The sequence below is a fragment of the Crinia signifera genome, chromosome 11, assembly GCF_055691185.1.
Source record: "Crinia signifera chromosome 11, ASM5569118v1, whole genome shotgun sequence".
NCBI classification, from domain to species: Eukaryota; Metazoa; Chordata; class Amphibia; order Anura; family Myobatrachidae; genus Crinia; species Crinia signifera.
In genome coordinates, this window is record NC_139227.1 from 6,426,783 (window position 1) to 6,498,871 (window position 72,089).

At 47.3% G+C, this 72,089-nt stretch overlaps 1 protein-coding gene across 3 annotated transcripts; it reads left to right on the forward strand.

Moving 5' to 3' along the window:
• Window positions 1-22,631: 22,631 nt before the first annotated feature.
• On the forward strand, window positions 22,632-47,080 carry ZDHHC1 (zDHHC palmitoyltransferase 1). Of its 3 annotated transcripts, none has more exons than XM_083165300.1 (12): window positions 22,632-22,772; window positions 27,749-28,155; window positions 28,768-28,986; window positions 32,532-32,707; window positions 36,448-36,549; window positions 38,889-39,013; window positions 40,026-40,184; window positions 41,289-41,404; window positions 41,603-41,685; window positions 43,669-43,759; window positions 44,690-44,795; window positions 46,512-47,080. In XM_083165300.1, exons 3-12 carry the CDS (start codon window positions 28,768-28,770, stop codon window positions 47,000-47,002), a joined length of 1,668 nt encoding a protein of 555 aa, XP_083021426.1. In that variant the 5' UTR covers window positions 22,632-22,772; window positions 27,749-28,155; the 3' UTR covers window positions 47,003-47,080. The 3 variants fall into 3 exon arrangements, with proteins under 3 accessions (XP_083021426.1, XP_083021425.1, XP_083021427.1); XM_083165299.1 differs by having other exon boundaries at window positions 22,737-22,871; XM_083165301.1 differs by having other exon boundaries at window positions 22,737-22,871; window positions 41,606-41,685.
• Window positions 47,081-72,089: the final 25,009 nt, after the last annotated feature.

Below are 72,089 nucleotides of genomic sequence, written 5' to 3' on the forward strand. Positions count from 1 at the left end.
CATCTAAGTCACGAAGTTCAAAATATTCCATGCTTAGTGAACAACTTTTAAAGGCACGTACAGAAGTAGAAACTGCTAAAATACAAGCCGACTTTGCAAAAAAAAAGGTTGAAATGCAAGCTGAAATGGAAGCCAGAGCAGCGCGGGAAAAGGCGGAAATAGAAGCTCTGGAGAAACAATGTGAACATGCCACAGCAATGGCACGTTTAAAGATTTTAGAACAAGCTGCCAGTATAAGTGAAAGAGACAGCATCAATTTAAGTGAAGTGGATGCAGAGGATCCTGTTAAGCGCACAAGAGACTACGTCCTAAGCCAGAACAGTGAACCCCTGATTGCTGAAAACATTCCTAACTGTTAGGAGCTGCACGGGCAGCGCTTCCGCTCGCCCGGCAGTCTCCACTAGCTCCGTTCCAGCGGTTGCTGGGTTACCACGATGCCGTCGCATCACCAGCCGGGAGCTTCCGGCGGACGGTGACGGGCGTCAGGCAGCCCGGGTGCAACCCCTTCCTCCCCTGCCACAGCGGTTGCCAAGGCGACGGGGGACGCCTGGCGGCCGCAGGGAGGAAGGGGTGGATACTACGCCGCACGCAGCGTCTGGGTAGCGCTTGGCGCACTATTTAAACTGCCTGGCCGGGACACTCAGACGCCGGCTATAGTTCTTGACCTGGTGTCTAGAGTGTTCCCGGTTCCAGGCTCCTACCCAGCGTTGGCTCCCGTTCCAGTGACCTGGTTCCAGCTGCCTCCAGGATCCTTGTCTGCTCCTGCCTGCAGATCCCCCTGTTTCCAGATAAGTTGGGAAATTCCCACTCTTGGTCTCAGTACTACTATTTCCTTATTGTGTCATCATACTGTGTATTGTTACACCCGTCAGCGGATTCTTATTGTGTCAGCATACTGTGTATTGTTACACCCGTCAGCAGTTCTGTCAGCATACTGTGTATTGTTACACCCGTCAGCAGATTCTTATTGTGTCAGCATACTGTGTATTGTTACACCCGTCAGCAGTTCTTATTGTGTCAGCACCTTGTGTATTGTTACACCTATCGGTTTGGCTACTGTGTATTGTTCCACCCGCTGCCCAAACAGCGTTTGCCTAGGGGGTTCCAGCTTTGAGTGTTATCCACTGGCACCCTCCTCCGTAGGGCAGGGTAGTTCTCGCCTCTTGTTGTTAGTTAGCTTTCCCCTTGTTTACCTCGGGCCTTGGCGGCTGCGTTGTCACTAGTAAGACCAGGTGGCATCGGGGTGGGAGCCTGACTAACGGGCTCCCACGAACGCGGCTATTATTGGTGAAGGTTAGCTTAGCACGCATCCGCCAACTCCAAGAGGTGACAACGGAGTTAGGGTTGGCGAGATCTCCCGTGTCCCTAACATTATAGCCGGCCCATACTTCACCCAGCTTTCAGTCAGCTGTCATGGATCCGGCCCAGCAGGCCGCTAGTCACGCTTTGGCAGGACAGATGCATGCTCTGACACAAGAGCTCCAGAAATTGACCCTCCGGGTGAACTCACAAGAGGAACGGGTGCAAGGGGTCTTATCCTCATCCAGAAACCCCGAACCCAAGTTGAGTCTCCCGGACCGGTTTTCCGGGGAGCGTTCCCAGTTTTTTAACTTTAGGGAATCTTGTAAGCTTTACTTTAAACTCCGCCCGGCCTCCTCCGGCTTGGAATCCCAGCGGGTAGGAATGGTTATCTCCTTGTTACAGGGGGACCCACAGACCTGGGCTTTCGGCCTTCCCGCAGGGTCTGAGGCCCTTACCTCTGTGAATGCTTTTTTTTCTGCCATGGGGTTACTTTACGACGACCCGGACCGTGCTGCCTCAGCCGAAGCCAACCTGAGGGCACTACGGCAGGGTCAGGGTAACGCAGAGGCTTATTGCACCCAATTTAGGAGGTGGGCCATTGATTCTGGTTGGAATGACCCAGCACTCCGCAGCCAGTTTAGAATTGGTCTTTCTGAAACGTTGAAAGATGCATTGGTTCACTACCCTACCCCGACCTCCCTTGATGAAATTATGGAATTAGCCATCAAGGTAGATCGGAGGTTCCGGGAACGCCAGAGGGAGAGGGAGTCCAGGATATTTCCCTCATCTTCACTAGGGGAAACCTCGGAGATTGCTGGTGACGAACCCATGCAGATTGGGGCTACGCGTTTGTCAGCTGCAGAGAAAAATCGCAGGAGGCTGAAGGGTCTCTGCCTGTATTGTGGAGGCCAGGGTCACCGTGCGGTTGTCTGCACGTTGAAGGCGGGAAAAGACAGGGCCTAAGTGTGGTTGGGGAGACTCACTTGGGCCTATCTTGTTTTTCTCCCCTAGACTCGATAATTATTCAGGTTTCTGTCTCCTGTAATAACTGCACTGTCGATACCACTGCCTTTGTTGATTGCGGCGCAGCCGGCAATTTTATTGACAAGAGTCTGCTTCATTCGTTGGGGCTCAAGCCCATTCCCTTGGTCAATTCTTTGTCGGTTTGTGGCCTTGATGGTCAGTCACTCTCCAACGGCAGTGTTACCGCATGCACTCCTTCTCTTCAGCTTTCGGTGGGGGCTCTTCATTCGGAAGAGATTTCCTTTTTTTTGTTTCACTGTCCTCTCACACCACTCGTCTTGGGGTTACCATGGCTTAGGAAGCACAATCCCAGTATTGATTGGACCACAGGAGAAATCACACGTTGGGGCCCCTCCTGTTCTGACCATTGTCTCTCCCTTCCTCTTCGTCTTGTTCTTCCTGTTTTGTCTCCCATACCTTTACCCTACAGAGACTTTGCCGATGTGTTTTCCAAGAAAGAAGCAGATATGTTGCCCCCTCACCGTCCCTTCGATTGTGCCATAGACCTAGTCCCCAATGCCAGATTGCCCAAGGGACGCCTTTATGCCCTCTCCGCACCTGAATCCCAGGCCATGGATTCATACATAAATGAGAGTCTTGAAAAAGGATTTATTCGTCCCTCTAAGTCTCCCGTAGGCGCAGGGTTTTTTTTTTGTTGAAAAAAAAGATGGATCTTTACGTCCCTGTATAGACTTTCGGGCCTTGAACAAAATTACCATAAAAAATTCCTATCCGTTACCACTCATCTCTGTCTTGTTCGACCAAATCCGGGAGGCGGTAGTTTTTTCCAAGATCGACCTTAGAGGAGCATATAACCTCATCAGGATTAGAAAAGGAGATGAGTGGAAGACTGCCTTTAATACGCATTCAGGCCACTACGAGTACCTTGTAATGGCGTTTGGCTTGGCCAATGCTCCTGCAGTCTTTCAGGATTTTATCAATGAGGTTCTCCGGCCCTACCTGGGGGTATTTGCTGTGGTTTACTTAGACGACATTTTGATTTTTTCCAAGTCACTTCCTGAACATCGGCAACACGTCCGCTTGATCCTTCAGAAATTGCGTGAGAATCAACTATACGCCAAACTCGAAAAGTGTGAATTCGAAATCTCTCAAGTTTCATTTCTGGGTTATGTCATCTCTCCCAAGGGTTTTTCCATGGACCCCAGTAAGGTTCAGGCCATCATGGCCTGGGCTCGTCCTACCAACCTTAAGGCTATCCAAAGATTTTTAGGATTCTCTAATTATTATCGGAGATTCATCCGTTCGTTTTCTGACATTGTCGCCCCCATTGTAGAATTGACTCGCAAAGGAGCCAATCTGGAAGTTTGGTCCCCACAGGCCATCGAATCCTTTCATAAGTTAAAGAAAGCCTTTTGTTCGGCTCCCGTCTTACATCACCCGGACCCCAGAATTCCTTTTCTTGTGGAGGTTGACGCCTCAGATGTAGGGGCTGGAGCTGTCCTTTCCCAGAAAGACCTTCATGATCAGAAGATTCATCCTTGCGCCTTCTTCTCCCGCAAGTTCTCCACAGCCGAAAGGAACTATGATGTCGGGAATCGTGAATTGTTGGCCATTAAGTGGGCTTTCGAGGAATGGCGTCATTGGCTTGAAGGGGCCAAACACATCATCACCGTGATCACTGACCACAAAAATTTAGCCTACATCGAGTCGGCTAAACGGCTTAACCCACGACAAGCTCGGTGGGCATTGTTCTTTACCAGGTTTCAGTTCATCATTACATTCAGACCCGGCCCCAAAAATGTCAAAGCTGATGCGTTGTCTCGCAGTTTCCAGACTTGTCAGAGTGCTGAACTGGAGGATGCACCCATTGTCCCGTCTTCTGTCATTTTTGCAGGTCTGACTCAGGACTTGGCCTCCCGGGTTCTGGCTTCTCAGCCATCAGCCCCTCAGGAAACTCCACATAATCGCCTGTTTGTCCCTAAACATCTTAGAAAATTGGTCCTCAAGGACTTTCATTCCAGTAGGGTCACGGGACATCCTGGCGTTACCAAGACCCTTGAGCACTTGTCCAGAGCAGTTTGGTGGCCCACCATAAAACAAGATGTTACTCATTTCATTTCTTCTTGTCTTGTTTGTGCTTGACATAAGTCTTCCAGATCATCACCAGTGGGTACACTCCTGCCATTGTCTATTCCAGAAAGGCCATGGTCCCATATTTCTATGGACTTCATTGTCGACCTTCCTTCATCGACTCGTTTTACCACCATTTGGGTCACGGTCGACCGCTTTAGCAAAATGGCACATTTTATACCCTTGCGTAAGCTTCCCACTGCCAAAGAATTGGCACAGCTCTTTATCTCTCATATTTTCAGACTCCATGGCCTTCCCTTGGATATAGTTTTGGACAGGGGGTCTCAGTTTGTGGCCAGGTTCTGGAGAAGTTTTTGTTCTGGGTTAAGAATACAGGTCAGTCTTTCTTCCGGGTATCACCCACAGTCCAACGGACAGACCGAAAGGGTAAATCAGGCCCTGGAACAATATTTACGCTGCTTTGTCTCCAAATGTCAGAGCAATTGGGCTGAGCTGGTACCTTTGGCCGAGTTTGCTTATAACAACTCCTATCATGTGGCTTCCAAGAGCTCGCCTTTTCTGTGTAATTTCGGGTTCCATCCCAAATGCAACTCCTTCTTTGTTCCTAAGGATTCCTCTCGGTCGCCTGTGTCCACGGTGTCCCTCCTTAGGAAGTCATGGCAAAAGGTTCATTTAGCTCTGAGACAGTCTTCTGCACGTTCTAAGATTTTTTTTGACAAGCATAGAAGACCATGTTTTTTCCGAGTGGGGCAAAAAGTGTGGTTGTCGACTCGCCACATCAAGCTTCGCCAGAGATGCCCAAAACTAGGACCCAGGTTTATCGGTCCATTTCTGATCACGGCTCAGGTCAACCCGGTGGCATTTAGGTTGCAGCTTCCCAGAGCACTGCGAATTAATAATGTCTTTCATTGTTCTCTTCTCAAACCAGCCTCGATGGTTCCCCAATCAGGATCTGCTCTGAACCGTAAACCAGTCCTCGTTCAAGGGCATAAAGAATTCATAGTACAGCAGATATTAGATTCCAAGATTGTTCGGGGTCAACTTAAATTCTTGGTCCATTGGAGGGGGTTCGGAGAAGAGGAGAGGTCTTGGGTACCTGAGCGATTTTTACATGCGCCCAGGCTCAAAGCAGAGTTCTTTAAGACCTTCCCGTTCAAACCTGGGTCTAAGGGTTCGGTGACCCCTCCTCAAGGGGGGGTACTGTTAGGAGCTGCACGGGCAGCGCTTCCGCTCGCCCGGCAGTCTCCACTAGCTCCGTTCCAGCGGTTGCTGGGTTACCACGACGCCGTCGCGTCACCAGCCGGGAGCTTCCGGCGGACGGTGACGGGCGTCAGGCAGCCCGGGTGCAACCCCTTCCTCCCCTGCCGCAGCGGTTGCCAAGGCGACGGGGGACGCCTGGCGGCCGCAGGGAGGAAGGGGTGGATACTACGCCGCACGCAGCGTCTGGGTAGCGCTTGGCGCACTATTTAAACTGCCTGGCCGGGACACTCAGACGCCGGCTATAGTTCTTGACCTGGTGTCTAGAGTGTTCCCGGTTCCAGGCTCCTACCCAGCGTTGGCTCCCGTTCCAGTGACCTGGTTCCAGCTGCCTCCAGGATCCTTGTCTGCTCCTGCCTGCAGATCCCCCTGTTTCCAGATAAGTTGGGAAATTCCCACTCTTGGTCTCAGTACTACTATTTCCTTATTGTGTCATCATACTGTGTATTGTTACACCCGTCAGCGGATTCTTATTGTGTCAGCATACTGTGTATTGTTACCCCCGTCAGCAGTTCTGTCAGCATACTGTGTATTGTTACACCCGTCAGCAGATTCTTGTTGTGTCAGCATACTGTGTATTGTTACACCCGTCAGCAGTTCTTATTGTGTCAGCACCTTGTGTATTGTTACATCTATCGGTTTGGCTACTGTGTATTGTTCCACCCGCTGCCCAAACAGCGTTTGCCTAGGGGGTTCCAGCTTTGAGTGTTATCCACTGGCACCCTCCTCCGTAGGGCAGGGTAGTTCTCGCCTCTTGTTGTTAGTTAGCTTTCCCCTTGTTTACCTCGGGCCTTGGCGGCTGCTTTGTCACTAGTAAGACCAGGTGGCATCGGGGTGGGAGCCTGACTAACGGGCTCCCACGAACGCGGCTATTATTGGTGAAGGTTAGCTTAGCACGCATCCGCCAACTCCAAGAGGTGACAACGGAGTTAGGATTGGCGAGATCTCCCGTGTCCCTAACACTAACAGGGCACAACAAAGGGACTCTGATCATTTTTCAACAAACCATGTCCAAGGTCAGTACAATGCACACACCACAGTGTACCAAGGTCCAATGCCGCAAGAAGCTCCATATACAAATGTATGGTCGCAAACCAATATGCCAGTAAGTCACCAGATCCCTGGTAACCACACAGTTTCATATGCAGCAAGACCTATGGACTTTAAACCAGCTCCTAGGCTGAATGCCTATGCACCCCCATATCTCCCTATGTCTCTTACCCAGAACACTATAAACAATATGAACAACCAAACTCAGCAGCCAGCATTTTCTTGCCCAAAGTCAGAGAAAACAGACATGTCAGACTTCGCAAGATACATGGTTCGCCGTGAACTTATTAAGACTGGCCTCACTAAGTTTGATGATCAGCCTGAGAACTACAGAGGTTGGAAATGTGCCTTCAGGACCGCAATTAATGACCTTGGCATTACTGCTGCTGAAGAACTAGATCTGCTGGTCACATGGCTTGGCCCACAGTCCACAGAACGTGTCAAGCGACTCAGATCCGTCCACATCGCTAATCCTGCGGCAGGCCTGATTGCTGCCTGGGAAAGGCTAGAAAGGAGCTTTGGAAGTCCTGAAGCCATAGAGAATGCTTTGTTCAAACGGCTGCAGAATTTCCCAAAAATATCCGGCAAGGACAATGAGAAATTTCAAGAGCTCAGTGACCTACTCTTTGAACTCCTGCTGGCCAAGGCTGATACTCACTTACCTGGCCTCAGTTACCTGGACACAGCTCATGGGGTAAACCCAATAGTTTCCAAGCTGCCATACGGTATTCAAGAAAGGTGGACTACATTTGGGTCAAGATACAAAAGGGAAAATCAAGTCTCCTTTCCCCCATTTTCCTACTTCTGTGAGTTTGTCAAGAACATTGCAGAATCCAAGAATGACCCAAGCTTCTTCTATAGTGAGCCAAATCATCCTGGTTCGCTTTCCCCCAAGTATGATAGCCCACGTTCTAACTACAAGAACCATAGGGCGTCAGTGTCAGTGAATAAGACAGAAATCCTTTCCACACCAACATCAGCTCCTGACCAGAGCAACCAAGGTGAAGTGATCGAAAACCCTAATCGTCTGTGTCCCATACATAAGAAGCCACACCCCCTCAAGAAATGCATTGGCTTCAGAAAGAAACCACTCCAGGAACGCCTGGAACTTCTAAAGAAGTTTGGGGTATGTTACAGATGTTGTGCTTCCACTGAACATTTTGCTAAGGACTGTAAAACTGCGATTAAATGCACAGAATGTGACTGTGAGGACCACGTGCAGGCACTTCACCCATCTCAACTGAATCCTACACCACCCGCACATCTCCCTCCTATGCCAAGGCATGGCGGGGAGATTACAGATCAAACGGCAGGTCCCGCTACTATATCTTCTTCATGCACTAAAGTTTGTGGGGAAGGTCTTTGTGACAAATCTTGTGCAAAGATATGTCTAGTCAATGTATACCCCAAGGGACAGCCAGAGAAGACTCTAAAGGTTTACACCATCTTAGATGACCAGAGCAATCAGTCACTCGCAAGTCCAGAACTCTTTGATCTGTTAAAATTAGAAGGAGATATTTATCCTTACACTTTGGGTACCTGTAGTGGAATTACGGAGGAATCTGGAAGAAGAGCCAGTGGACTGGTTGTAGCATCTCTCAAGGATAATCTTGAGATACCCTTACCCACACTTGTCGAGTGTAACCAGATACCATCCAACAGAGAAGAGATTCCCACACCAGAGGTCGCTCTTCATCACATTCACCTAAGGCCTATATCCAATGAAATACCAAACCTCGACGAGAATGCAAAGATCTTACTTCTACTCGGTAGAGACATTCTCCAAGTACATAAGGTGCGTCAACATATAAATGGACCAAATAATGCTCCGTTTGCCCAACGCCTTGATCTAGGTTGGGTTATCATAGGCAATGTCTGTATGGACAAAATGAAGCCGCCTACCAAGATTTCCTCATTTAAGACTAACCTCTTGCCAAATGGTCGCAGCACTCACTTTCAGCCATGCCCACATCATTACTGGGCGAAAGAGAAGCTGGGTAGCAGTAAATTACAGCATGATCATCACAATAATACGAACATAGTCCTGTCTCGGGATGACAGTCTTGGACTTACAGTTTTCAATTCAACAAGTGAGGATAACAAGTTAGCATATGCAAGAGAAGACAAAGAATTTCTCAAGATAATGGACAAAGATTTCACTCAAGATGATTCCAACAGCTGGGTTACACCTTTACCCTTCCGCCTGCCAAGAGTGAAACTACCAAACAATCTACAACAAACAGTTGCAGACCCTGAACATGCAGAGGAGTTTCTCATTCAGTGTGTACAACAAGAAGTATACTGTCAAGAAATTGATAAGATCACAAAGGGAGCCACCCTATCCGAGAACAGTGCACTCTTTGAACTGAACCCAGGAATGGATTGTCACAAATTGCTAAGAGTGGATGGTCGTATAGCAAAATCCAATAAGACTGGAGCTGCTTTAATTCCTTCTGAAATCTTAGACCACAATGACATCTACAGGCGCCAGTGGAAACAGGTTCAACACCTGTCCAATGTGTTTTGGTATCGCTGGAAGACAGAGTATCTACACATGCTTCAAAGTCGTCATAAATGGCAGATGTCAAAACCCAACCTCCAGATCGGTGACCTCGTTCTCTTAAAGGACAAAGAGGCCCATCGCAATGACTGGCCAATGGGACTTATCACCAAGGTTATCCCAAGCGACGATGGAAAGACTCGTAAAGCGGAAGTCAAAGTCACCAAAGGAGGTTCTGTCCGAGTTTTCTTCCGTCCAATTAGTGAATTAGTGCTTCTTCTCCCAAAGGAAGATGTCACATAAAGACGAACTTGGCTACTAGATTCAGCTAATCATAGGAAGAAATTTGCTGCAAACTTCCAGCTATCATACCATCGACACCTAATTATTTGGATTACAGTGTGGGTTGGTGGAAGTGTTTGCAAGTTGCGACTTCCCCAATCCGAAGATGGGTTTGACACTTGGGACTTCAGTCACAAGATTTAGACTAAATGTTTTCTTATAATTATCTGTTATTGTTGCAGGTTCTCTTCGTTTACAGGTCTCAAGATCAATTCTGCACTTCACCAAATGACTTTATTATGTTTGAATTATCGTGAAATCTAAAGATTTCAGACGGGGAGTGTCATGTCCCACGAAGTATGTGTCTTTATATGCTGTTCAGTTACTGTCATGTTATTATTGCAAAGCTTTGCATTCTTGTGAAAATTGTCCTTCCTTGTTCCTGTAGGGCTCTGATGTCATTAGCCCTGCCTTCTTCCCATCTCTATCTCATTGTATGTCTGCCATCTTAACCTTCAGTTGATTCCTGTTGAGCTCTGGCAAATTATTATCTTTTCACCTACTGTTTTTGTGCATTATTACAAGAATATCAGCTTGAAATAAACCCTCATCTGGATTCTTCACACATGCCTCTTCAGTTGAGTTGACACTGTCTGACAAAGTCTCCTGGTGTAAGTACTGGTTCACTATAGACATACACAGATGAACTGTCTTAAAGGCCTTACATTTACAGCCTGGTTATTGAGTCAGAACAGGGAGGATGAGGTGCAGCGCCCGGGCCCAGGCCTCCTACAGGTACCGAGGGAGCAGGCTGCATAATGGAGGGGGGGGGGGGGGGGAGTGCAGTCCACACTGTGTACAAGTGGAAAGTCCCCAGTGGGAAGTTTCACTTCTCTATAACATGATCCGCTGCCGGATCCGGGGCTGCCAAGCACGATCCCAGGGCCCCCTCTGCCCCGCTCCTGGACTAGGGGTGCCCTTGGTGTGCATGTAAGTGTAAAGGCCTGCCAGGGAAGGGGGAGACACATGGGGGGTGCAAGTTGGTGAAAGCTGTAGGATGGGTCCCGCTGGGCCGCAGAGCAGGGGATGGGATCCATACCTCCCAACATGACCCTCTCCAGGAGGGACACAATGCTCTGTTCCTGGACTTTCCTCTGAATGTAGGATTGCCATCACCCAGTGGCGTAACTACCGAGGGTGCAGGGGATGCAACTGCTATGGGACCCGGTGGCTGGGGGGGCCCGAGGTCCCAGCAGGCCATCCCCTGCACCCTTTTTATATTTTTATTATATATTTTTTAAATAGTTGGGGCACACTGGGGCCCGCGGAGACACTGTCTTGTGCCCCCTTCAGTGCTTGCAGTTGCTTTGCCTCTTACCAGTGCCGGGGATCGGGATCAGAAGACGCTGCGCAGAAGATGTGCCATGTGATGCCGGGGACAGGGAGATTAGGGCTGCCGGGGATCCGGATCCAGAACCCCGGCAGAAGAGGGAGCCCTCAGTCAGCCCTGCAATGCTGGGGGAAGCTGTTTTGTGCTGCTGGCGCTGGGGACCAGGAGCAGAAGACCCAGCGCCAGTGAAAGGTATCCCTCAGCCAGCCGAACTGCGATATCGGGGAGCCCTTATACACAGGGCCGGTGCAAGGTTTCGTGACACTCTAGGCAAAAAGTCTGCCATCTGCGCCTCCCCCCCCCCATGAGAATTTGCAAATGTGTGTGTAATATATACACATGCCTATTTAATTATTTAAAGTTTGTCTTACTTTGTTTTCTTCAACTGCACTGGCAGAGTGGACACTGTGCAGGGGCCACGGTTTGCTAGCTGCGATGCCCACCGGCTCTACCAGGATGCTCCAGTCCTCACTGCAACTCTGTAAGGAGGCCGGACTGCTCTGTCCTGCTGAATACCATCAGCAAGCATGGCCGCGCCTGTGTGCCTCCCGCAGCCAGCAGTGTACATACAGAGCATGGCTGCAGGCGAGCGTGTCTGCGGGCGGGTGGGCGAGCGTGTCTGCGGGCGGATGTGCGAGCGTGTCTGCGGGCGGGTGGGCGAGCGTGTCTGCGGGCGGATGTGCGAGCGTGTCTGCGGGCGGGTGTGCGAGCGTGTCTGCGGGCGGGCATGACTGCGGGCAGGCTTCACACAGGTGCGGCGCGGCCACCACTGCTGCTACGTTTGGCTGATGGTATTCAGCGCTGATCCACAGTGCTGTGACAGGACATAGCAGTTCTGAACTGGCCAGCCTAACTTGGATGCTAGTATTAAGCTCAACTGAGCTATCGGGGACGGAGAGTAATAAAACTAAAAGTAATCTGCAGCGTGCGCTGCCGCCCCCTGCTTATACAGCCGCGCTGCGATGCCGGGGAGAGGGAGGTTTGAACTGCTGGGAAACATTGGTGAAGACCCAGCACCAGAGATGGGAGCCCTGTGATGCCAGGGACAAGCAGTTTTGCGCTGCTGGTGCCGGGGATCAGGAGCTGAAAACCCGGCACCCGGAGATGGGAGCCCTGTGCTGCTAGAGGTACATGTCCTGCTACTTGGACTGTGGACAGAGCCTCCCTGTCCTCTACCACCCCCTCTCATCTTCTACCCCCTCTCATCCTCTACCCCTCCTGCCATCCTCTACTCCCCTTCTACCCACTCCTCACACTCTCATCCTCTACCCCCCCCCTTGTCCTTTACCCTCCTTCATCCTTTACTCCCTTCCCCCCTCATCCTCTACCCCCCTCATCCTTAACCCTATACACCCTCCCCCTCTCATCTTCTACCCCCCCCCCCCCCCCTGAGACTCTGTCACTCCCTGACAACCTCTCCTCCCCCTTTCTCTCCTTGGCACCCTCCCTGGCTCCCTCTCTCTCCCCCTTTCTGATGTGATGGGTTATGGTATATCAGACTCCTGCCATCACTCTGTGTCTCCACAATGCTGCCATGTATGTGCTGTCTGCTGACTACACGTGTGATGTGATGGGTTATGGTATATCAGACTCCTGCCATCACTCTGTGTCTCCACAATGCTGCCATGTATGTGCCGTCTGCTGACTACACATGTGATGTGATGGGTTATGGTATATCAGACTCCTCCCATCACTCTGTGCCCCCACAATGCTGCCATGTATGTGCTGTCTGCTGACTACACGTGTGATGTGATGGGTTATGGTATATCAGACTCCTCCCATCACTCTGTGCCTCCACAATGCTGCCATGTATGTGCCCGTCTGCTGACTACACGTGTGATGTGATGGGTTATGGTATATTAGACTCCTCCCATCACTCTGTGCCTCCACAATGCTGCCATGTATGTGCTGTCTGCTGACTACACGTGTGATGTGATGGGTTATGGTATATCAGACTCCTCCCATCGCTCTGTGCCTCCACAATGCTGCCATGTATGTGCTGTCTGCTGACTACACATGTGATGGGTTATGGTATATCAGACTCCTCCCATCACTTTGTTCCTGCACAATGCTGCCATGTATGTGCTGTCTGCTGACTACACGTGTGATGGGTTATGGTATATTAGACTCATCCCATCACTCTGTGCCTCCACAATGCTGCCATGTATATGCTGTCTGCTGACTACACGTGTGATGTGATGGGTTATGGTATATCAGACTCCTCCCATCACTCTGTGCCTCCACAATGCTGCCATGTATGTGCTGTCTGCTGACTACACGTGTGATGTGATGGGTTATGGTATATCAGACTCCTCCCATCACTCTGTGCCTCCACAATGCTGCCATGTACATGCTGTCTGCTGACTACACGTGTGATGTGATGGGTTATGGTATATCAGACTCCTCCCATCACTCTGTGCCTCCACAATGCTGCCATGTACGTGCTGTCTGCTGACTACACGTGTGATGTGATGGGTTATGGTATATCAGACTCCTCCCATCACTCTGTGCCTCCACAATGCTGCCATGTACGTGCTGTCTGCTGACTACACGTGTGATGTGATGGGTTATGGTATATCAGACTCCTCCCATCACTCTGTGTCTCCACAATGCTGCCATGTACGTGCTGTCTGCTGACTACACGTGTGATGTGATGGGTTATGGTATATCAGACTCCTCACATCACTCTGTGCCTCCACAATGCTGCCATGTATGTGCTGTCTGCTGACTACACGTGTGATGTGATGGGTTATGGTATATCAGACTCCTCCCATCACTCTGTGCCTCCACAATGCTGCCATGTATGTGCTGTCTGCTGACTACACGTGTGATGTGATGGGTTATGGTATATTAGACTCCTCCCATCACTCTGTGCCTCCACAATGCTGCCATGTATGTGCTGTCTGCTGACTACACGTGTGATGTGATGGGTTATGGTATATCAGACTCCTCCCATCACTTTGTGCCTCCACAATGCTGCCATGTATGTGCTGTCTGCTGACTACACGTGTGATGTGATGGGTTATGGTATATCAGACTCCTCCCATCACTCTGTGCCCCCACAATGCTGCCATGTATGTGCTGTCTGCTGACTACACGTGTGATGTGATGGGTTATGGTATATCAGACTCCTCCCATCACTCTGTGCCTCCACAATGCTGCCGTGTATGTGCTGTCTGCTGACTACACGTGTGATGTGATGGGTTATGGTATATTAGACTCCTCCCATCACTCTGTGTCCCCACAATGCTGCCGTGTATGTGCGGTCTGCTGACTACACGTGTGATGTGATGGGTTATGGTATATCAGACTCCTCCCATCACTCTGTGCCTCCACAATGCTGCCGTGTATGTGCTGTCTGCTGACTACACGTGTGATGTGATGGGTTATGGTATATCAGACTCCTCCCATCACTCTGTGCCCCCACAATGCTGCCATGTATGTGCTGTCTGCTGACTACACGTGTGATGTGATGGGTTATGGTATATCAGACTCCTCCCATCACTCTGTGCCCCCACAATGCTGTCATGTATGTGCTGTCTGCTGACTACACGTGTGATGTGATGGGTTATGGTATATCAGACTCCTCCCATCACTCTGTGCCTCCACAATGCTGCCATGTATGTGCTGTCTGCTGACTACACGTGTGATGTGATGGGTTATGGTATATTAGACTCCTCCCATCACTCTGTGCCTCCACAATGCTGCCGTGTATGTGCTGTCTGCTGACTACACGTGTGATGTGATGGGTTATGGTATATTAGACTCCTCCCATCACTCTGTGCCTCCACAATGCTGCCATGTATGTGCTGTCTGCTGACTACACATGTGATGTGATGGGTTATGGTATATCAGACTTCTCCCATCACTCTGTACCTCCACAATGCTGCCATGTATGTGCTGTCTGCTGACTACACGTGTGATGTGATGGGTTATGGTATATCAGACTCCTCCCATCACTCTGTACCCCCACAATGCTGCCATGTATGTGCTGTCTGCTGACTACACATGTGATGTGATGGGTTATGGTATATTAGACTCCTCCCATCACTCTGTGCCTCCACAATGCTGCCGTGTATGTGCTGTCTGCTGACTACACATGTGATGTGATGGGTTATGGTATATCAGACTTCTCCCATCACTCTGTGCCTCCACAATGCTGCCATGTATGTGCTGTCTGCTGACTACACGTGTGATGTGATGGGTTATGGTATATCAGACTTCTCCCATCACTCTGTACCTCCACAATGCTGCCATGTATGTGCTGTCTGCTGACTACACGTGTGATGTGATGGGTTATGGTATATCAGACTTCTCCCATCACTCTGTACCTCCACAATGCTGCCGTGTATGTGCTGTCTGCTGACTACACGTGTGATGTGATGGGTTATGGTATATTAGACTCCTCCCATCACTCTGTGCCTCCACAATGCTGCCATGTATGTGCTGTCTGCTGACTACACGTGTGATGTGATGGGTTATGGTATATTAGACTCCTCCCATCACTCTGTGCCTCCACAACGCTGCCATGTATGTGCTGTCTGCTGACTACACGTGTGATGTGATGGGTTATGGTATATCAGACTCCTCCCATCACTCTGTGCCTCCACAACGCTGCCATGTATGTGCTGTCTGCTGACTACACGTGTGATGTGATGGGTTATGGTATATCAGACTCCTCCCATCACTCTGTGCCTCCACATTGCTGCCATGTATGTGCTGTCTGCTGACAAGACGTGTGATGTGATGGGTTATGGTATATTAGACTCCTCCCATCACTCTGTGCCTCCACAATGCTGTCATGTATGTGCTGTCTGCTGACTACACGTGTGATGTGATGGGTTATGGTATATCAGACTCCTCCCATCACTCTGTACCCCCACAATGCTGCCATGTATGTGCTGTCTGCTGACTACACGTGTGATGTGATGGGTTATGGTATATCAGACTCCTCCCATCACTCTGTGCCTCCACAATGCTGCCATGTATGTGCTGTCTGCTGACTACACGTGTGATGTGATGGGTTATGGTACCTCTGACTTAAGGCTCCCATACACGGTCCGTTCCCGGACCGTCCGTTTTGTACTATGAGGTGCGCGCTCCCGCGCATCTCATCGTACGGTACAAAAAGTATGTGCTGCACATACTTTTTGTACTAGGTACACATCGCATCGGATCACAGTGCATGCACTAGGGATCCGATCCGATGTGTGCTAATTAAGTCCCAAACGGATCCGTTAAACGGACCGTGTATGGGCCCCTTAAGAATATATTTATTGTTTTATTAATGGTCTGTTGAACAGCATCTTGCCATTCTTCCTTGGTGCGGTAGATGGATTGCTACATGACATCGATTAGATTTTCCTGTAGACCTTGTTTCAGACCACCCATCTCTGACTTACACCTTCTTTCAGACCAGCCCCCTCTGCCTGAAGATTGCTCACCCTGCCGATACATTATTTCATCAGAGCAGCACAGCAACACTGGCAGTTATTCACATGTGTGAAGTTGAGCTCTCTCGGGGGGTGAATGACGCATGTCTTGTTCAGGTGTGTCAACAAGCGAGGTCCCATATTGCACACACACAGGAGGGGTCACATGTTGCACGCACACACAGCAGAGGTCTCATATTACACACACACACAGTAGAGGTCCCATATTGCATACAAACACACACACACAGTAGAGGTCCCATATTGCACACACACACACACACCTAGGGTTACCACCTAGTCCCTTTAATTCCGGACACATGTTAATTACACAGGTTCTGTGGCAGTTTAAAATCAGGTGAAGTGGAGTCTTGAAGTCAGCCAGCCACAGAACCTGTGTAATTAATATGTGTCCTGGAATTAAAGGGACTAGGTGGTAACCCTAACACAGGGTTGCCGACCCTCCCGGAATTTGCGGGAGTCTCCCGAAAATCGGGTCCTTCCTCCCGGCCCCCGGAAGGGTGGGCAACCCTCCCGGAATCAGGGGGACCCCCACTGAGCCCCCCGATCGCGGCATTTATATGCCGCAATCCGCGGGTCTCAGGGGAGGGGGCGGAGCTAAAACGGCACAATCGTGTCGTTTTAGCCCCGCCCCCTCCATGGATATCAGCTATTTAGTCCATTTCCGTAATGGGGGCGGGGCTTAATGACGTCACGGTTAAGCCCCGCCCCCAAAAATCGTAATGAAATATTCCTCTTCGGGCTTCTCCCGGAGAGGATTTTCTGAAAGTCGGCAACCCTGCCCTAACACACACACACACACACAAATAACTCACCACTCTGCTGGCTTCCCGGCTCCTCTCTGAGTCCAGCGTCTCTCCTCTGCGTGTAGGGATGACGTCACACGCAGCAGCTGCTTCCCCTCGGTCCCGGCCAACACACGACACTTTGGAAAAGATGTTGAGTTCAGTTTTGTCCATATTGAGCTTCAGAGACATCTCAAGGGGGAGAGGTCAGGAGAGGAGAGTATAGTTGTGTGTCATCGGCATAGAGGTGTATTGAAGGCCAAAGAAGGGTACTTGTTTCCTAGCACGGCCACACCGATTCTAATCGGAGGTATCGTAGGTAAAAAATCTGATCGGTCGCATCGCATGCGTGCTAAAAAATCGCATGCGATGGTCCCGACGCGATGCCCCCGATTTCCCATAGGGAACAATGTTAAATGCCTCAATTTACCCAAATGAACAGGGAACAATGTTAAATGGTCCACAAACCCCCCAAAACACCCCAGAACAGTGAAATGTCCCCCCAAAATTAGTTAACGCCACCCCACGATCAACGTGAACCCGAAGCGTGGCGATACGCGTCCTCCGACCTTTTCATACCCCCACTATCCACGTCGGCGTGGAGTTGAGAATAGAATAGTGTGGCGAGCGCAGCGAGCCACCGAGCCCGAAGCGTGGCGAGCGCAGCGAGCCCCGCGAGGGGACGCGGATACCTTCATAGTTATACGCGTCCCCTCGCGGGCTTCACAGGTGTCCGTGGCGACGCGGACACCTGTGAAGCCCGCGAGGGGACGCGTTTACCTGTGAAGGTATCCGCGTCCCCTCGCGGGGCTCGCTGCGCTCGCATCGGGCTCGGTGGCTCGCTGCGCTCGCCACACTATTCTATTATCAACTCCACGCCGACGTGGATAGTGGGGGTATGAAAAGGTCGGAGGACGCGTACCGCCGCCCCTCGCGGGCTCGCTGCGCTCGCCACGCTTCGGGTTCAAGTTGATCGTGGGGTGGCGTTAACTAATTTTGGGGGGCCATTTCACTGTTCTGGGGTGTTTTTGTGGGTTTCTGGACCATTTAACATTGTTCCCTGTTGATTTGGGTAAATTGAGCCATTTAACATTGTTCCCTATGGGAAATCGGGGCCATCGCGTCGGGACCATTTAATGCTTATTTAGCCGCATGCGACGCGACCGACGCGATTTTTTAACTTTTCAATGCATTTCAATGGGAAATCGGGTCCATCGCGTCGGGGGACATCGCATACCACTATTAAGGCCACAAGATCAATGCGATTGTGGCCGTGCTAGGAAACAAGTACCCAAAGAAGCCTATGAGCACACACAGGGAAAAGGTGTATAGGGAGAAGGGGTTCTAGGACAAAACCCTAGGGGACTTCAACAGTGAAGATGGAATAAGACTAAGATCGAGTGGGTATGAATGTCCCATGAGCGTCTAATTACTAAAGCTTCTACAACTCAAAACAATTTATGTTGTTCATAGCATACAGATAGTGGGACATTTACTAAGATCGAGTGGGTACGAATGCAGTCATTTATACCCATTCGGTCTGTGATATGGCCGGGTCAGCTATTTTTGTCTCTTACGAACAGCTATGCCATCAATAGAACACTGCTGTATGCAGCAATAGTGTTCTATCTGATCGGCAGATTTACCAGCATTCGTACTGGTGAATTCGGATACGAATGTCAAAAAGACCATTTTTTTGTTCATATTTGACTGAAGCCTGCACAGACCAGTCAGATCCCTGCAGGCTTCCACATGTAAAAAATAGTGTGGGGTCCCCCGCACGGCTATAACCCATGGGCATCTATAATGGGAACTGCCAATACTGTACATGCCCATATTCAGTGACGTGCGGTGAGGACAGTGGTTGGTGAGGCACTGCCAGCAGAATGACTTGGTGCAGGGAAGCGGCAGGTCCTACAAACATCAAGGGTGCCATAGCAGCTGCATATCCTGCACCTGCCACTGCGCTCAACCTCCATATACACATAATGCACCATATACATATGCCCCACATAATTAATGCCCACACATATTGCACCGTACACTTATGCCCCACATGATTAATGCCCATATACACATAATGTACCGTACACATATGCACCACATGATTAATGCCCACACATAATGCAGCGTACACTTATGCCCCACATGATTAATGCCCATATACACATAATGCACCATACACATATGCCCCACATGATTAATGCCCATATACACATAATGCACCGTACACTTATGCCCCACATGATTAATGCCCATATACACATAATGCACAGTACACTTATGCCCCACATGATTAATGCCCACACATAATGCAGCGTACACTTATGCCCCACATGATTAATGCCCATATACACATAATGCACCATACCCATATGCCCCACATGATTAATGCCCACACATAATGCACCGTACACATATGCCCCACATGATTAATGCCCACACATAATGCACCGTACACATATGCCCCACATGATTAATGCCCATATACACATAATGCACCATACCCATATGCCCCACATGATTAATGCCCACACATAATGCACCGTACACATATGCCCCACATGATTAATGCCCATATACACATAATGCACCATACCCATATGCCCCACATGATTAATGCCCACACATAATGCACAGTACACTTATGCCCACATGATTAATGCCCATATACACATAATGCACCATACACATATGCCCCACATGATTAATGCCCACACATAATGCACCGTACACATATGCCCCACATGATTAATGCCCACACATAATGCACCGTACACATATGCCCCACATAATTAATGCCCACACATAATGTACCGTACACATATGCCCCACATAATTAATGCCCACACATAATGCACCGTACACTTATGCCCCACATGATTAATGCCCACGCATAATGCACAGTACACTTATGCCCACACATGATTAATGCCCACACATAATGCACCGTACACATATGCCCCACATGATTAATGCCCACACATAATGCACCGTACACATATGCCCCACATAATTAATGCCCACACATAATGTACCGTACACATATGCCCCACATAATTAATGCCCACACATAATGCACCGTACACATATGCCCCACATAATTAATGCCCACACATAATGTACCGTACACATATGCCCCACATAATTAATGCCCACGCATAATGCACAGTACACTTATGCCCACACATGATTAATGCCCACACATAATGCACCGTACACTTATGCCCCACATGATTAATGCCCACACATAATGCACCGTACACTTATGCCCCACATGATTAATGCCCACACATAATGCACCATACACATATGCCCCACATAATTAATGCCCACACATAATGCACAGTACACTCATGCCGCACATGATTAATGCCCACACATAATGCACAGTACACTTATGCCCCACATGATTAATGCCCACACATAATGCACCATACACATATGCCCCACATAATTAATGCCCACACATAATGCACAGTACACTCATGCCCCACATGATTAATGCCCACACATAATGCAGAGTACACTCATGCCCCACATGATTAATGCCCACACATAATGCAGAGTACACTCATGCCCCACATGATTAATGCCCACACATAATGCACAGTACACTCATGCCGCACATGATTAATGCCCACACATAATGCACCGTACACTCATGCCCCACATGATTAATGCCCACACATAATGCACAGTACACTCATGCCGCACATGATTAATGCCCACACATAATGCACCATACACATATGCCCCACATAATTAATGCCCACACATAATGCACAGTACACTTATGCCCACACTTGATTAATGCCCATACATAATGCACAGTACACTTATGCCCCACATGATTAAATGCCCATATACACATAATGTACCTTACATATATCCACACTGACTGCTCCCCGGCTCTCACTCAGCAGCAGCGGGGATCAAACTTGCAGACATGTGGCGCCCGGCACCTGCATTCCCCTCAGCTATTGCCCTCCCGCCTCTGAGTCTCCCGTATGCCTTGTCCCTGCCCTGGGGCTACCACTTACCCTCAGGCTCCGGGCATGGCGCCTACGGGGTTGAGAGCGTGGACGGAGCTGGGGTGCAGAGATCCGGCCAGAGAAGAAGGTGCTTGCAAAGTTCTATCACGCACCGGCCGGGAAGGAGCCGGTGTGTCGGTCTGTGCAGCCGCCGGGTAGGGAAGGAGAGGGGGGATGGGGGCAGTGGGGTCGGTAGGGTGCAGCCGCCGGGTAGGGAAGGAGAGGGGGGGGTGGGGTCGGTAGGGTGCAGAGGTTCTTGGTCCCGAAGTGTGGGGAAGGCGGGGAGGGGGGGGTGCGGTGCGGAGGGTGCAGCTGGATTTATTCTGCTGCGCTGACAGGCAGCAGAGTGACACCAATCATAGCGGTGCCTCAGTGACAGGGGCGTGCTCTAATATAGGCAGAAAGCACCCCCTGTCACTGAGGCACCGCTATAGGTGCCGCCTATACAGGTTTTTTTAATGGGATTTTTCAGCCTGCTCCTTGGCCCCGCCTCTGCCCGCCTCCTCCTCTGGAACCTGAACATTGAAAGCCGGCGGCACTGCTCCCAGTGCCTCCGAAATCAATTTAAAAAAGAAAAGGATGGTGTAAAAATGAATAGGATGATATAAAGCATATACTTATGACACATAATATGTGTCATAAGTATTTTCTTTATATTATTTTATTATGTTTGTCATTAATGACAGGGGAGGCACTGCCTCCCCTGCCTCCCCTGACTGCACGTCCCTGCCCATATTAAACTATAACATTGGCTTCTATGGAGCCGCGAAGAGTTAATCAGCCGAATTTTTCGGGGGAGTGGCCTAATTTGGGGGCGTGGCCTATACTCGCGGCTCCCCGCGAAGCCACGCCCCCATTTTGCCGCTATGGGGGCATGACCCAGAGGCTCTGTGAGCCTCTAGCCATGCCCCCAGCCCCCTGGCTGCGGGAATAGACGCTGTGCGCATGTGCACAGCGTTTATTCCCCGATGCTTAGCAGCTGACAGGGGGGACTCCCAACAGCCCCCCCACACCGCGGGACACTGCCGCCCGCGGGTGGGACAGCGGGACAGGCCCTGATAATCGGGACTGTCCCGATAAAATCGGGACTGTTGGGAGGTATGCATTCGGCGAGGCGTTCACACAGAGGGGCAATGTATGCTGCTTACTGAGCCAACCTGAATCACCCTCATTATCCAAATCTTTCCAAAACAGCACACCTAGACATAGGTACACTATAGGCACAGGAACGATGTGGAGATTAAATACTACAGTAGCAATATTACTAAAAATAATCATTTTAAATAGGAGTTACTATAGAAAATGGAATTTATAACAATATTTGCTGATAATATGATAAATCCACGTGGACTGGGATGGGAACTACTACAGTTATAGCACATAGTCAGTAGCGTCACACACGCAGAGAATACTTATGTAAATGAATACAGAGAGCCGCAGGTCGCTTAGTATTCCGGCCGGCGGATCTCTGCTTCGCGTCTCTCTTCCGCAGGAATTTGGTCCATCAGCGACACCGTACAGGGTACTGCGTCCTCTCCGTATCTAATACACAGAGCGGCTCATCCCCGGCAGCAGCAGCAGCAGCAGCAGCAGCAGCAGCAGCAGTGGGCGTGGCCTCACTCCTGTGTACGGAGCGCCGCGCAGGTAATTACCGGGGGATGTATGTACGGGGCACCGGGGGATCGTTATCATTGCTGGGCATACGGCGTGTGTATAGCGGTAACTACAGCAGCACCGTAGTTGGTATGTGCGACTCTCTGTATATACGTAGTATAATCACTGGTATACAGCTATGTTATATGGTTACAGTATGCACAGTCACAGGTATATATATATATATATATATATATATATATATATATATATGTGGTTACAGTATGCACAGTCACAGGTGTATATATATGTGTGGTTACAGCTATGTACTCTATACACTGTGCATAAGGTAACAGCTGTGTTATTTATATATGGTTACAGTATGCACAGTCACAGGTGTGTGTATATATATATATATATATATATATATATATATATATATATATACACATGTGGTTACAGCTATGTACTCTATACACTGTGTGTATGTATAATATTTATAGCTATATGCAGTCACTAATATACAGCTATGTGTTGATATGGTTACAGCTATATACTGTATACAGGTACAGGTAGAGTGTGTGTATGTGTGTGTATATATATATATATATATATATATATATATTGTGTAGTTACTAATATACCAATGTGTGTGTGTGCATGTGCATATCGGTAACTACAGCAGCACGGTAGTTGCTATGTGTGACTGTATATACATAGTATAATAACAGGTATACAGCTATGTGCACTGTGTATAAGGTTATAGCTGTGTTATTTATGGGAAGTGGTCATCTATTAGAATGAACTTAGGTCTACAGTCATTAGGTCGACCCCACTAGGTCGACTGGCAGGAAGGTCGACCTGACTTAAGGTCGACATGGGCCAAGGTCGACATGACTTAAGGTCGAATTTGCATAAAGGTCGACATGAGGAAGGTCGACTGGTCATAAGGTCGACATGGGGTTTTTCACTGTTTTTTGAGCCGACATGTGCCGACAGGCGGTATTTCATGCCCTACCATCCACTAGGGCGTGGAGGAGGTTATTAAAGCTGTGGCGAGCGAAGCGAGCCACCGTGCCCGATGCATCGCGAGCGATGCGGGGGTCCGATTCTCATTGCCAACTGTATCCATGTCGACTGTGTCGACATTCAGATAAAAAACAGTGAAAAACCCACGTCGACCTTGGCCCATGTCGACCTTAAATCAGGTCGACCTTCCAGCCAGTTGACCTAATGGGGTCAACCTAATGACTGTAGACCTAAGTTCATTCTGACAGATGTACCGATTCCGTTATTTATATATGGTTACAGCTATATAGTGTATACACTATAAATGTGTGTATGTGTGTGTATATATATATATATATATATATATATCTCATTCAGCACCTTGATAAAGAGGCGACACTGTCTCAAAACGTTGGGCCTTAAAGTCTGCTGTGTCTTTTTTACGAGTGCCGCCCCCTGTTAACTTTGAGCATTAATAGCAAATGGTATCTGTGAGTGCTGTAGTATTTGCACATATAATTTGTATGTGTGTCACACCGGAGATCGTATATTCAGAATATAATCTCTAGGTCTCCAAAGCAGCCACTGTCAACAAAACATAAAGTTCCAAATGTAAATTGGTTCCTGTCCCATTCAGGTAACTAAGAGACTGTACACAGAAACCTGCAGTTACAGTATCCGCTTACCTTGCACAAGAGCAGTAGTAATTCACTAGTACACAATGAATAGAGCGTAGTACAAGCTATACATTGGATAATGCTGCATCCATGCTACCATTACACAAACACCTGGATTATGCCATGCTACAGATGCGTCCTTCCTGGTCCATCTTCTGTATGTTAGGAGTTGCGGCACTCAGGGTTCATGTGAGCCACCAGCATTGAACGTCCTTTTTGTCCCCGAAAATGCAACTTTTTCACATTATGTGCATACGATTCCCAGCTGCAGTCGCACACAGACTATTTCCATGCCGCATATCGCTTGTAATCTGTGGTGCGTCTACTCTCATATAGCGGTGTACATATGTTCATCAATTATTGAGCAGCCCTTACCTCGCTTTCCCCCATGACCATGTACCTGCTTTGATGATAATTCCAAGAGGTCTCACTTTTTGTACATTGACGAATTGAATAACTTTCTTCACACCCAGTAAGAATGATTTTGGATTGTAGGATTAATTTAACATTGCAAAACATCACCAGAAATGACCAAACACAATGGCACTCACAGAGCACCTGGGTGCCTGGTGTTTTGCACAGCGGACAATATATGTCCAACAGAGCAATTCAAGTGCTGCTCCGTTTGGGCCCATACAGCTGGCAGTGATGAGGGCTGCCCACTAATATGATGGCAATGTAATTGTGATTACATTGCATGCATCGCTGTGATAGCAGTGGTTAGGGTTAACCCCATACATGCATAGCCTGGCTTCGAAGGTGGGGGGCACCATCTTCATCTTCACAGCGGCTGCGTATGACGTTGTGCAGCCATCCCGGAAACGGTCTGGACGCACCTGCGTTGTCTGGACCACTCCCCTGAAATGCTACATTGTCTGCTACTGTCACTCCGATTCCAGGGTGTGATCATACTGTGAGGCCTACACTTGTTCGTTGTGGTAGCTGTACATGCACAGATGTGCAAACATTTTCACACTTCTGTATCCGGTATTGATCAATAATTCGCTACACTAAAGTGCGGTGCCCAGAACTGAACACCATATTCCAAGTGTGGTCTCACCAATGCCTTGTAGAGAGGCATTATCACAACGGCATCCCTTGAATCCATACCCCTTTTAATGCATGCCAGTGTCCGGTTTGCTTTTGCTGCTGCACTTGAGCAGTGTGCACTATTACCCAATTTTTCATCTATGATGACCCCCAAGTCCTTTTTCCACAGCAGAATTCCCTATAATAACTCCATTTACCCTATAAGCAGCTTGTTAATCTTTGTTCTCATAATGAATTACTTTACATTTATCAACGTTAAACTGCATTTTCCACCTTTCCAGTTTAATGAAGTCACTTTGTAGTGTTTCCACATCCTCTCCTGAGTTAATTTCCTTACTCAATTTCGTGTTGTTGGCAAATATTGCAATCTTAGTGTCCCTTCTAGGAACCATTGCTGGCGGGGTAAGGAAGGGGCAGACCTGGCCCGCCAACGTCACTTTTGTGGGTGGTCCCGGGCCGCCAACGTCACAAAAGGGAGCACCCGGGCCGCGCCATCACTAAGGGTACGGGTACGGGCCCGGCCCCCCTGAAGTCACTGCACTGCCGGGGAAGCGCCGGTCATCGCCATTTATGGCGGCGCTGGGCTTCCCCGGTCACACCGGCGGGGTCGGAGGCAGGCTCTTTTAGCGGGGTGTTAAAAATCAGGAACACTAAATCTTACTATGTCACTTCCTATATCATTAATGAATATATTAAACAAGGTGGGTCCCAACATTGTACCTCAGCTGGAATGTATGCCAGTTACCACCACTCTATGTACAACCAGCCTTCCCACCATTCTACCCCCCGAGCACCCCTGCCCCCTCCTCGTTCAGGTGCAATCCATTGTGGCAAAAGAGGTGGCGTCTGACCCAGAAGTCCGCCCAGTTTTCCAGGAACTCGAATCCCTCCTCCTGCACCAATCTTTGAGCCACACGTTAATCTCCCTGATCTCCCTCTGTCTCCCTTGGCTAGCTCATGGTAGAGGCGATATTTCTGAGATTACCTTCGATGTCCTTGCCCTAAGTTTATTGTAACATGCACCAAGAGCCCTGGGTCTTCCCTAGCCCATCTCAATAATCTGTCCACCTGGTCCGCGATTGGGCCCTTCTTCTCTGGGTATTCCACCCTTCCCTCCCAGCTCCTCGCTCCCAACCATAGTTTCCTTGTCCCTTCAGGCTTATCTACTTGGGTTTTGTAGCTCAGAGCTTGCCTGACGCTTCCTCCATCATCTATTCCCCCTAAACCCCCTAAATGTTACCCAGCTACCGATCCTCTCTTCCTTGCTTGACTCAACCTCTGAGCCCCCCCCCCCAGGCCCCCTGTTCCTCTAATGCAGCAATGGTTAGATATCACCCTCAATGTTGCTCAAGATCCCTGACCCAGGCTTCCAAAGCAATCACCTGCTTGCGTTCGAAGGCGAATGAGTCTGTACTAGATGCAGTGTCCATCGGCGCATACATCTGACAAGATGCAAACTGGTGGAGATTCTCTACCTTGTTCCCACTCATTGTACCTAGTTGGAGAAACTGCTACTAAATCGAACCATCCGTATTAAGTCACAATACAATGGACTAAAGTGGGCATTTCTGGCAACAATGATGCCTTGTGCTAGCAGAGTGTCACGGGACCTGGTGTGCCAAGAGGCGTGACTGCAGCAAAGATGAATGAGAACATATTTCAGGCATTCCCAACCACGGTCCTTAAGGCACACCAACAGCTGTTCATCACATCGCATCGCACTGCATGCACAAGGCAATGCGATGCGATGTGTACTATTTAAGTCCCGAACGGATCCGTTAAACGGACCGTGTATGGGCAGCTTTACTGATATCCAGGCTTCAGCACAGATGGTTTAATCACAATCCCTCAGATACTAATTAAGACACCTGTGCTCAAGCCTGGATATCTACAAAACCTGCACTGTTGGTGTGCCTTGAGGGCCGTGGTTGGGAATGCCTAAATAATTTGTACTACAGTGTGTGGATGACAATTCCATGTCCTACATTAATATTTAAACATAAGAGGATTGTTAACAAAAAATGTCATAACATGACCTCTCATTGCGTAAATTAATTTAATTCGTACATCTATCTATAATCAATAGTATTGTCTTGGTGTTGATTCTTTTTTCACATAGTCCTAATACTGAGAATTCAGTCCTGCTCATTTCCTTTCCTTCTAGTAACCGTTATGTAAGATAAGCCCCGTGTTTTAGCTTTGTGTTTTAGAAATGGTTTGAACATTTTGAGCACTGTGTTCAAAGTGTCTGTATAATTCCCTTCTGATAAATGCTATTATATATTTCTTTAGGATTCTTAAAGGTTTCTGCTCATCGCGTTTCAGCAGCTACAACTGGACATGAGACTTGACGACGACCCCTTACTGTTCGTAGGCTGGGACAGAGTGTGTATGAGACGCTGTGGGAGATCCAGAGTCAACTGAGGATGGAAGTCTGCCCAGAGTGGATTCTGTTATGCTGTCGTTCCACTGTCATGGCACCGACTTCTACAAATTCCATGGGCTATTGAACCTCTTAGAATAAAACAGACCTGAAATTAACCCTATTATGTGCTATTAGGTTAAGTCTCATGCATCGTTATACTGAGATAAAAGTCGATGGTGGTGTGCCGAAACACTCAGTTCTGGAAAAAATATCAGTAACGGATCTTCAGATCGAGAGTTTCGAACAAAGGGAATAACTAGCCAATCATATTCTGGTGAGTGCTAGTGAGTCGCTTGCCATGGATTTTTGCAGACAACGGTCATCGGAAAAATCGAGGCTTGTTTTCAATATAGGCTGGAATTCAGATTCTATGGTAGATGAACGCAGGCTAATTGATCCTTCGTGGCTAATCAATTATGCCTGAAACCAGGGTTTATCGGGGATTTAGTTTTTCATCCAATTTGGCAGTTCTAAAAGGAATTCCCAGATAATTAGTGGTTTAACGGGTTTGCTACCCCGTAAGTGTGCAAATCAATGAACTTTTCACAGATTTTGTGTTTTTACACACTAATTTAACAAGACTGGCAGGTGGAAAATGACTGCAATTGAATTGCCCTCCTTTTTCGCCCACATTAATATACCGAGGGTAATAGAATTCTGGCCTTGGTTTAATCTCTTTAAACTCTTACCGAAATGTCTCCTAAATGCGGTCTAGTTCACTTTATGTAGTCACGCCGACACATGTCATGTAGACTGATGTTTGTAGAATAAAATAATACTTTAAATTCATATATAAGGATTTGGGATTTCTTTGCGCCAGGCTTAGCGATTGAGCTCAGGCATTGATAAATATGCAAAAATAACAAGATCTGCAACCTTTCCCTAGATGACCATCTGCAGGAAGCCGTCTGGTAAGACTGTGTCGGAGAAGGAGGGTGAAGACAATGCCGCGGAGCCCACTCAACATTCTCGGAGGAATGGCTGGAGTTGGCCTCCGCACCCGTTGCAGTTTGTGGCCTGGATCACGTATCTTCTGTTCACAATCATTGGTTTCGGCATCCTTGTGCCTCTCTTACCAGGGCACTGGGTAGCTGCTGGTTACATTGTATCCTTTTAATACACTTGTTGTTATTATTATTGTCGTCGTCACATCCATTACGTGGCATCACAGGGGGTTTGTGGCACCTTACAAAGGACATGCACAGAAATAGCATGAACAAAACAAGAAAAAGGTGACTTCAGTGAAGAATATTGCAGGACGGTGACAAGGTTTACAAACATTGCTGCCTCAGCAAATAAGCAGTGGGACAGTACAGCCCAAAGGGGAGGACATGATGGTGTTAGCAGAGTTACACACAATACACATCAATTCTCACCAAGAAGAGAGCTGCAGCTCCTCGTTCTAGTCCGGAGGGGCGGAGCTGCAATGTGATTGACAGGGTGGGCATCCGTGTTTAGCAGGAAAGGACTGAGGGAAGGGGGTGGCCACCACTGCATGATCCATATCACTGAAGGCCCAACATTGCAGTGCCAATAGTACAGTGCAGTGCAGTGTTGTCAGTGACATGAAAATGCAGGCAGCATGGTGGCCACCTACAGTATTTCCCCTCTGTCCTCTCCTCCTACCTGACTCCCAGCCTATTACAGAGAGCCAGGACATTCTGTCCATGCCGGCCCCTGGATATAAGTCAGTGGAGGAAAAGCACCTGAGATAGGAGGGCCAAGATCATTAGTTACAGTCTAATCCATATCAAATGGTCCAGAATTAAATTAATTCATTTGTTCTTGATTATTTATTATGTTTTTGTGTGTGTGAGATGACCCCTGTAAGTTAGCACTCAGAATCCACCTGTATTTTATTAACCTTCATATAACGATGGAGGACATTTTTATGTCATGGTGTATGACCTTTCATCACTGTTGTGCACGTTTGAGGTAAATGCAATATCTCCGCTCAGAAAAGTCATAGAAAGCGGGGATAAAAAAAATAATAATTTTCAGCACATCTACATTCCAGGCATACAACTATGCACAAATTTGCAGTCCTCATAAAGAAACAATGGTGGGCTCCAGCAGTGGCCAGAATTAATTCCATGTAGTAGAGATCTAGGCCCTTATTCTGGTTCACTCTCGGAGGCAAATTCCTTCTCAAATGGACAAACCATGTGCACTGCAGGTGGGGCAGATGTTACTTGTGCAGAGAGAATTAGATTTGGGCGGGGTTTTACGTGAGATCTATATTGCAGTGTAAGAATAAAGCAGTCAGTATCTACCCTGCACAGAAACAAAATAACTCCCCCATCTCTCTGCACATGTTACATCTGCCCCACCTGCAGTGCATATGGTTTTGTCCATTTGAGAAGGAATTTGCCTCTGAGAGTGAACCAGAATAAGGACCCTAATCTCTTACACATGATAATGAGTCACTTAAAGTATAGGGGGAAAAAATCAACCAATGGGTTTGTGAAAAATATATAGAAATTAGCGGATGTCAGGCGACAAGTTACCGACAAGTCCCAGCATGCCTTGCCATAGTTTTAGCGTTCCCTAATAGCAAAACTGTGGCAAGGCATGATGGGACTTGTAGTTTCACAACAGCTGGAGGGCCATAGTTTGGATATGCCTGCGCTAGGATGTTCATTCCTTCAGATACGAAGCGGGATAGCCTATTAGCAGCGGCGATTTACCACCGCTAATAGGTTTGACCAAAGCTATCCTATTAGCCCTGATGCAGTCATCTCCTGATAACTGCTGTTACTGGCGATTGTGCTTTGAGTGCCGAAGGCAGCTGCTGGGACCCTCAATAACACAATGGGACATGGGAGCAGGGACTTATCCCTGATCCGATAGGTTTTCACCCAATCGTGGTGCTGTTTGCAGCTAAAAAAAAACAAATACATCTAATTGGATATCCATTAATCATGATATTCGGCCGTAGTATCATCCGAAGCGGCTTCGGGGATAATGCAATATCCCCCTAATAGTGTATCGGTGTATTTAGGGTGTTAGTCCTAATCACAAAGCTATTTAAAAGTTTCTTTTAAAATGCTTCTGAACCAAAACAATATATATAATCGCACAAAAATCCATATATTAGAACAATATACTGTAGGTAATAAAAGTATGAATGATAAATCATTAATGTAAAAATAAAATAAATAAATAAAAACGTATTTCTCATTAAAGATGGTGCTTGGTGCTTGTGTGTCTGTATGACAACCTGCTATACATCATTGTGCACTATTGGTTTCTGGGAGTAAAGGAATGAGAACCCAAACATATGTGCTTTATTCACTCACCCAGTGCTTGGTCTTTTCTATACATCACATTTTTCATTATTATAAGAGATTAAGGGATTATTACTCCTAGTGAGGTGATAAAATGCCCAGTCAGTCACTCCTTACTGTCATTTTTCAAACACAGCCGGTAACATGGCAGGTGGGAGCTGATTGGCTGGTGCTTCATCTCCGGCCACTTTTTGGAAAATTCCCTTATTCTCCAAGTCTACAGGACAATCCTTTTTTAAGTGACTTAAGGGCCCATTTTTCAAGGATGTCATTTACAATGCGATCTGGGTGGAATATCCTATCGCCGGAATGTATCATCCTTGCGATGTGCTGTGCCGGGGGGGAGGGGGGGTCTGCTACATTGGGCAGCTTCAAGTCCCCCATAGAAAGCTATGGGGGATGTGGCCGGTGGCGATGTTGGACGGATTGCAGCAGGGACCGGAGATCCCTGATGCTGTCCCTCCTACATACATTCAGATGATACTAAATCATCTGATAACCCCCGAAAACGTTTTTTTTTTTTTTTTTGGGGGGGGGGGGGGGGGGAGTGATTTAGCCACAAATATTGAATGATAAATGGGCCGCTTACTGCTTTATTGTATGTGGTATTATTTGGGTGGCGCTACTCGGAACAACTGCCTGTAGTAAGACACTGCCTAGGTTATAGTCTCTTATTGATGTAAAGCAGAACATTTATGTGTATAGTCCATTATTACTGATAATGAAAACTACCCATTTAAGCATGACCGGAGATTGGGGGTTATTCTGATTCACTCGGAAAGGCACAATCACTCTCTAATGGACAAAACCATGTGCACTGCAGGTGGGGCTGATGTAACATGTGCAGAGAGAGTTCGATTTGGGTGATTTATTGTTTCTGTGTAGGGTAAATACTGGCTGCTTTATTATTACACTGTAATATAGATATCAGTTTGAAGTACAAACCCCACCCAAATCTAACTCTCTCCGCACATGTTACATCAGCCCCACCTGCAGTGCAGCATGCTTTTGTCCATTAGAGAGTGATTGTGCTTTTCCAATCAGAATAACCCCCTGTACCAAGAAAGCTGCATTGAGGGTACGGCAGCCGGTCCTCTCTTCATATATACTTCAGTAATCCCATGTGAGCTTGTAGTTGTATTCTGTGATTTAGACTCTCCAAGTCGTCCTACTTTCTTTCCCTAATCCTCTGTTTAAGATTTCTGAATGGGGATCAATGAAGGAATCCGTTATTTATTTATACCACACTGAATCCAATGATTTACATGGTGCTTCCACTGTTTGGTTGGTGCATAATTTGTTCCCGCATCGTTTCTGTTTTTATTATCTTTACATTTATTGTTCCTTAGTCACATTTCTGCAGTGCATGGGAGTGATGTTTGCTCTACATTGTATTGTCCATTTTTTGGCTGTAACCATTGATCCAGCAGATGAGAATGTACGTGCCAAGAATTCCCCTGGCCCTCTTCCTGTGTTCGATAGGAACAAGCATGCTCATGTCATTGAAAACATGCATTGTTACATCTGTGAGGTGGATGTGTAAGTAGAGGTTCTTGTTGTCTGTATCTGTGCTACGGTCATACAGCTTGTCGGATACATAGCGCAATCAGGGATTTAGTTACTTTCATTGGTGGTTGTACCTGGACAGTGGCGCACTGCAGGCCTAACGTCTGTCCTGTAGTGAGAGGGGCCGTAGTGCAACATTTCTCTACACCGGGGCTGCCATGCATCAGTACCAGGGTCCTGTGTAAGACTGATCAATACTAAACAAGGGACCTATAGGTGGGAATGGATGCAGATAGTGTCGGTTCTGTTTCTTCAAATAAGCACTTTGTGATCACTCCCGTGAAAAATAGGGATTGATTTTTCATTTAAGAATGGAGAAGGGTGTTAGGTTTAGGCACTAGTGGCGGTGGTGGGGGTAGGTTAGGGGTAGGCTGCAGGGAGAGGGTTAAGGCGCTTACAAGGTGGTTTAGGGTTGTGCAGTGGGGTTGGGGGGGTTAGGTTTAGGTGGGTTATGGGTTTAGGCACTAGCATGGATGGGTAGGGTCAGGCCTGCGGGGAGAAGGTTAGGTTATTAATGGAGCCCCTGCTGGGATTCTCCAAATTGGGATTCCGGGGTTGATATTTTGACCACCAGCACCCTGACTGCTAGAATATCATATGTGTCCCAAGTGCTATCATTTTTCGGCTATCTGGTGCCTTCCTGGTGAAGTGTAACCGCTTGCTGCGCTGTATCTCTGTACCATTATATAACTATATAGACTGATAGGTTCTATGTTTGGTTACTTTGAAGCCATCAGTACAAAAGCCAGAGATGTGTTCTAGATGTTCCCTGCGTTTCCTCCTGGTTATAGGAACATAATGTAGAATATTTGTAGTTCCGTTACTTCAATTCTGACACATTTTACAGGGTCCACGAAAGTCCTTCATGCAGAACGGTATTTTTATCTCCTACAAGAAGAGATTGTATTAAGAATGAAGGAATACGTCTGTTGTATGTGTAAATAATGTAGAAGAGGATCTGTTATTTCCTGATCAATAGCTAATATACCCGTAGCGTACCCGTAGGATTTCTCAGCTGTGTCACTGTCATGTGATCTAGCGCTACCGAGCAGTAGGTGCATCCTGACACCCCAGTTCTCCCCAGTGATCGCACAGTGGTCCCACTGGAGAATAGAATTCAGTCATCGAGACTAGAATAGCTCACACCCCTTACTGTCCAATCCCTTCTGGATTGACCTCACCGCAAAGGCTAGATGTCTGTTTTGGAGACAGTAGCTTTATCGAATTAGCTAATTGTAGAGAAGAACAACAGTGAAGGGCATTTTCTTTATTGGAGACCATTGTAAACAATTATTAGCCAAAATAAAATTGGATTTAGTGTTCTGTAAAGTCCAATGGATTATTTACTTCGTAGCTAAAACCATATAAGAAAGTCTTTCACCAGTGCGGTGGGCTAGAGAAGAGGGTGGAAGCAACACTGGTTCTATGTCACAGGCTACAGGGGTTATGAGCATTTTATACAGGGCCCATAGTATTACTTTTACTGTTACCGATTGAGGGGCAGATTTATTAAACCCGGTGGTGATAAAATACCAGCTGATCAGCTCCTAACTGTCAATTTACAGACTGGTTTTGAAAAACGATTGGCTGGTGCATTATCGCCAGCTACTTTATCACTTCACCAGGCTAGATAAATCTGCCCTTCGGGGGTAGATGTATGAATCCGTGATAACGGAGGAGAAGTGATAAAGTTCCTGGTACTTTGGGCCTTTTTCTAGTTCACTCTTTCTGACAAATTCCTTCTTAGATGGACAAAACCATGTGCACTGCAGGTGGGGCAGATGTAACTTGTGCAGAGAGAATTAGATTTGGGTGGGGTTTTTCTTCAAAGTGAGATCTATACTGCAGGGTAAAAATAAAGCACACAAAGAAAGCACAGGTATGGGCCTCCAAACACCTACTTCGGTGAACCAAGGAGCCCGTGTGATAAATTTAGACACACGGTCCCAAGGAGATCAACCAGAGCAGGTGAAAAGGACCACCTAATCGGGCGCACAGCAATTGATTATATCAATTAATCAACTCAAATTATTGTTTTAAAAAAGAAACCGGGTGTGACTTGCTGCTCTCAATTAAGGCTCTCTGCAGTCCTTAATAAAGTTAAATACAAGAAGCAAATAGAATATTTTTCTAGAGAGCGCAAGAAACACTATGGAATTTAATCATATAAAAATATATAAATGTGTAATGATTTTTCTACTGCTTTAATTAATTGCCTCCTAACATGTATATACTCTCCTTTTTGCTTGAACTGGGAAACTTGCCATTGAATTACATGTATATGTGTTTATAGTGTTTTTTTTGGATTGATACCGTCCTGATTACAAATACAATTCAGGTGATCCTTTTTTAGCTGTGCTATCCTGATTGGTGAATAACCATTTAAATAACCACAGCGTAATAGTGGGAGTATCTTCTGAGGAAACCGTCAAGTTTATACGACGGAGAAACGCGTCAAGACTCCCCCCTGCCATTGATGCCTTTGATGTCCGTCCATTGATCCGTGTCCTGTGCCCACCCGCACCTCACTGCGCTCATAGAAAGCACCGTCTCCAAACGCCATAGAGGTCTACACATCCTCGCTGCAAACAGAGATCAGCGCAAGCTGTTAAAGGACCCGTCGGGAGCTGAGGTAGATATCAAACAGCTATTACATCTGTTCCCCCGCAGCGTCCGTCAGTAGGCGGTCGGCTCCCTGACACAGCGAGCAGGTCTCGTTGCTGTGGTCAGGTTGTGGAAAATCCTTCATGCGGCTAGTACCTGAAGGCAGCTGTTATTACGTAAAAACATCAATTTATGTGCACCTCATGCTGACAGAGCGAGTGAGTAGTCTACGGGTGGCTAAGTGAACTTTGCATGTTTTCTACTGACTTTCTATACAAATAAGTCCAAGCCACAGATCAACTGCAATATCCATACTATTGGCAAGCGCTGGACTGTTTATATTCCAATCGTTTATTATACCACAATTGGTTACAAACAAAGCAAGTGGATACAAATATTTTGATTAACAAAATTGCCATTTGAACACAAAATTGCCAGTGTTCTGAGATCTATTGGCTTAAGGACACGGTTCTTTCCCAAAGGGAAGAAATTATTATCATTATCTTTTTATTATTTCCAAAGGATCATTGTTTAAACTACATGTTTTATGAGATGTTATGATTTTTTTACGAGTAAATAAATTTATATATTTTTATATGATTAAATTCCATAGTGTTTCTTGCGCTCTCTAGAAAAATATTCTATTTGCTTCTTGTAAAAATAAAGCAGTCAATATTTTCCCTGCACAGAAACAAAATAGCTCACCCACATCTAATTCTCTCTGCACATTTTACATCTGCCCCACCTGCAGTGCACATGGTTTTGTCCATCTAAGAAGGATTTTGTCATTTATCACAGGCCAATCAGCTCCTGACTGTTAAGTTACAGGCTGGGTTTAAAAAGGGACAGTTAGGAGCATATTGACCGGTAATAAAGTAAGAGGCACTTTATCACTTCTCCTCCCTGATCACTGCTTCATACATCTACCCCTCAGTTCTAAGTGCAGGTGATAAGAAATGTGTCCTGTCTGTCTACAGTAAGGTCCAGTGTGTTCCCTTATTCAGTGTTGGCTCATGTTCATATGCATGGATTATGTGTAAATGCATTTATACAGTCATTGGCACTTGTATAGTACATATGATAAATGTTTCATTATCCTCTCTTCACAGAGGCGCCAAATCAAAGCACTGCAGTTTGTGCAATAAATGTGTCAGTGATTTCGATCACCACTGCAAATGGCTCAACAACTGCGTGGGAGGCAAAAACTACTGGTAAGTGCCAAAGATGTTCTAACAAAACAGCCGCCAAATGTGTCCATATTATATGAACATTTCCATTCTAGTTTTATATCTTACTACGCCACTATATTTAGAGGACATATCTGTACAACTTCATTGTAGGGACAAAAGGCTAAATTCTGTCATGCTGAACTTAAAGGGCTGTAACTTCAAAACATATAAAAAGATCTTTATTTGTAATTAGTACACAGAGATCTATAGGCCTAACTCGGTGATGAAGGACAGAGCACTGTTACGGGAATCTTGACACCTGCCAGGATGCCGACACCAGTATACCGAACGCAAGTTAGGCTTGGGGGGTGGCGGCTGTAGTTCACCTGCAGGAGAACATCTGTCACCCAAGTTTGGGCAGCGTGGGCGGTGTATTGGTTAGCATTACTGCCTCACAGGGTCCAATTCCCACCATGGCCCTAACTGTGTGGAGTTTGTATATTCTCCCTGTACTTGCGCGGGTTTCTTCCGGTTACTCTGGATTCCTCCCACAATCCAAAAATATACTGGTAGGTTAATTGGCTCCCAACTAAAATTAAGGGTAGAATACATATGTTCGTGTACATGTGGTAGGGAATATAGGTTGACATGTGTCTAGGTCAACAGGGTCATTAGGTTGACATGGGTTAGGTCGACAGTCAAAAGGTCAACAGGGGGTTTCTCACTGTTTTTTGAGCCGACATGTGCCGACAGACTGTATTTCATGCCCTACCATCCACTAGGGAGAATAAAATAGTGTGCCGAGCATAGCGAGGGGACGCAGTGCACTTTAACCTGTGTCCATGTCGACTGTGTTGAGGTTTGGGTCGAAAAACTGTGAAAAACCCCATGTCGACCTAATGTCCCTGTCTACCTTCCTGCATGTCGACCTAATGACTGTCTAACGACTTGCTGGTGACCAACTGATCCCCACCCTCTCATAGTGGGCCAGATGTATCAAGCTTCAAAAAGTGCTAAAACGGAGAGTAATGAACAACCAGCCAATCAGATATTACTGTCATATTACAGGCTGGGTTTGAAATATGACAGTTGGGAGCTGATTGGCTGGCTGTTTATCACTATATGAAGCTTGATACATCTGGCGCAGTATCTGCAGTAACACACGTTAGGTGACCAATGTCCGCGTGTGAATGGCTGTGTCGCAGAACTGCAAAAATATTAAACTTTTTGTGATGTTTTGGTTTTCAACGTTATATGCAATTTGTGTTTTATAAGGAATAGATCCTAAGTTGCCAAAAAGCAGCAATTTATATACATTATTATATATAAAGAACCCTGAGATTGTGCGGTTAGCACAACATCTACCCAGAACATTGGGCCCAATTCAGACATGATCGCATGGCTGCAAATTAGCACCGCAACAGACTATCGATAGACGACTGCGCATGCATACGGTTCACAGTACACATACGTGAGGTCATGTCTAGGACATGTCCCAGGCACGCCCAGCCTGGGAAACTGCTGGGCGTGCCTGGGAAACTGCTGGGCGTGCCTGGGAAACTGCTGGGCGTGCCTGGGACAGTGCTGGGCGTGCCGGGGACAGTGCTGGGCGTGCCTGGGCCAGTGCTGGGCGTGCCTGGGCCAGTGCTGGGCGTGCCTGGGCCAGTGCTGGGCGTGCCTGGGCCAGTGCTGGGCGTGCCTGGGAAACCGCTGGGCGTGCCTGGGACAGCATTGTCCCAGACACGCCCAGCATTGTTTCAGACACGCCGTCTGGGACACCGCTGGGCGTGCCTGGGACAATGCTGGGCGTGCCTGTGAAAACAATGCTGGGCGTGCCTGGGAAAACAATGCTGGGCGTGCCTGGGGCAGTGCTGGGCGTGCCTGGGACAATGCTGGGCGTGAATGGGACAATGCTGGGCGTGTCTGGGAAAACAATGCTGGGCGTGCCTGACCGTTTCAGGGGTGGGTGCATAATGTCAGCTCAAGGCCGGTTATGCCTTTTTCCGTCGCACATCTGAGTAAGTCTCTGGCTACTGAGCCTGTGATGATTTGTGCCCAGTCTAAAAACCATACAATGGTGGTTCTGTTACAGTGGGTCTTGGACATATTCGCTTTGTTTCAAATGGATGTGCAGTCGTACACATCGATTTCGCACAGTGAGCACATTGATTCACAAGGTGGAGTTCACCCTGGGGGGGGGGGGGGGGGGCGTCCTAATTGAATGCTGGACATGCAAATTTGCGGGCGTGCGATCAGATCTGAATTCCGCCCATTGTTTAGAAATGGGAGACCAATAGATCTAGTGTAGTGTGTCTCAGGATAAAAGCCTAATATATAATTATTTAAGAAATGTTCTCCTATAACGTTCGTTTTTGTTTCAGGTTGTTTTTCAACAGTCTTATCTCTGCGTTCCTGGGCACCCTTCTGCTGAGTATAATTTCGTCATACGTGTTCATTGAATACTTCGTAGATCCCGTCATGTTAAGGACCGACCAACATTTCACAGGTGATTTTTATTTTTGCATAATCCCAAAGATTCCGTTCTGCAGAAAACACAGTCAGTATTTAACTTTCAACCATTCAATTACTCTTATTACCTAGGTTGTGTAATGTGCTGGAGTGGGTCTATTCTTCCTTGAAAATGTCTCTAATTTGGGGTATATTCAATTGATGTCGGAAATTATGTCTTGCCAAAAAGACGGCAGTTTTCGACATGAATAGGTCAGAAGGGATTTTGATCTATTCAATGCTAGCTAAAAAATTTTTGGTAGGTTGGAATGTTCCAACCTGCCGAAAACCCGGTGGATTGACGGAAACAGCCAAAAACTAAAAGTTCCGGCAATCTCAATCCGACATGAGAAGATGTCAGATTGAGGCAGGGAGGACGGCACCGGGTGAGCAGCAGTAGCTTACGCGTCCTCCTGTCCGCCGCCTCCTGTCCACCCACCGGGCTGGGTGAGAGCAGCTCACCCGTCCCAGCTCCCACTGCCTCCCGCCGCCGCACTCACCCAGTCCCCACGCTGGCTGGGTGAGCATCGATCAGCCCCCATATCCGACATCCAGATTTGGCCACTGCATTAAATAATGGATGACGGATCCATTCCGTCAAAAGGATTTTTTAATGGATCCAGCATCCATGGAATTTACCCCATTACCTCAGTGATGAGTACATTTTTGACCAAGGCAATATCTGTGTAGAGTTTGTATGTTCTCTTTCTAGAATAGGTTACCACTGTTAAACGTTGTTTTGTATGTTTTTTCCACATAAGGAAATTAGATTGTTAATGGCACTGCGGCAGGGACTGATGCCCCTTTTGATGGGGGGGGGGGACGACACAGCTACGCGACTGCTCACCTTTTTTGGGGGGAATTAAAGTGTTTTGCATGTCAGCAGCCACTAGATGGCTCCCAGCAGGGCCATTGAGGTGTTGCTCCATTTGCGAGCGCTGACATTACTATGACATACTGGTAACTAGTACTGTTGGGATACTTATATACTTATTTCATTTGTTTTCCAGTCATCCAGAACCTGTCGGACGTGTGGTTTGTGTTCCTCCCAGCTGCACCAGTGGAAACTCAGGCTTCTGTCATTTTGGGTCTATCTGCGCTGGTTTCCGTAATGGGTCTCATTACGTTACTTCTCATAGGACAACTCTTCTGCTTTCACATCTACCTCTGTACGTAACACAGAACCGGTATACCTAGAACGGACAATACACCGCAAGGAAAGGAATACACCATGTCCTCACGTAAATAGGCTGCAGATCAGAGTGTGAGGTTAGGGACCCGTTATTTGGGATCCACGCAGTAACACAATGTGGAAATACACCATTTGCATGAACACATTTATGTATGAAACCATGTAGTTTATGAAGAGCAGAATATTTAAGCTTTAGCTTCCGGATTTACATATGGAATTACAGGCCAAGATGGCAGCTCATCTGGTGGGAGGGATCCTTGTCGCGCGGCATCAAAATCAAATAGACTGTGCAGGTTAGACTATGTAGTACAGACGTGTACTACTGTATATAGTCTAATTCCAATGTGTACAAGGCGCCGATCTAATCGGGATTGGATAGAAAAGGATCCCACCATGTGTACATCCCTTCAGTCTTCAGGTTTATAACCAGCTTTGCAATAACTGATTGAGTTCACGAATACAGATGGATTGGTCTGTTGCTGGCAGGGCAGGCGACAGGGAGGGTCAAAGGGGACACCCATACCGGGCCCCAACCTTGTGAGAGGGCCCCATGGTTCTGAAGGATTCAGGGGCTGTGAGCATAGCTGCCAATGCAGAGCCTAGCAATTGTTTATATAGGCTTTGTCCAGCCATCCGTCTGCCTGGAAGAGAACTTACCTTGGTGTGCCCCCTCTGATGCCCCCACTGGGCCTGGTCACCTGTCCAGCTCCCCATACTACTGTGTTAAGTGACATCACATGATGCACTGCACAATCCTGCAGCCTTCTACCTGCCCTTACCTGTTCTGTCCTCGCAGTGGCGATGGTCTCTCCACCTAGGAGGTACAGGACTTCAGCAGAAACACAGGCAGCATGGACAGTAATACCGGTGGTACTAGGCAGGTGCATTGGTATAAGTGGCAGTGTATATTCACTATGCAATAGAAATGGCCCTTCCCAAATGTTTCCAAAAAGAGGGAAAACCTTGCATGATATATCTGTAAAATAGTAATCTGAGAAAAATGAATATATATAAAAAAAAAAAAAAACTATATATATATATATATCCCTTTGGTAACTGTCCTGTATTGTGCTTGTCTCAGTGTGGAACAAACTCAGCACTTATGAATACATCATGCGCCAGCGACAGAAGCAAGAAATGAAATCAAACTGCCACCGCCTGGAAGAGGGCAAGACCCCACCCACGGGCAGGACCCAGGTCAGACCCATTGTGTTCTCCGCTTCAAACCTTACTGGCTGTCTTCCAAGTCTTAAGAAAATGCCATAAAGACAAAAAGAATGAATTATCTTTTACTTTTTTATTATTCTTTAGAATACAGAATATATCGCTGTTGCTGGTTAGTATCTCTTACCTGTACCTTAAGTAACATTGTTATCGTTTTGCTTTTGTCCCCAGCAGGAGAGTTATGGCGGTAGTCTCATTTACACTAATCCGGATGTACTAATTGAGGGTCCTTTATCCGAATCACTGAACACAAAGTGGGTAAAAAAAATAAAATAAAGTTACTGTATGAGGGGTCTCTACTGTATATACTGTTATATGTAATGCTGGTATTCGCTGTTGTGAAAATGAAACTACAATATTTATGAACTGCTACTAATATGTGTATATGTAAAAGTGTCAGGTACTTGTCAAAATGTTTATTCACTGATGTTTTTTTAAATATCTGACGGCAGCGTGGGTCGTGTTAAGAAGCCCATAGCAAAAGCTGGCGATTCCCCACGTAGCGAAAAGCCGCCGTGTGGGTTTTGCTGCATATCAAAATGCGGTAAAAAAAACAGATAACGGGGTTTTTACTGCATTTCTGTTTTATATAATCTCCCCCCGTAGTTGTTGGATTATAACATTGAGCTCTTTGGCACAGTGCCGCCTGGAAAGGAGAGTGCAGTCCGACAGACTGGCAGCTAAATACAGTATGCAATGCAGGATTAACACGTTCTATTGAAAAAAGGTATATTGCAGTTACATGCTTAGGTTGTAGACTATGGCCATCCTTTCGCCTGATTGCAAGCCCCTTATTCTCTATGTGCAAGCTTGTTGTACTCTCGTTTGCTTTAGTGTTAGGTTTCCATAAGGCAATGCATACATACAGTCATAGAAGTAACAATGTAATCTGGCTGTCCAGAAATAAATACTGATTACAATTATATCCCTTTCACCCCGTACAAAGAACCCAAGCGGTGCGAAAGGGTCATTTTGAATATACCGGGTCCAGCAACCCGGCAATCCCACCCGGGATAAAAGAAGTGTTGTTCCCGGGTCAGACCTGGTTTGCTGGGCAGGTAAGCCGGGTCCCTTTTCACTTCTATGGAGGAGGCAGCAGCGTCTATTTGGTGCAGCCTCCTCCCCCGCCGCTGCCTGATGCTCCGCCATGCCTTCTGGATGACGCCAGTGACCCGGCAATAAGCGGGCCGGTGTGAGCAGTTAAACACCTCCAAATGCCGGATTGCTCCTGGGAACGGGCCTGTATCCAGATCTCAGGTGCGACCTGGCATTTGTGATGTGAAAGGGGTATTGTGCATTTAGAGTTTCCGATACCTGAATCTGGACAGTTTTTGGTGCCAGGATTATAAAGCTTAAATCGGGATTATGCCGGGGAAGAGCTGCATTAGGTGAGGATAGAAATCTCGTTAACATTGGCAATAGGCTATTCCGGCTCATTACCTCAGATAAGAGTGTAAGCTCTTTAACTGTTTTAAGGTGTTTTGGATCTGGGAACTGGAAACATATATATTATAATATAATAAAATACTTGTACTGGGTTTGGAAAGGAACTTTTATCCTTATGTGCACATACATTTGTAGATCCACAACTATTTTGAAAGCAATTGCTCGAAGTTGGTTTTCTTCATAGGTTGCCTCACATAAGGCCTTATTCTAGTTCACTCTTTCTGGCAAAATCCTTCTTAGATGGACAAAACCATTTGCACGTGGGGTAGATGTAACTTGTGCAGAGAGCGTTAGATTTGGGTGGGGTTTTACTTCAAAGCGATCTCTATATTGCAGTGTAAAAATAAAGCAGTCAGTATTTACCCTGCACAGAAACAAAATAACTCACCCAAATCTAATTCTCTCTGCACATTTTACATCTGCCCCCCTGCAGTGCACATGGTTTTGTCCATCTAAGAAGGATTTTGTCAGAAAGAGAGAACTAGAATAAGGCCCTAAAATCTTATGTATGTATGTATGCACTATGTATACACTGATCTGACAAGTCTGATTCTTAAGCGCATATACTTTGACACGATCCACTTTTAGCATTAGAATGTTTGTGTGTTTGTATCTGACAATACTGTGTGTTGTGTTGCAATAATATATTATAGCATGTGCAGTTGCCAGTGTATTCGTGTACACAATTCATAAATGTTCCTTTTGTGGCCATATAATCTGGTTATTGTAGAAATGGGGATATACTGTGGCACACATACCTTCCTTTAGACCTGTCTGTGTCTGTTTTGTAGCTCCCCCTTGCACATGAATCCAGCCAATGGGAATGGGGACCAGGAATCGGACTCTAAAACGTCACCAGCTCTGCAGAAAAAGCCAAAGAAGGTATTTATTCAATACAAATTCTTCTTTGTGGTCTGCCCTATATCTGTGATACTAGACAGCGGCCTGAATGACCTTTCCACAACAGCAGCACATTGTTTTATGTAATGGCATAGAACAGGCCTGGTTCTGAGTAATAAAGCAATGCAGATTTTACCATCCTATGGCACCATCCACTGGTATTGTGAGTCAGATGCACCTATGTGACAATACCAGCTATAAACGGCTCTTACACTTTACCCATTGTTTAAGGCAAACCATTTGACTGGAAATTGCATTAACACTGTATATGGTCCAATCCGAATCGGTCGCGGCATGCCGAGAGTACACTGCCACATGGGCAAATGCCCATTAATGCACCGCTCACTCATTGGTGAGTAAGATGGGTACTACTCATGCCCCTTTCAGACCGCACTTATTACCTGGTATTTTGATGGGTTTTTTTACCGTTTTGAAAGGTAAATCGTGGACAAAACCATGTGCACTGCAGGTGGGGCAGATGTTACTTGTGCAGAGAGAGTTAGATTTGGGTGGGGTTTTACTTTAGAGTGCGTTCTATATTGCAGTGTAAAAATAAAGCAGCCAGTATTTACCCTGCACAGAAACAAAATAACTCACCCAAATCTAATTCTCTCTGCACATGTTACATCTGCCCCACCTGCAGTGCACATGTTTTTTTTTTTCCATTTGAGAAGGAATTTTGAGAGAGAGTTAGATTTGGGTGTTATTTTGTTTCTGTGCAGGGTAAATACTGACTGCTTTAGTCTTACACTGCAATACGGATCTCACTTTGAAGTACAACCCCACCCAAATCGAACGCTCTCTGCACAAGTTTAATGACTTAAACTGTTTCCCCACCACCCCTAATAAGTAGTGTCCGGGTGACTGTGAGCAATGCACGTGTTACCATGATTCTGTATGACTCCCCAACAGAAGAAGAAAAGGAAGAAAAGCAACAGAATCTCACCGGAAGACACAAATAAAGATGGCGGTGACGGGCCTGGTAACGGAGTGCTTCTGCCGTCTCGTGTAGTAAATGGTGAGGGATGTCAGGCCGATGTGTAATTGTAAATAGCGTGGGGGCAAAGTGTTTGGGCACATGGAGAAAGTATATAGAGGTGTGTGTGGTTTGGGAAACGTAGGCCCTTATTCTGGTCCGTTCCTAGCAGGGCTGCATTCGCACGGGGACCGATGTTTTTGTACTGCGCATGGTGCGTGCACCCACGGCGAACAGACCCAGGACAGCCCAGCGTTTCATGCGTGTTCCCATGCTAATGAGGCCGTGACACGCGGGTGCGGGCGGCTGACCTCACCGGAGGTCAGCTGCCCCCCCCCCATTTCCTTCCCAGCGTGCACGCGTATGTATGGTCACTCAGAGCAACCTTACATGTGCGTGCACCTTCCACATTTATGGTCGGCGACCATCGATAGATGTGGGAGGTTCCCCCTGGCCTGTGACCATCGATAGATGTGGGAGGTTCCCCCTGGCCTGTGACCATCGATAGATGTGGGAGGTTCCCCCTGGCCTGTGACCATCGATAGATGTGGGAGGTTCCCCCTGGCCTGCGAATGACCCGGAATAACTCCCATATTTGTATACTATGGATCCAGATGATGCCTTTGTGCTCAGATTGTACGTGTGAACCTGCCCATCCATATGGAGCATTACATTACATTATTACGGTTTTAGTATGGTGATTGCAGGTTTATTAAGTGGCACATACTGTACTGGGCTCATGGGGTTAATGTAGATTTCAATACTATTTTTGATCCGACATTAGTTTCCTCCATTTTGCATAAATTCTATTCTGTCATTGGAGTTATGTATGTTATCCAGTAAGATATAAATACAGTGATACACATACAGCATCACCAGTCCGCTGAGCCTACTACAAAACACATCCAAAAATCCAGCGTTTCCTCCCGTTAAGGCCCATACACACTGGGCGACTGAGCTGAAAGTCGCTGAAAACAGCAGGTACAGATGGGTCTTGTCCCATCCTTGCTGGCGGGTCGCCATGGCGTCTGCGCTGGCGACCCGCCAGCAGCCACGCCAGCGAGGAGACTGAGACGCACGTGCGTCTCACGCGCACGCGCGTCTCAGTCTCCGTCGCTAGCGCGACGGAAACCCTGTCCGTCTCCGCCTCAGGGAGACGGGGGGGGTTAGGGGGGGTGCGGGCAGTCGGCGGGGACCCCGGGTTACCGCCGGCAAGCCGGCGGGGACCCGGGGAAACGTATGGAAGCGCCGTCGGAAGGGGACCCGCGCGCCTCTCGTGCGCGCGCGTCCCCTTCTCACGATCGCCATGGCGCTGGCGGGGGATGGCGGCTGGCGACGCCAGCGCCATCCCCTGCCAAGATGGGAAAAGACCCATCTGTATGAGCGGCTTTCAGCTCAAAGCCGCCCAGTGTGTATGGCCCGGCGGTGAGTGCTGCTGCGCGCTCCGCATCATCGCCGGGGAAGCCGTTATCTGCTGGTAATACCTGGTTATACCAGCAGATGAGCGGCTTTCAGGATGGCTTTGCATAGAGCTCCGATATGCAACGCTGTCCTCCCCCCCCCTCCGTCTGCGCCGAGCAGGGGGAAAGCCGCCCAGTGTGTATGGACCTTTAGCCGACACTGGGTGCCTGGTACACACTATAATTGTGTTACTAACCTAGTGATCCTCAAACAATGTAACAATCTGCTGTGACATTTTCTCTGTTATTATCACTGCAGTTCTGCTATATAAATATGACTTTTCTACTGTGTTTCTAGAACTTCCCGTCTCTCCTGCACCCCCAAGTTTGGCCGTTCACTCCCCGAATTTCCCTTCACGATCTTTACCTGTCCTGGCTCCGATGAATATCCTCCCAGTTCAGGCTGCTGGGCCCCCTGCGGAATATCACTCTGACTCTGCGGAGTCCATGGAAGAAATTCCTGTAGCCCAGACCCATCTTGGCAGCTCTGCTATGAGTGAAAATCAGTTCATCTCCCCGAGGAGTCCCCAAAACACCGCAAGCGAATGTGAAAATGGACCGAGGCAAAGCTACATTTGGCCGGTTGACTTGCAGAAGTTCGAACTGCTTCCAAAGACTCCGTGTGTGTTTGTCAGCGATAGCAGCGGGGAACCTTTAGCCAGTTCTCCTGCAGATGATCCCATAGCACAAGACAATCACTATATGCGCTACAAGAAGATGTGGGCGGCCAGGGGTAAAGGAGGAGAGCAGGTTCTTTCCATCGCCAGCGCAGACGGGTTCCCTTCATAATATTAATCTGTAGCTTATTCTTTTATATGACAACTTCTAAACTTTCTTTTATACTAATAAAATCTTTTTATACATGTATATTCAGTTGTATAATTACACAATTTAAGCTATAATAATATTATTATTATGACCATGCTTTTATTATCTGCTGCAATCATGCAGATCCATAACGATACTTTTTTGTGCCCTGTGCCATAAATAGGGGAGCTCCGTCGGAACGGGGTGCGGCAGAGTCTCGTGCGAGATCTCTCCCCCTTCCGGCCGATGGATATATATCTGTATATATATCACACCAGTAATACCCTACAGCCATGCTAGTAATGAGTTTTAGAATACAAGGCTGCCTGATACCACTCTGATTCCCTGTTGGGTGGAATCAGACAAAAACATACGCTACAATAGTGGTATGACACTTATACCCAGATCACGATTTTAGAGGCCTCGGTGAGCTGTAGCCAATGAAACACTTGCGAATGTCCAACTTAAATTTTTATTAAAAAAATCTTCTTACAATGTAGGTGTCTTAACACATAACAGTGATTCTTCCCCTTTGTATGATCAGGGTGGAAGATAAAACAGATGAATCCAACGCGTTCTGTCTCCTCGGAGACTTCATCAGGGGTGACCACAGCAACGAAGGAGATAACACATTGTAATGACCAGCCACGTGATAACAGACGGGGGGGAATCATGATTAACTGATTAATAAAAAGTTTGTCCCCTAAGGTCACTAGCAATATTAAGAATCCTATGAATTCGGGGGCAATAGTATCATGGTAATAGAGTTTAATTAGAACTAGACCGCGGCCTAGTTCTAATGAGTAGATTGGATGAAGAATGGATTCTGTTAGAAACCTGAGTTTTGCGATCAGATTAGATCCATAGAATATTGGACCGGAACTGTTTCTCCATTATTCTATGGAGCTAATTTGCTGGCAAAACTCAAGTTGAGAATTCTCATTATTGACAGACGGTCAACATGGAAATGGTCAGTAATCAAAGGTCGACACAAGTTTTGCTTTTTTCTTTTCCGGTGTAGACCGACTTGGCTCATACTTTACTATCCAAGTGGCATAGAGTGGTCATGTAATAGTGTGCCATGTGGGCATCAGCATAAAACACTTCAACAAACTTTTGTCAAGCTTTTGAGTGTTGACCATGTTAAGCTTTTTATCGACCTCCTGGTAGTGTCAACCATATTCAGTGACAAACCCCATGTCGACCTTTTGACACTCAACCTAGACATTGTAGAACTAATGACCTGTCGAACTAATGACCTTTCGACCTAGAACCATGTCGACATTTTCCTATGTCGACCTAATGGTGTCGACCTAATGACTGTCAACCATCATGCTGTAGACCAAATGACTGTATCCGGGCAATTATAGACTGTGCTAGAAAAATTATAAACAAGCTGACTAGGTTGCTATGGGCAACTTCTTTCTCCCCTCAGTGTCTGCTCAATTCAGATGGCTTCCTGCAGAAGCGGGAAAACAAGCTATGTCACACATTGTCCATAAGATGGCAGTGTCTGGTATAATATGTAAAAATAATCTTTACAAATATAAAATACTTTAAAGGCTTCTATGTTCAAGAGAATTGTTTTGGAGTCAGGAATACGTCTAAAAGTTTTTATTTTTTTAAAGTGTCCACAAGCTGCTGTGCCATTTATGTAACAGGGCTGCTAGTGACATTTAACTACGCTTTATTTGTAAACTTTCTCACCCCTACTTGCCTACTTTTGAAAACTAGTTTCAGGGAGATTATAGTTGGTATTAGAATTTTGCACAGTGCCCCATTGAGGGGGTGTGTCATACTCCACCCAAAGGGCGTGTTTAGTTCCATATATGGAGAGATTGTGAAAAGAGATTGTGAATGTGGCACCTAGAAGCGTGGGTATGTACTGCTATATCTGAGAGGAATCTTTTAATATGACTTATATCCAAATGTAGATGAGCCCCAAAGCAGTTAGTAAGAGCTACTATACTTGGTAAAGTGCTGGGAAATGGCGCTGATGATTCAATGTAAATGTATCTGTCTCATTCCCTTTTTCCCCAAAAATGTATTTGTGTAATGTGGGCTAGGAGAAATGAGGGAGATTGCTAGACTAATGAGGGAGATTGCTTCTATGTCAGGGACAGTGGCGTAACTAAAGGGCCGCAGCTCCCGTAGTGGCGGGGAGGCGCGGGGGGGTCTGCGGGCGCTGTTGTTTCTTCGCCAGCTCCCCACTGCTTGTGGGTGCAGCGGGGAGCTGGCAGGGGGGTCCGTGCGGCGCGGGGGTACCTGTGGTCAGGGACTCGGGAGAGCCTGGAGGTGCCTGCGGCGCTGATTATGAGTTGCCGGGGTCCCTGCAGCGAAGTGGAAATACTGCGACTGCGCTACCGCCGTACGGCGGCGCGGGAAGCGCTTCTAACTTTGAAAACACTGGCCGCGGCCGCACACTGATTGGCTGAGATTCAGCCAATCAGCATGCGCCCAGTGTTTTCAGAGTCAGAAGTGCTTCCCGCGCCGCCACACGGCGGTAGCGCAGTATTTCCACTTCGCTGCAGGGACCCCGGCAACTCATAATCAGCGCCGCAGGGACCTCCAGGCTCTCCCGAGTCCCTGACCACAGGTACCCCCGCGCCACACGGACCCCCCTGCCACAGCTCCCCGGGGGGGGGGGGTTCTTGTCTTTTAACGGGGGGGGGGGGGCGCCGATATTGTCCCGGCGGGGGGGAGCAAAATTTTCTGTTACGCCACTGGTCAGGAAGTCTCCTGCAGGAGGGGAGGTATCGATGGTGTAACAGTGTAATGTAGGCTAGGTGAAATGAGGGAGATTGCTAGACTAATGAGGGAGAGAGAGGGAGATTGCTGCTATGTCAGGGAGTCTCCTGTAGAATGCAGGAGGGGAGGTAACTATGGTGTAACAGTGTAATGTGGGCTAGGTGAAATGAGGGAGATTACTATACTAATGAGGGAGATGGCTGCTATTTCAGGGAGTCTCCTGCAGAATGCAGGAGGGGAGGTAACTATGATGTAACAGTGTAATCTGGGCTAGGTGACATGAGGGAGATTGATAGACTAATGAGGGAGAGAGGGAGATTGCTGGGTACTTGTGTATTATCTGGGCGCCCGATTTTTTCATCGCACGTTAAAAAATTGCATCGCATCGCATACAATCATCGCATGCGATGCGATTGGACCCGAGGTTAAACCATTTCTCCTGCCACATAGGGGAGAAAATCTCTGAGAACAGCCACTGTGAATTACGAATAAAGTTGGGGGGCTCATGCCCCGAATCCGCATGCAGAGGCATAAAAAAAAAAGGCAGAGAGCCGTTACCAGTTGGTAACCGGAGCAGGGGCTGTTGAGAGCAGAGCCAAGCAGCTAGGAGCGGGGTACAGCGGTGCTCCTGAGGGGAGACATACAGAGCTACGCAGCATAGGGGCAGAGAGTGATGCTGTGAGAACGGCGATACTTACCAGAGGCTCCGGTGATCGGATTGCCAGTCAAGTGGTCCCGGGGTAGCAGCCGTGAGAGTGAGAGGCGGCAGCCACAAATAGATGTGGGCGATGCTGAGAGGCCGGAGGCGCAGCTAAGGAAGGCAGCTGAACGGTAGGCTGTGTGTGAAGGGAGGTAGGACGACCCAGCATTGACGCAGTTAGGCCCTCCCCACCTATACCAGTAACTACAGAAGCAGACAGCGACGGTTAGGCCCTCCCCGCCTATACCTAGCGAGCCCGAAGCGTGGCGAGCAGAGAAAGAATACGAGACCGAAGCGTGGTGAGCAGACGCGGAATACATGTAAAGTAATCCGTGTCCCCTCGCTGCGCTTGCCACACTATCTAAAATCAAATCCACGCCGACGTGGATAGTGGGGGTATGAAAAGGTCGGAGGATGCGTACCACCGCCCCTTGCGGGCTCGCCGAGCTTGCCACGCTTTGGGTTCACATTGATAGTGGGTGTGGCGTTGCCAATGAGGGTGCATTTAACATTGTAAGCACCCATCAGGGTGCTTGTACAATTAAAAATCGCATCGCATGCCGCTATATTGCATGCAATGCGATTGGGTACTTATGTAGTATCTGGGCTGCCGATTTTTTGATTGTATGCCTTAAGTTAAGGCATACAATCAGATGCGATGCGATGCGATATCGCATCGCATCGCATACGACCATGCGATGCGATGCGATGACCCGATTTTTCCATAGGATTCAATGTTAAAATGGACTGAGTCCATTTTAACATGGAATTCAATGGGAAAAAGGGGTCCTTTTCATACCCCTACTATCCAAGTGGGCATGGAGTTGGATATAAACCTGTGGCGAGCGTAGCGAGCCACCGAGCCCGAAGCGTGGCGAGCGAAGCGAGCCCCGCGAGGGGACGGTATTCTGTGTCCCCTCGCGGGGCTCGCTACGCTCGCCACGCTTCGGGCTCGGTGGCTCGCTACGCTCGCCACAGGTTTATATCCAACTCCATGCCCACTTGGATAGTAGGGGTATGAAAAGGACCCCTTTTCCCATTGAATTCTATGTTAAAATGGACTCAGTCCATTTTAACATTGAATCCTATGGAAAAATCGGGTCCATCGCATCGCATCGCATGCGATATGGTCGGGTGCGATGCGATGCGATGGACCCGATTTCAAAATCGGCAGCCCAGTTACTACATAAGTACCTGCGATTGTATAAGATGTACTACAGGGAAAACGCAAAGCTAAGGCACCTGAGAGTGCCTTAGTTTTGCGTGTACGTTCCAAACCATTCGAATGATTTGGTCCCCGCACCCAAGGCTGTGAATGGATATTTATGCAAACTCGGTGAGTGGCCGGCTGTGCGAGCGGTGGGCGGCGTTAAAACCACACGCAGAGCTGTGAAATCCACAGTGTGAACTAGAATAAGATCCTTACTGCGTATACTACAGCCTGCTACTTACAAGTACTTGTCGTTATGGTATTTATGTGCTGGTTTAACACCAGCTTATTGACCAAATGGTGTTCATTTACTTAAATTAAAAACAGTTACCATCTGGTATTGTTTGTGTAGTTGCACAGTATGAAGCATTGCAATCATTACAGTGTTAGTGCGTGCGCCACCTCAGCCACCAGCCTGACAGTGATGTCATTCAGCTTGTCTCAGTTTCATGACACTTTCAGCTGCTCTTTCCAGGATTGCACATCTTAAAGGGAAACGGCAACATATCACACACAGGACAACTGACGGCCGGATAGATATGAGTATGGGCGCAATTGGGGAGTTTTTGTATAGATCGCATGGGCAGGTGTGACTTACACATTTTGCTTTATTACTGCTGTATTCTATGTCCGACAGAATTTAGTGCAGGAACTGGGCGCTGACAATGTAATCGCCCTGACTTGTGGGAGAGCCATGGGACTGTTGTGGGCGCATATAGAAAGTTCCTTGTGTACAAAGAAGGGAAGCCCATTTCTGACAGATCTGTTGCACCTAGCATGGTACTGGGGCAACTGCAGAAACTAATTATATCAGTTACAGGATGGGGTACCATCAATGGGCGGCAGAATTGAACTATTCGGCATTTCTGGAAAATGGCAGATGGGCTGCCTGGTCACATGGTCAGGCTTTTGTTGCAGAGCATCAGAGTGATTTCATCAGCCAACATTGACAGATTCTCGCCCCGGGCTCAGAGTGGCCTAACCTGCTTATTGTCTGTGACCAGGAGACTCCCAAATGACCCATTGCCTGGCCCAGGTGGTGCATGTACGTAGCAGCCCTTGTTTGTGCCTCCCACAGCTGCTTACTTCAGTGTTCCGGGGTAGAGGAGTAGCAGAAGCCAGCCTACCGCAGCTACAAAGGCCCCTGGATTGCCTGGTGCATTCGGTGGCTCCATCCTACAATCAATAAGTAGAAGGAGTTTAACACTAAGGACACAGATCTGAGGAGGCTTTTACTGGATACTGTAATCTATTACAAAAATACGTTAGGTTGCCATGGTTTTTCTAAAGGTGGAAAATAGAGGGCATCATAGTGACCCATCTCTTACATATTTGTAGTCTGTTATTTGACTGTATGACACGTATGCATTCAGACACTTGATTGGATCCAGATTAATCCTGACCCCATGGTGCCCAAAAAGGTCCGGCCACTACACAAAGTGGGTCAGGGAAGTAAGATATGGCAAAGTTGCATAACATAGAGGGGTAGAGGAAATGGGTTTAAGAAAACAAATGTGCCGAGATCCGGGAGCCCACCACAGAGATGTACGCCGGGCACACCATGAGATTGGTCCGGTATGCTTTCAGACACTGTTGGACTCCTTTGGATGAAACCGATGCGAAGTGGCTTAATTAGATCCAGATTAGGTTCATGTCCACTATGACCCCCAATGCTGACCAGGGGTTGAGCCACTACACACGGTGGGTCAGGAAAGCAAGATATGCCAAAATTGCATAACATATAGATCATGGGGTTTAAGAAACATAATTTGATGTGATCTAGGAGCCGACCACAGAGCTGTGTATTCTGGGTACACCATGGGCAGGGGGCACATATTCAGGGCCTTCAGCTAGACATATTTAGATAAGAACCACCTCCTGGGTCTTTTCGAAGAGCTGTCAAGCTTATAACAAGAGAACTTACTAGAACTTTTTCTAATTGCAAACCAAACTCGAGCAATGCCGGTACCTCAGCTAGTACTGTACAAAACTGAGGCCATACAATTAACTGTTAATTAATTACAGAGAACATTGTAGTGATATCTATACTTTGAAGCGAGGAGGAAAGGAGGGTCTATTGCCAATCACTAATGCAATTACTTTTTTTAGATGTTTGTTCCTGATTCATTTTGACAAATGGCTGATTTCATTCTTTGTGGCACATTGATTACTTTGTATTGCTTAGTGGGAATTCAATTTAATTAAAATCCTCAAACTTCCATGTGATAACACAACAAAACATGAACAAGCACAAAGGGGTGAACAACTTTTGTAACCACTGCATGTGTACTTGTACCTTTCACAATCTCGTCTCTGTTATGGGAACCCTAAAGCTTTTAAGGTGCGTACACACGTAAAGATTTTCTGTCTGATCTATCTGGTCGGAACAAAAACCTGGAAATGTATGGGAGCATATGACAATCAGACATTTTTACCCTAATGCAGGAAAACAGAAAAAAAATATATGCTTTGATAAATTTGTTATATCAGAATGATGTAAACAAATTGACTGATCACTGTCTGTTTTCAAGTGTTTGGGAACAATTTGTTGATTGTCAGTTGCTCCAATACATTTCCAGGTTTTTGTTCCCACCTAGGGTGACCAACTCATCCCTTTAATCCAGGACACATATTAATTACACAGGTTCTGTGGCAGTTTAAAACCAGGTGAAAACCAGCCACAGAACCTGTGTAATTAATATGTGTCCTGGATTAAAGGGATGAGTTGGTCACCCTATTCCCACCAGATAGATCAGACAGATAAATCTGTATGTGTGTACGCACCTTAAATGTGATTTACGCTTTTCTTATGAGACCGCGTCCGCTCGCCACACTTTGGGCACGGTGGCTCGCTGCGCTCGCCACACTATATAAAATCAACTCCATGCGTAGTTGGATAGTAGGGGTATGAAAAAATGGGGAGCATTTAACATGGGAGCCCAGATAATACATAAGTACCCATTGCTGTAACCTGAGACTGCCATGCTGGAACTTAAGAAATTCCAATATGTAATCCTGGAATTTATTTATTTGAACCCCGTTCTCACTGCAAGGCAAATTCCCGGGTCTAGTATGTCGATCCGGTAATTTTGCCTTTTAACACAGGTTTTCTTTCAGTGTGAACGGCTCAACCCGTGTCAAAATTCCCGGATCTCCAACAGTCTTATATAGCGCAGCAGATTCCGTTACAGTGTCTTATATAGCGCAGCAGATTCCGTTACAGCGTCTTATATAGTGCAGCAGATTCCGTTACAGCGTCTTATATAGTGCAGCAGATTCCGTTACAGTGTATTATATAGCGCAGCAGATTCCGTTACAGTGTCTTATATAGAGCAGCAGATTCCGTTACAGTGTCTTATATAGCAGCAGATTCCGTTACAGTGTCTTATATAGCGCAGCAGATTCCGTTACAGTGTCTTATATAGCTCAGCAGATTCCGTTACAGCGTCTTATATAGTGCAGCAGATTCCGTTACAGCGTCTTATATAGTGCAGCAGATTCCGTTACAGCATCTTATATAGCGCAGCAGATTCCGTTACAGCATCATATATAGCGCAGCAGATTCCGTTACAGCGTCTTATATAGCGCAGCAGATTCCGTTACAGTGTCTTATATAGCGCAGCAGATTCCGTTACAGCGTCTTATATAGTGCGGCAGATTCAGTTACAGTGTCTTATATAGCGCAGCAGATTCCGTTACAGTGTCTTATATAGCGCAGCAGATTCCGTTACAGCGTCTTATATAGCACAGCAGATTCTGTTACAGTGTCTTATATAGTGCAGCAGATTCCGTTACAGCATCTTATATAGTGCAGCAGACTCCGTTACAGCGTCTTATATAGCGCAGCAGATTCCGTTAGTGTCTTATATAGTGCAGCAGATTCCGTTACAGCGTCTTATATAGCGCAGCAGATTCCGTTACAGTGTCTTATATAGCGCAGCAGATTCCATTACAGTGTCTTATATAACACAGCAGATTCCGTTACAGCGTCTTATATAGCGCAGCAGATTCTGTTCCAGCATCATATATAGCGCAGCAGATTCCGTTACAGTGTCTTATATAGCGCAGCAGATTCCGTTACAGTGTCTTATATAGCGCAGCAGATTCCGTTACAGTGTCTTATATAATGCAGCAGATTCCATTACAGCGTCTTATATAGTGCAGCAGATTCCGTTACAGCGTCTTATATAGTGCAGCAGATTCGGTTACAGCATCATATATATATAGCGCAGCAGATTCCATTACAGCATCATATATAGCGCAGCAGATTCCGTTACAGTGTCTTATATAGCGCAGCAGATTCCGTTACAGTGTCTTATATAGCGCAGCAGATTCGGTTACAGTGTCTTATATAGCGCAGCTGATTCCGTTACAGTGTCTTATATAGCGCAGCAGATTCCGTTGCACTTTACAATAGTAGACAGTGATAAAACAAACTGGGTAACAACAGACAGACTTGGGGGTTAGAGGGCCCTGCTGCAAGCTTACAATCTATATGGACATAGGAGGGAAACACAAGGACAGGCATCAGTAATAGCAGAGCAGTCCCACCAAGTTACAAGTCCAGAAGGGAAGCTATATAATACATAAGTGCCTCAGAGGGTTATGTGTGCGGTATATAAATATGATAGGCTGCCTAAAGAGGTGAGTTTTCAGGGAACGCTTGAAGGTTTGGAGGCTAGTGGAGAGTCTTATTGTGTGTGGAAGGGCATTCCATAGGGTGGGAGCAGCCCGATGAAAGTCCTATAATAGTGAATGGGAGCTAGTGATCCGTGCAGAAGAGAGTCGCAGATCTTGTGCAGAGCGGAGTGGTCGAGATGGCAGATATTTTTTGATCTGTATAGAGATTACATTATGCTGTCTACCTGCTGAGAATAAAGAACCAGATTTCATCTTAACGTGTATGTGATTCCTTGTCACAGTATTTGTTTTCTGATGAATTTTCTGGATTTTAAAACCGTTCATAATTACTGAATATCAATTGTGTCTTCAAATAAAAGCACACATTGGTGAGAGCACAGTTCAGACTCTTTCTTTACTTTGATGAAGGCACATGGACAGCTGTAGATTTCAGCCAAACACTTGGGTTTCAGACAAAAGGTGATCTTTTTGCAGAGGAGAACTCTCTCTCTCTAGCTCCCAACTGGCTGAGACCAGGAATTACATTTTTTGTGGTTTCGGTTGATAGAGGTACCGGTGCCACCACTAGGCAGGTCTAGGCATTTGCCTAGGGCGCCGGCCACTGGAGGGCGCCAGTTTGCAGCAGGAGGTGCCTGTGGAGGTGAGTGGATTTTATCTATTTTTTACACCAATTATCAGCTCGATGCCCACCGCCCAGGGGCATAGAGGACAGCCCCGGGCTTCAACATGGGCAGGTAAGTTCTGGAGGGGGGGGGGACCCTTCTTTGGGGGTTACCCACTTCCCCAGGACCCCTACCCATGCTGACCAGTCAGTAGGTGAATGCTTTGGCCGGGGAGACATGTATAAAAAGTCTTCCCCCGGCTGTGACATTACCCTGCTGGCTGGTTGGGCCCGGTGCTGGTTCTTGAAATACGGGGGGCCCCTAGTTATTTTGTCCCCCGTATTTTGGGATCCAGGACCGGCCCTTAAGCCTGGTGCTAGTTTTGTAAAATCCAGGGAACCCCAACTTGTTTGTTCCTGTGATTTTATGAAACCAGGACCGGCTCTTTGAGCCCGGGGCTGGTTATGCTCAGGAGGGGGGACCCCACACCTTTTTTTTTTTTTAAACACAAATTCGCATGTCTGAAAATGCGCACATTTTCAAGTCTAAAAATCGCACTAAATCGCACCATATAACACTTTTTTGCTGCAAATTCGCATTTATTACATATGCTCATTCGCGGAAAAACATGAGATTTTTTTTTTAAAGGTGCGATTTGGTGCGATTTTTAAACATGACCAAAAATTGGCACCTATTACATTTCGCCCACTGTCTTATTATCGGGGGTACACGGCAATTTGTAGGCTTGCACAATGCAGGATTTCACTCTTGGCGGTGATTACCTGATCGCAGCGATCAGGACTGAATAACCCCCTTAGACCCAGAACAGCCGCAAATAAACATTTTATCAAGATCAATTTAACACAAAGCTAATGAATGCAGCAGGAACCATTGCGGCACTACAATCAGTGGGGGACATACTGTTAGTATTAGGCACTACAATCAGTGGGGGACATACTGTTAATATTAGGCACTACAATCAGTGGGGGACATACTGTTAATATTAGGCACTACAATCAGTGGGGGACATACTGTTAAGATTAGGCACTACAATCAGTGGGGGACATACTGTTAATATTAGGCACTACAATCAATGGGGGACATACTGTTAAGATTAGGCACTTCAATTTGTAATACAAATTTGTAATCATTCAAACCGATGCGTTGTTCAAAGGAGACTGTGTATAATATTTTTCTGTGCACAAGCTGAAATATAATTCTCAATTATACACACTAGGGAACAAAAATATGCTTGTTAAAATGTCTAACCTCGGTTATATCATGAGAAGCGTTAGACTGCTGGCTTACTCGTAATCCCACTTAGCAACCAGATACAAACACAGTGAAAAAAATCTAGAACTGTGCATGATGACTGCATTGAAATATGATGATTGCCTGACTTTAATCTTCACCTTAAACTCCTAAATGACGGGAGGAAACCACACGCGATTCAGAGGCGTCTCTGAGAATTGTAGAGCGCCAGAGTTAGTACAACTGACCATTCAGTGCTGGAGACGGCTCTGTGGAATTCGCCGAACGAAAATATCCCCAGAGATCTATTGTAACAGATGTTGTATTTAGGCAGAGGTACAAAAATAGCCCTAAAGCAAAATGATGTAACCCTGTACCCACTTCATTTCTAATATTTCAACCATGTGTCCGATAAGCTGGCATGCCTTCATGATGCATAATGGTGACAAATTTCAGGACCTCAAAAGTTTCAGTGCCAGAGAACGCTCACCCTAATTATACACAGGATTACCTAAGTAAATGGCTGGGTAGCATTTTGTTAGTGTACCACGAACATTTTACATTATTGTAAACATTAGTGTAGCTATAGTGGGTGCAGAAGGTGTATGGTTTTAGTATATTTCCCAACTGTCCAGTTTTTCGTGGAAACGTCCCTTTTTTTTGGGACATTCCCGCAGCCTGCCGTGGGCCGGCAGTGTCCCGTGGTGGTGGTGGTGGGGGGGGGGCAGTTGCGATCTCCCCCCCCCCGTCACCCGTGAATAGATGCTGTGCGCATACACACAGTGTCTATTCCTGCAGCCAGAGGGTCGAAAACAGGGGTGTGGCCTCACAGTAGCATCGTGAGCGTAGGCCATGCCCCCTTCCCACTAGGCCGCGCCTCCGGCGCGCGCACTGTCCCTCCTCACATTACTCGAAAATTCCCCCTAAGCAATTATGTCCAGGCCATTGCCCAGCCTGACAAGGGGAATTCATAGGCCCTCACTGATACTACTCAGTGAAAGTAAAATCTCCTGCATTCTGAAATATCCTCCCTCGGGTAGGACCTGGGTGCTCCATTCCCCCCCCCCTTCTCTGTTCTTTCACTGACTATAAACTGCAATCTTCTCTGTCCTGAAGGCCTTGCTGTGGTGTAAGATTTAAAGGCTGCCACTAGGGAATCTCCAATCCCGGGATTGAAATCCCGGCATTTTGGGGGCCAAATCCCGGGATCCCGCCGATCCCGGGATTGGCCACCCTACCTACAGCATGTGCTGTGCTGACTGCAGGCTCAGCATGACCTCTCGCGCTGTCAGTGAGACACTCATGCTGAGCCTGCTGTCAGCACAGCACATGCTGTAGAAGTGTGTGCTGCTGTTGCTACCCAGGAGGGACGGAGGGGGAAGGGAGGGGTTGGACCAGGGGCCTGCGGGTAATTAGGATACTAAAAGAGCTTAAGGATACTAAAAGAGCTTAAAGGGGAGCTGGTAAAACCAATAACAGAATTATTCAACCAGTCACTAGCTACTGGAGTAATCCCAGAGGACTGGAAAACAGTGAATGTAGTCCCACTGCACAAAAGTGGAAGCAAGGAAGAGGTAAGCAACTATCGACCAGTGAGCCTTACATCAGTAGTAGGGAAATTGATGGAAACACTCTTAAAACAAAGAAATGTAGAATATATCAAAACCAGCAATTTACAGGATCCAAAACAGCATGGGTTTACTGGGGGAAGATCATGTCAAACAAATCTTATTGACTTTTTTGACTGGGTGACTAAAGTAATAGATCAAGGTGGGGCTGTAGATGTAGCTTATCTAGACTTTAGTAAAGCTTTTGACACTGTCCCACATCGCAGACTGTTAAATAAACTTGGAAGCTTGGGATTGGATTCTAAGATAGTTGAATGGATAAGAGCGTGGTTGCAGGACAGAAAACAGAGAGTTGTAGTAAACGGAGTACAGTCAAAGGAGGGAAAGGTTACAAGTGGAGTACCCCAGGGATCTGTACTTGGACCGGTGCTTTTTAATATCTTTATTGGTGATATTGCAAATGGAATTGAGGGTAAAATGTGCCTTTTTGCAGATGACACAAAGGTATGCAACAGGGTAGACACACCAGGAGGGGTAAAACAAATGATTGAGGATCTAGGCAGATTAGAGAAATGGTCAAGAGAATGGCAACTACAGTTTAATGCCAAAAAATGCAAAATCATGCACTTGGGTCTCAGAAATCCAAAGACTCAATATAGTATAAATGGCACTATAATGGAAACTACAGAGGAAGAGAGGGATCTAGGTGTCACTATTTCAGGGGACTTAAAAGCAGGTAGGCAATGTAACAAAGCAATGAAGAAGGCAAGTCAGATGCTTGGTTGCATAGGGAGAGGTATCAGCAGTAGAAAGAAAGAAGTAATAATGCCACTGTATAGGTCATTGGTTCGACCTCACCTAGAGTATTGTGTTCAGTTCTGGAGGCCATATCTCCAGAAGGATATAACTCAGGGGCAGGCTGGGCCGGGGGGCAGAGTGCCATGTGCCCCCCAGGCCGGTCTAACAGGAGTGCTGTGGGCCGCAGCCGCCTCACCTTTTGCTCCACTTTCGGCGGCCATGTTCCTGTAGGCTTTTAAAATGTGCCCGCGGCTACAGGAACATGGCCGCCGGCCTCCAGGGCTATGTGGAGGAGGGCCCGGCAGCTTGTTCCCTCTGCTGCCCGGCGGTGACAGACGCTGGGTGTGGACTGGACGTCATGATGATGACGCCGCCTGACCGCCCATGCGTCTGGAAGGAAGTAGGACTAGGAGCAGCAGGCAGGCAGACAGAGGACTGGAGTGGACAGGGAATCGGGGCTGTGGCTGCAGGAAACAGAGGCTGGGAGCCACCGCAGCAGCAGCATCAGGTGAGGAACTCACAAAAAAAAATTCTGCTGTTTCCTGAGGTGTCCTCCTTTTAATGTGTTCAGGGGGAGCAGACTGTTGTGTCCTCCTATTATTATGCAGGGGGAGCAGCCTGTGGTGTCATGGCATTTTAAATTAATGTCATGATACCACAGGCTGCTCCCCCTGTATAATAATAATGCCATGTCACCACAGGCTGCTCCCCCTGTCTAATAATAATGCCATGACACCACAGGCTGCTCCCCCTGTATAATAAATTATTATACAGGGGGAGCAGCCTGTGGTGTCATGGCATTATTATTATTATACAGTGGGAGCAGCCTGTGGTGTCATGGCATTCATTTTATTATACAGGGAGAGCGGCCTGTGGTGTCATGGCATTATTATTATACAGGGGGAGCAGCCTGTTGTGTCCTCCTGTTATTATGCCGGGGGAGCAGCCTGTGGTGTCATGGCATTATTATTAATAAAAATGCCATGACACCACAGGCCACTCTACCTGTATAATAAAATTAATGTCATGACACCACAGACTGCTCTCCCTGTATAATAATAATGCCATGACACCACAGGCTGCTCCCCCTGTATATGTATAATAATAATGCCATGACACCACAGGCTGCTCCCCCTGTATAATAAATTATTATACAGGGGGAGCAGCCTGTGGTGTCCTGTTATTATTAGAAGACAGGGGGAGTAGCCTGTGGTGTCCTGATATTATACAGGGGAGCAGCCTGTGGTGTCCTATTTTTTTTTTTATTAATACATATTTTTTAAACGAAAAACCTCAATTTAATGATGCGCTGTTACTTATGATCCGGTGCTCTGGACTTGCCCCCAGGCTAAAAGTTGCCAGCCAGCCCCTGAGATAAATACATTAGAGACTGTACAAAGAAGAGCAACTAAAATGGTGCATGGCCTACATCACAAAACGTACCAGGAAAGACTAAAAGATCTTAATATGTATACTTTAGAGCAGAGAAGGGAAAGGGGGGACATGATAGAAACTTTCAAATATATCAAGGGCTTTAACAAGGTACAGGTGGGAGACATTCTTCACAGGAAGAGGAGCAGCAGAACACGAGGACATGTACTGACACTAGAGGGAGGAAGGTCCAGGTGGGAGACATTCTTCACAGGAAGAGGAGCAGCAGAACACGAGGACATGCACTGACACTAGAGGGAGGAAGGTACAGGTGGGAGACATTAGTCACAGGAAGAGGAGCAGCATAACACGAGGACATGCACTGACACTAGAGGGAGGAAGGTACAGGTGGGAGACATTAGTCACAGGAAGAGGAGCAACAGAACACGAGGACATGCACTGACACTAGAGGGAGGAAGGTACAGGTGGGAGACATTCTTCACAGGAAGAGGAGCAGCAGAACACGAGGACATGCACTGACACTAGAGGGAGGAAGGTACAGGTGGGAGACATTCTGCACAGGAAGAGGAGCAGCAGAACACGAGGACATGCACTGACACTAGGGGGAGGAAGGTACAGGTGGGAGACATTCTTCACAGGAAGAGGAGCAACAGAACACGAGGACATGCACTGAAACTAGAGGGAGGAAGATTCAGGGGAAATATGAGGAAGAATTTTTTCACAGAAAGAGTAGTAGATAAGTGGAATAGCCTCCCAACAGAGGTGGTAGAGGCAAATACAGTAGTACAATTTAAACATGCTTGGGATAAGCATATTGATATCCTTACAAAAAAATAAGGATCAAATATGGTTTGAGGTAACATGTTTAAAAAAAGGGGCAGTCTAGATGGGCCAAGTGGTTCTTATCTGCCGTCAAATTCTATGTTTCTATGTTACCCTCCAGCAAGCCTGGGCACGGGTAATTAGTACCGCTCCCCCTCCCCCTCTCGGCTGCCCTGGCCCTGCTAGCAAAACAGTTGCAGGGTATGCTTCAATGGGTATGTATTGAAAAATAGGTGTGGTGTGTGAGCACCCATTGCACCCATTATAGATACACTAATGACAGGGTAATTGTAATATGGCACAATATGAACTATGTCTCTGTGGATTGGCTAAACTGTGCTGCATAATGTGTACTAGGAGCTCTTTGTCCTACGTCCACTAGGTGGCGATCTCTGCACTCAGAATTCCTCTTTAACAACATTTACTTTATTTTAGAGGTTTAAATCTTTCTTTGAATTACAGAGCCCTACAGTATCAGATTTATTTTCATTGCACCCCTAAACCAAAAGCTTTATATTAAATTATAATAAACAAACAAGTTAATTATATGTCCTTAATTAACCATCCTTGGTTAGGGACAAGATTTGCTTCTGTTTGCCAACAAGCCCTAGTTTTTGAATATTACATTGACCATGAATACTTTTATGTGGACCACCAATCCAAGGTACCCCTGTAAGTTGCCTGAGGCACCCCAAGGTGCCAAGTCACACAGTTTGGGAATGAGCCAATGCCTTTTGCAGGGTTGCCAACCCTCCCGGAATGGCCGGGAGGATCCTGAAAATCCGTCCCCCCCCCCCCCCCCCCCGCATGTCCCCGGTGGCAGAAGCTTTAAATTGCTGTGATTTGCGGCCTTTCGGCAGAAGGGGCCCTTCATCGGAGACCCACATATTGCGGGATTTGCATTACTGGGGGGAGGGACTGATGATGTCTCCATCAGGCCCCGCCCCCAGAAGTGATGCTGACGGTCAGAAAGGAGACAACGATGACCTTATGTATATGATAGTATCGAGATGTTCTGGGTTAGAAGCCTTAGCAGAGATGAGAAATTCATAGTATATTTATTTGCCAATAAGAATGTAGATGAGGAAATCATTAGAAATACAAGATTTACACCAATGTCAATGTACTTTGCATGAACACAGTGTTCACATGTGTCCCTCTCCGACATCTCGGCACCTTCGTTTATGCCCGCAGGCTCTTCCCCCTCCAGTGTCACATGCACGTGCAGTAACGGCATCATAATATCACCCTTGCATCGCAATAGGAGAAAAGTAACTGCAAAATCCCCCCCCCCTGGTACCCAACAGAGACCTCGGGCAGCGCCGCTTGGTTTTGGGCAGAGTTAGTGAAATTTTAAGTTGGGAGCGGAGTTGGGCAGCCAAGAGGGCTGCGGCTGGTGCCATAATATAATTTAGTGCCCCCTTAATCCAGCACCTGGGTCACGTGACCTCCTAGTCTACCCCAGTAGTGGCCCTGACAAAGGTCACAGAGCCGAGCGAGTGAATCCTGGCTCACTCACCGCTGTGAGCAGGGGGGAAATCATGCGATGGGGAATGATTTCTCTCCTGTGTGCACAGCTGCGTATGCATACATAGCCGTGCATAGGGGCAGGGGCCGTGCGTTTGGTGGGGTGGCGGCTTACTGCTCATTGGGCTCCGACCACTCACAGCCCAATGAGCAGGTCTGAATGAAGCCCTCTGAAACAAGCTTCATATATCACACTACACAACGCAGTTTCCGAGTGTGTCCTAGTCACAACCGCTTTTCAAATAGGGTTAACAAGACTTTTGTGCCAGTGAAAACATCACGGTTCTCCAGCAAAATGGCTTTTCAGATTAATCATCCCATGTTTAAATCCTTAAACCATCTTTTAGTTAGGAAATTTCCATGGGCCAGTGATTTGGCCTTGCCCTCCAGGAAAATTTGCCAGCCAGACCCTTTCCTGGTCAGCGACTAACAGGTTATAGGCAGTGTGCAGTTATAATGAGACACTACAGCAGGGGATGTTGTTCCTACGGCAGTGTCTCTGTAACTGTACAATGATTTTCAGAACTGAACAAATTTAGCACTTTAGAAAGAGGGCCCCCCTCCTACTTGTCATTACTGGCTGCAAACTGCACGGGAGAATATTACACTGTCAAAACACAGAGTAAATGCGGTATAAACTTGGTCAATGGTCAACTGCAGGGGGGAGGGGGATTAAAATATATATATATATATATATATATATATATATATATATATATATATATATATATATATATATATATATATATGAAAATGGAAAGTACCTAACTGTCCGCGCCCTAGTAGTGAATAGCTGCAACTCTGAAAGTCCCCTGTTAGCCGGGACTCAAGACAGATAGAGATACAAAAAGGGAACAGAGTGCGCTTAGAGGTGAAGGTACACAACTTTTTTCCTCAGTTATAAAATTTATTCAATAAAAAGCCAACACTTCAGCTTATATAGCATACACAATACATATAGTCATTTTAACAATTGACACAATGTACAATTTTCCAATACCACATGAAAAGCATCTGTCTGTCCCCCTGTAACTCATTTACTCTGTAGAGCCCCGACAGGCTCAGCTCTGATTAAAAACACGCCCATGACAAGGCAGCTGCTGCTGCTATCCTTCATGGGCCTGAGAAGCATATAATGAGCTCCACCAAGCAGAGCTCAACACAAGCCTTTCAGCCTCTGACCTCTTGTGCAAAGTGTTATGGGACTTTGTCAACTCCCAGTAATGCATTGCACACTTGTGCAGTCAGTGTGCCTTGACTCCTGATGCTCAGCACCATTAATCATTTTTAAAAATACATGCCAACCACAGGGGGTCCCTAGATAGAGGGAGACCCAGGGGTACTGACCCCCTGTGCCCCCACTATAATCCATCCCTGATTGAGGGGTAGATTTATTAAGCTCGGTGAAGTGATGAAGTGTCTGGTTTTTATCACCGGCCAATCAGCTCCTGATTTTTAATGTTTTTCAAACCAAGCCGGTAACTTTACAGGTAGGAGCTGATTGGCCGGTGATAAAAACCAGACACTTTATCACTTCACCGAGATTAATAAATCTGCCCCAGTCACTAAAGTGATTAGTGTTTTTCCATCAGGGAGCCCATTGAACAAAACAGTCCACTCTGCATATTGTGCCTAAGTGCTCCATTCACATACACAGCTTCTGTAACCCAATTTACCCTGCAGAGTGATGAGACTTAGGTATGATCTGCAAATTCCCCTTTCGGTCAGTGCTTATAATGTAAGCTGACCATTTGTGCTGCCGCGGAGTGAGGAGTTTGCCAGCTCGCGCAGCTTATCGTTTGTGAGCTATGCAGATATGAATGCATTATGCAGCTGTTAAACCTAATGATTGGCGCGGAGGACCAGGGGTGGAAAGGGGTCTTCTCACATAGACAGTGAGTTCAGTGAGGGCGCCGTCACATATCTGCGGCCTGGGCAGACCGACCCCCAAGTAATATACCCATCAGGCATAGCATTAATATCACTGACAAGGAAAGTCATTTACGTTGTATCATTACAATGTCATCGCCATCCAGCATCCTCCGACAGAAGGGGCGCACATACATGAGATGCTCACGCACCCCGTTCTATCGGAGGCTGTAGCAGCCCTCCGCCCAGTGGCGTTGCTTGGTTTGGGGCGCCCCCCCCACCGTTAATGGGGGGGGCGCCTCCCCCCTCCCCGCTGGCCTCCGGTGCCCGGTGCCCCCCCATCACCGCAGGCTTACCTGTCTGCATGTCCTGGCTCCCCTCCTGGCTTCAATTTATAATTCTATGCAGATGGACCACGATAAAATGGCCGCTCCCATACAGCAGACAGTTTCAGAGAACTGTCTGCTTTATGGGGCGGCCATTTTATCGTGGTCCGTCTCCATAGAATTGATTGAAGCCAGGAGGGGAGCCGGGACGCGCAGACAGGTAAGCCTGCGGGGGATGGGGGGCGGGGGCATTGCTATAGCACCGCAGCCCCCCGGCGCCCCCACATGCACAGCACCCCCCCCGCGACCGCCGGGGCTGCGGTGCTATAGTTACGCCACTGCCTCCGCCACCATCCGCCAGTCTACTTGCAGCTCCAGAAGCTCCCCCAGGCTGCCACCACTCTCTGCCCATCGTCCTGAAGCGGAGACGGCAGGGAAGCCGCTCCCCGCCGCCTTGCTAACTGCGATGCGCCTTGCTAAATGAGACGCTCCAGCAAGTGAGACGCTCGCACATCCCCGTCAGCTAGTCCGCCGTTCTGCAGGCTTGCTGACAGGCGCTACATCTGTAGTTCGGGAAGATGTGTCGGGCTCTGCGCCACTTTGACAAGGGCCAAATTGTGACGGGTAGACTTCAGAGCATCTTCAAAATGGCATATTTTGGGTCCAATTCATCCATATTTGGGTCAGGGAATCGGCACCTAGATGTATGGGGGCCTGCTCCAGGTATGTAGGGTGGAGAATACCCACCATCCTCGGCAGGTAACACTGTTTGTTATGTCAGGGGTGGCCACAATCCTCATCAGCAGAGTCCACCATTACTCAGTACGGACTGGTGTACTAGAGGAATGGTAGCTTGTAGTTGGCTGATTGATATAGCTAATTTTTATAATCATTATTGTTTATACATTGTATTCGTAGGAGATAATGTCTATTAGGACAGTAAATAATTATTGATTAGAGAATAAACTTTTAACGTGTAATGAAGTCCTAAGGGTGTTGAACATCTCATCTTTAGCCAAAAAGCAGCCTAATATGGGTGCCGGACAGTTTCCCGACAGTCATTACCCTGACGTTGGGATCCCGACTGTCAAAACCCCGGCACTAGGGTTCCTGGTAGCCACCGGCTATTCTCCCTCGTGGGCAGTGGCGTAACTTCAGCTCCGCAGCCCCCGCGGTGGCGGGGGGGTGCAGAGAAATTGGGGGCGCCGCCGGGGGGGCTATAGTTACCCGTGGTCTGCGTCTCGCCCGGCTCTCTGCCAGGACCTGCCTGACGTCACGGTCCCGGCTGGCTCCTGCTGCAATGAAAACTGACAATTAGAAAATGGCTTCCCCCATACTGCAGACAGTTTTCTGTCTGCAGTATGGGGCAGCCATTTTCTAAGAGTCAGTTTTCGTTGTAGCAGCAGGAGCCGGGACCGTGACGATCAGAGATGCAGATCGCGGGTGCAGGGTGCAGGACAGGTACGGGTAAGAATGGGGGGGGGCAGGTTAGGTGTGTGTGGGGGAGGGGGGGCGCCGAAAAAACGCTCGGCGGGGGGGGCGCAAAATAGTTAGTTACGCCCCTGCTCGTGGGGGTCCACGACCCCCATAGAGGGAGAATAGAATAGGGGCAAGCATAGCGAGCCACCGTGCCCACAGCGTGGCGAGTGCAGCGATGTCCAAGAGTCGGACAGTCGGGATCCCGACTGTCGGGACCATATACCACACCCGCCTAATATTACCCCGGTCCATGTCCTTTCTAACATTTCCCTAAGCACAGTGTCATTTTATGGTTTCAAAGACTGGGACAATGACAGCCACTATTAATGCCAACTTGTTACATGTTCCACCAACCATTATGAATGCAGTTCTTAGCCAACGTAAAATGACATACTGTGATTCTTTCCAAAAAGTTTCCTCACCCCCCCCCCCCCATAGCCCCCTTTTCTTTGTGCTTTGTTAATGTTGGCAGCTGTGTCTTAGTGTACTACAGTAGTTGCTTGAAACATAAAATCTCCATTGATTTACTGAAGCATTTAGGCGGCAGCGGACAATATTTGATTACCAGGCTTAATGTATCTAAGGAGCAAGAGCAACATCAAAGACCTGGAAAATACATAACTGATTGCTAATGGTAAAACCGATGACGCTGTTGGGAGTATGTACGGGATACATTCATTAACCCTTTGATTCCTATTATTTTGTATATTAATAATATACAAATATTTCAACTTCATTTTTTTATTTCTATCTTTATTTTGTGCATTTATACCAAATTGGTTGTCCATACGGAAAGGCAGAAAAAGCACCAGACTGCCCATGGAAATTTACCAGTTCTTCATGTTATCCCAAAATAATGGGGTCTATGTACTAAGGGTGTGATTCAGTAAGGCTCGTCCCCGTTCTGATGGTGGGGGGTCTGCGCATGCATTTGCTGACCCCCTGTGTGAACGCCTTCGGTGAGTATCACACTCGGCAAGGCGTTCACACAAATTGGGGAGGGCGAGCAGGCAGGGGGCAGCTGGAGGGGAACAACCAGCAATTAATGGGCGTCCCCATGTAAATGCTGGGAACGCAGGCATGGCATTCCCTGCTTAACGCTGGTGGCTGGCATCACATGACAACAGCGCCCACCCCGTCTTCGGCGGACTTTGAACGGAAATGAAAGTAAATTAAATTTTTATTTCTGGCATTTGTGGGTGAAAACCATCCATTTTCTCGGAGGGTCAGGGTAAAGGCAGGCGCGCCTAGGCGTTTAATGGGAAGTCATGTGACGTCCGCTCTGACCCCGATCCGACTGCTTCTATTGCAGCTACGCACAGACTGCGCACATTGATAATAATTCACTGCTGATCAGCTTGTGACCGGGTTTACAGCTAATCCCATATCCAGCTAATTTCCGCTGCTTAGCAATTCGCAGGCTTGCACAGGGCGGGATTTCACTATGGCTGGTGGCATATACCTGATCGCAGGGTTCCGGAAAGTAGAGCAGCGATCAGGTCTGAATAAGCCCCTATGTTGTGTATGTTACAGTTACTCACAAAACTACAACTCCCGGCCGCAGCAGCACAGGTCAGGCGGCCCCTCCTGCCAGGTCCCTTCCTGCAATACGTTTTTTCATATTATCCGCTAGTTTGCGATCACTACATGATGCAGCGAAGCGCTAAGGTTAGACCTCTGGCTGCGCAGTCGCGCTGTAAATCCAATTGCCAGGTGGCCATGTTTCGGATCACATAGGCCTGTATGTGACATCATACAGCCACCACAGCCTGCCCATCCAATGGTTGGGGAATGTCTGCCTTGTCTGAACCGCCTAACGCCGAGTCGACACTCCCGCAATGCTGCATTGCCGCCTAATTCCACAGCTTAAGTGCTCATGAATGCATGCTGCTAAGTGCGGGCATAGTGCGATTTCCGCACTTACCGTCTAAACTGTATAATTATTATTATTATCGTCTATTATTTTTAATGTGGCTTTCCCTTTCGGCGCTCCATTTGCCAAGACGGGGATGCACGAGCGTCACATTATCACATACACACACACACACACACAAACACACACACACAAGTTCCATTCTCGGCGAACGGTGCGCCAATAGGGAAAGCTCTGGCGCACCGGCCGGATAGATAAACCTGGCTCCTTCTGTATGGTGAAAGCAGATAAATTGCTAGACTCTTCAGGGAGATATTCCCGGAGACTCCTGCAGGATGCTGGTGGGTAGGCAACTACATGTGGAGCAGGTAAATGACCCATCACTGTGCACAGTATTTTCCATTATAATCTCCCAGGAGACATGACCACACCTGCTGTATTGGCCACACCCCCTTCAGTACCTTGGCCCTGCCCTGTCTCAGCGGCCCTGTCATTTTAACGACACGATTCCCATGTGCAGGACTTTTCCTTCTGTATATGTTATTTCTGTACGGAAATAGCTGCACTGTTGGAAACATGAATGATTTGCTCTGAATTCCCAGACTGCTTTTTACCTTTGGAAATCTGCTGCTACGAATGATTATATTACTATTCATTCCCAGCCCGCCAAAATGACGGAGCTGCTGTGAGCCGGGGCTCTATCACGTTGAGGTGTGTGTGTCTGCGCGGAGCTCCATTGTTGCGCCATCTTGTGGCTGCCACTAGATGGCGCACAACTTTTACTATAGGATAAATGAGAAGCCTAGTTTGTGTATGATTAAACATAATGGTAATTGAATTTCCTGTATATTGGGCCCAGCAGTAAATAAGTAATGCTGTTATGATTTGAGCAAACTCTATTACCCCTTTCACACTGCACAAATATCCCAGATGGACCCGTGTATTTGCCCAATCTACCTGGGTGAGTGTGTGCGGTGTGAAAATCATTAGGTCACCAGCATGGTGGTCGACAGTCATTAGGTCGACACCATTAGGTCGACATGCAGGAAGGTTGACATGAATCTAGGTCGACAGGGTCATTAGGTCGACAAGGGTTAGTTCAACAGTCAAAAGGTCAACATGGGGGTTTTTCACTTTTTTTTTGTCCCGAATGTCGACACAGTAGGCATGGACACTGAAACGTAGCACCGCATCCGCTTGCCCTGCTTCGGGCACGGTGCCTCGCTACGCTTGGCACACTATTTTATTCTCCCACCATGCCCTAGAGCAGGCATGTCCAACGTTGGCCCTCCAGATGTTGTGAAACTACACATCCCAGCATGTTTTGCAATAGTTTTAGCATTCTCTAATAGCAAAACTGTGGCAAAGCATGCTGGGATGTGTAGTTTCATAACATCTGGAGGGCCAACGTTGGACAAGCCTGCCCTAGAGGATGGTAGAGCATGAAATACCGCCCGTCAGCACACGTTGGCTCAATTTAAAAAAAATAAAATAACATGTCGACCTTTTGACTGTCGACCTAGACTCATGTCGACCTTCCTGCATATGGACCTAGACTCATGTCGACCTTTTGACTGCCGACCAACATGGCTGGTGAACCAATGACCGTATCCTATGTTCATTACCCCAAGTCTGGCAACCTGACAATCTGACACAGGGTAAAAGCAGGGGATTAGGCGAGTCGGAAGCGGGTTGCTGGGCAGTCTGAATGGGAACCCCGGGTCGAGCAACCCAGATCCCATTCACTGCTATGGAGAAAGCAGCAGCATCAGTGCTGACTCCTCCCCCCCACCCCCGTACAATACACCGCTGCTCCACTCCGCCCCCTGCCTGACGTCAGCACCTGGCAATATGCTGAGCGCTGACAGGGCAATATTTTATCACAAATGCTGTGTCGCTCCTGGGCCAGAATTGGGTCCAAATCCCAGTGGGGACCTGGCATTTGCAATGTGAAAGAGGTATAAGTGACATGGGCCCTTATTCTGATTGACGCGGACTTTACCGCATTCTTACGGATCGCGTCTTTTCGCCGTCTGCGCATGCGTGGAGAACGCAACGCGCATGTGCCACGCCTAGACTCCGTACCAGTTCGGCAAAATCCCGTCCAAAACTGTTGGCCGCAATCAGTCGGGAAATATGGGCGTATTATGGGCGTCATGCGGAATGGCACATGGGCGTAGTTTCAAAGTGGGCAAAACGGGGCGGAAACATGGGCGGACACGGGGGAGTACACTTATGTTGGGGGGCGTACATTCGGAAACCA

What these genes read in the sequence shown, in the direction of transcription:
- ZDHHC1 (XM_083165300.1), top strand. Translation starts at nt 28,768, where the DNA reads ATGACCATCTGCAGGAAGCCGTCTGGTAAGACTGTGTCGGAGAAGGAG. An exon ending in GGGTAGCTGCTGGTTACATT is followed by an intron (nt 28,987 to 32,531) that starts GTATCCTTTTAA and finishes ACATTTCTGCAG; the next exon opens with TGCATGGGAGTGATGTTTGC. An exon ending in CTGCTTTCACATCTACCTCT is followed by an intron (nt 40,185 to 41,288) that starts GTACGTAACACA and finishes TGCTTGTCTCAG; the next exon opens with TGTGGAACAAACTCAGCACT.